Consider the following 72,089-nt stretch of genomic DNA (forward strand, 5'->3'; position numbering starts at 1 on the left):
GAGAATTCAATCACATTCATTCGATGCGACGTTTCTTATGGGATTTAATGAGCGACAACATTTTGACCCCAAACCGAGAGGATTCTGGGATGTTTGTGTTTTTTTGGTAATAACTCTGGAAGGAAACGTCGCAGACCCATCTAGGTGGTACTCGTACTGCTCGCCTCGTCGAGAGCAAGCCAAATATGTGAATGTTTAAGCTATGGGATATGAAATGGACGAGCTACCAATAAAACAGCATGTATTATGGGGTTGAATGCTTTTTGCTATTCACAAAATAAAACAAAAGCAGTCATGCAAATATCTGAATTTTCACAGCACAGCAAAATCAGTTGCACCATTCAATTCCGCTCGTCCAGACGGGGAGAATTCAATCACATTCATTCGATGCGACGTTTCTTATGGAATTTAATGGGCGACAACATTTTGACCCCAAATCGAGAGGATTCTGGGATGTTTGTGGTTTTTTGGTAATAACTCTGGAAGGAAACGTCGCAGACCCATCAAGGTGGTACTCGTACTGCTCGCCTCGTCGAGAGGAATCCAAATATGTGAATGGTTAAGCTATTGGATATGAAATGGACGAGCGACCAATGAAACAGCATGTATTATGGGGTTGAATGCTTTTTGCTATTCACAAAAAAAAAACAAATGCAGTAATGCAAATATCTGAATTTTCACAGCACAGCAAAATCAGTTGCACCATTCAATTCCGCTCGTCCAGACGGGGAGAATTCAATCACATTCATTCGATGCGACGTTTCTTATGGGATTTAATGAGCGACAACATTTTGACCCCAAACTGAGAGGATTCTGGGATGTTTGTGTTTTTTTGGTAATAACTCTGGAAGGAAACGTCGCAGACCCATCAAGGTGGTACTCGTACTGCTCGCCTCGTCGAGAGGAATCCAAATATGTGAATGGTTAAGCTATGGGATATGAAATGGACGAGCGACCAATAAAACAGCATGTATTATGGGGTTGAATGCTTTTTGCTATTCACAAAATAAAACAAAAGCAGTCATGCAAATATCTGAATTTTCACAGCACAGCAAAATCAGTTGCACCATTCAATTCCGCTCGTCCAGACGGGGAGAATTCAATCACATTCATTCGATGCGACGTTTCTTATGGGATTTAATGAGCGACAACATTTTGACCCTAAACCGAGAGGATTCTGGGATTTTTGTGGTTTTTTGGTAATAACTCTGGAAGGACACGTCACAGACCCATCAAGGTGGTAATCGTACTGCTCGCCTGGTCGAGAGGAATCCAAATATATGAATGGTTAAGCTATTTGATATGAAATGAACGAGCGACCAATAAAACAACATGTATTATGGGGTTGAATGCTTTTTGCTATTCACAAAATAAAACAAAAGCAGTCATGCAAATATCTGAATTTTCACAGCACAGCAATATCAGTTGCACCATTCAATTCCGCTCGTCCAGACGGGGAGAATTCAATCACATTCATTCGATGCGACGTTTCTTATGGGATTTAATGAGCGACAACATTTTGACCCCAAACCGAGAGGATTCTGGGATGTTTGTGGTTTTTTGGTAATAACTCTGGAAGGAAACGTCGCAGACCCATCAAGGTTGTACTCGTACTGCTCGCCTCGTCGAGAGGAATCCAAATATGTGAATGGTTAAGCTATTGGATATGAAATGGACGAGCGACCAATGAAACAGCATGTATTATGGGGTTGAATGCGTTTTGCTATTCACAAAATAAAACAAATGCAGTAATGCAAATATCTGAATTTTCACAGCACAGCAAAATCAGTTGCACCATTCAATTCCGCTCGTCCAGACGGGGAGAATTCAATCACATTCATTCGATGCGACGTTTCTTATGGGATTTAATGAGCGACAACATTTTGACCCCAAACCGAGAGGATTCTGGGATGTTTGTGGTTTTTTGGTAATAACTCTGGAAGGAAACGTCGCAGACCCATCAAGGTAGTACTCGTACTGCTCGCCTCGTCGAGAGGAATCCAAATATGTGAATGGTTAAGCTATTGGATATGAAATGGACGAGCGACCAATGAAACAGCATGTATTATGGGGTTGAATGCTTTTTGCTATTCACAAAAAAAAACAAATGCAGTAATGCAAATATCTGAATTTTCACAGCACAGCAAAATCAGTTGCACCATTCAATTCCGCTCGTCCAGTCGGGGAGAATTCAATCACATTCATTCGATGCGACGTTTCTTATGGGATTTAATGAGCGACAACATTTTGACCCCAAACTGAGAGGATTCTGGGATGTTTGTGTTTTTTTGGTAATAACTCTGGAAGGAAACGTCGCAGACCCATCAAGGTGGTACTCGTACTGCTCGCCTCGTCGAGAGGAATCCAAATATGTGAATGGTTAAGCTATGGAATATGAAATGGACGAGCGACCAATAAAACAGCATGTATTATGGGGTTGAATGCTTTTTGCTATTCACAAAATAAAACAAAAGCAGTCATGCAAATATCTGAATTTTCACAGCACAGCAAAATCAGTTGCACCATTCAATTCCGCTCGTCCAGACGGGGAGAATTCAATCACATTCATTCGATGCGACGTTTCTTATGGAATTTAATGGGCGACAACATTTTAACCCCAAATCGAGAGGATTCTGGGATGTTTGTGGTTTTTTGGTAATAACTCTGGAAGGAAACGTCGCAGAACCATCATGGTGGTACTCGTACTGCCCGGCTCGTCGAGCGGAATCCAAATATATGAGTGGTTCAGCTATGGGATATGAAATGAACGAGCGACTAATAAAACAACATGTATTATGGGGTGAATGCTTTTTGCTATTCACAAAATAAAACAAAAGCATATCATGCAAATATCTGAATTTTCACAGCACAGCAAAATCAGTTGCACCATTCAATTCCGCTCGTCCAGACGGGGAGAATTCAATCACATTAATTCGATGCGACGTTTCTTATGGGATTTAATGAGCGACAACATTTTGACCCTAAACCGAGAGGATTCTGGGATTTTTGTGGTTTTTTGGTAATAACTCTGGAAGGACACGTCGCAGACCCATCAAGGTGGTAATCGTACTGCTCGCCTCGTCGAGAGGAATCCAAATATATGAATGGTTAAGCTATTTGATATGAAATGAACGAGCGACCAATAAAACAACATGTATTATGGGGTTGAATGCTTTTTGCTATTCACAAAATAAAACAAAAGCAGTCATGCAAATATCTGAATTTTCACAGCACAGCAAAATCAGTTGCACTATTCAATTCCGCTTGTCCAGACGGGGAGAATTCAATCACATTCATTCGATGCGACGTTTCTTATGGGATTTAATGAGCGACAACATTTTGACCCCAAACCGAGAGGATTCTGGGATGTTTGTGTTTTTTGGGTAATAACTCTGGAAGGAAACGTCGCAGACCCATCTAGGTGGTACTCGTACTGCTCGCCTCGTCGAGAGGAATCCAAATATGTGAATGGTTAAGCTATGGGATATGAAATGGACGAGCTACCAATAAAACAGCATGTATTATGGGGTTGAATGCTTTTTGCTATTCACAAAATAAAACAAAAGCAGTCATGCAAATATCTGAATTTTCACAGCACAGCAAAATCAGTTGCACCATTCAATTCCGCTCGTCCAGACGGGGAGAATTCAATCACATTCATTCGATGCGACGTTTCTTATGGGATTTAATGAGCGACAACATTTTGACCCCAAACTGAGAGGATTCTGGGATGTTTGTGTTTTTTTGGTAATAACTCTGGAAGGAAACGTCGCAGACCCATCAAGGTGGTACTCGAACTGCTCGCCTCGTCGAGAGGAATCCAAATATGTGAATGGTTAAGCTATGGGATATGAAATAGACGAGCGACCAATAAAACAGCATGTATTATGGGGTTGAATGCTTTTTGCTATTCACAAAATAAAACAAAAGCAGTCATGCAAATATCCTAATTTTCACAGCACAGCAAAATCAGTTGCACCATTCAATTCCGCTCGTCCAGACGGGGAGAATTCAATCACATTCATTCGATGCGACGTTTCTTATGGGATTTAATAAGCGACAACATTTTGAGCCCAAACCGGGAGGATTCTGGGATGTTTGTGGTTTTTTGGTAATAACTCTGGAAGGAAACGTCGCAGAACCATTATGGTTGTACTCGTACTGCCCGGCTCGTCGAGCGGAATCCAAATATATGAGTGGTTCAGCTATGGGATATGAAATGAACGAGCGACTAATAAAACAACATGTATTATGGGGTGAATGCTTTTTGCTATTCACAAAATAAAACAAAAGCATATCATGCAAATATCTGAATTTTCACAGCACAGCAAAATCAGTTGCACCATTCAATTCCGCTCGTCCAGACGGGGAGAATTCAATCACATTCATTCGATGCGACGTTTCTTATGGGATTTAATGAGCGACAACATTTTGACCCTAAACCGAGAGGATTCTGGGATTTTTGTGGTTTTTTGGTAATAACTCTGGAAGGACACGTCGCAGACCCATCAAGGTGGTAATCGTACTGCTCGCCTCGTCGAGAGGAATCCAAATATATGAATGGTTAAGCTATTTGATATGAAATGAACGAGCGACCAATAAAACAACATGTATTATGGGGTTGAATGCTTTTTGCTATTCACAAAATAAAACAAAAGCAGTCATGCAAATATCTGAATTTTCACAGCACAGCAAAATCAGTTGCACTATTCAATTCCGCTCGTCCAGACGGGGAGAATTCAATCACATTCATTCGATGCGACGTTTCTTATGGGATTTAATGAGCGACAACATTTTGACCCCAAACCGAGAGGATTCTGGGATGTTTGTGTTTTTTGGGTAATAACTCTGGAAGGAAACGTCGCTGACCCATCTAGGTGGTACTCGTACTGCTCGCCTCGTCGAGAGGAATCCAAATATGTGAATGGTTAAGCTATGGGATATGAAATGGACGAGCTACCAATAAAACAGCATGTATTATGGGGTTGAATGCTTTTTGCTATTCACAAAATAAAACAAAAGCAGTCATGCAAATATCTGAATTTTCACAGCACAGCAAAATCAGTTGCACCATTCAATTCCGCTCGTCCAGACGGGGAGAATTCAATCACATTCATTCGATGCGACGTTTCTTATGGGATTTAATGAGCGACAACATTTTGACCCCAAACTGAGAGGATTCTGGGATGTTTGTGTTTTTTTGGTAATAACTCTGGAAGGAAACGTCGCAGACCCATCAAGGTGGTACTCGAACTGCTCGCCTCGTCGAGAGGAATCCAAATATGTGAATGGTTAAGCTATGGGATATGAAATGGACGAGCGACCAATAAAACAGCATGTATTATGGGGTTGAATGCTTTTTGCTATTCACAAAATAAAACAAAAGCAGTCATGCAAATATCCTAATTTTCACAGCACAGCAAAATCAGTTGCACCATTCAATTCCGCTCGTCCAGACGGGGAGAATTCAATCACATTCATTCGATGCGACGTTTCTTATGGGATTTAATAAGCGACAACATTTTGACCCCAAACCGGGAGGATTCTGGGATGTTTGTGGTTTTTTGGTAATAACTCTGGAAGGAAACGTCGCAGAACCATTATGGTGGTACTCGTACTGCCCGGCTCGTCGAGCGGAATCCAAATATATGAGTGGTTCAGCTATGGGATATGAAATGAACGAGCGACTAATAAAACAACATGTATTATGGGGTGAATGCTTTTTGCTATTCACAAAATAAAACAAAAGCATATCATGCAAATATCTGAATTTTCACAGCACAGCAAAATCAGTTGCACCATTCAATTCCGCTCGTCCAGACGGGGAGAATTCAATCACATTCATTCGATGCGACGTTTCTTATGGGATTTAATGAGCGACAACATTTTGACCCTAAACCGAGAGGATTCTGGGATTTTTGTGGTTTTTTGGTAATAACTCTGGAAGGACACGTCGCAGACCCATCAAGGTGGTAATCGTACTGCTCGCCTGGTCGAGAGGAATCCAAATATATGAATGGTTAAGCTATTTGATATGAAATGAACGAGCGACCAATAAAACAACATGTATTATGGGGTTGAATGCTTTTTGCTATTCACAAAATAAAACAAAAGCAGTCATGCAAATATCTGAATTTTCACAGCACAGCAAAATCAGTTGCACTATTCAATTCCGCTCGTCCAGACGGGGAGAATTCAATCACATTCATTCGATGCGACGTTTCTTATGGGATTTAATGAGCGACAACATTTTGACCCCAAACCGAGAGGATTCTGGGATGTTTGTGTTTTTTTGGTAATAACTCTGGAAGGAAACGTCGCAGACCCATCTAGGTGGTACTCGTACTGCTCGCCTCGTCGAGAGCAAGCCAAATATGTGAATGTTTAAGCTATGGGATATGAAATGGACGAGCTACCAATAAAACAGCATGTATTATGGGGTTGAATGCTTTTTGCTATTCACAAAATAAAACAAAAGCAGTCATGCAAATATCTGAATTTTCACAGCACAGCAAAATCAGTTGCACCATTCAATTCCGCTCGTCCAGACGGGGAGAATTCAATCACATTCATTCGATGCGACGTTTCTTATGGAATTTAATGGGCGACAACATTTTGACCCCAAATCGAGAGGATTCTGGGATGTTTGTGGTTTTTTGGTAATAACTCTGGAAGGAAACGTCGCAGACCCATCAAGGTGGTACTCGTACTGCTCGCCTCGTCGAGAGGAATCCAAATATGTGAATGGTTAAGCTATTGGATATGAAATGGACGAGCGACCAATGAAACAGCATGTATTATGGGGTTGAATGCTTTTTGCTATTCACAAAAAAAAAACAAATGCAGTAATGCAAATATCTGAATTTTCACAGCACAGCAAAATCAGTTGCACCATTCAATTCCGCTCGTCCAGACGGGGAGAATTCAATCACATTCATTCGATGCGACGTTTCTTATGGGATTTAATGAGCGACAACATTTTGACCCCAAACTGAGAGGATTCTGGGATGTTTGTGTTTTTTTGGTAATAACTCTGGAAGGAAACGTCGCAGACCCATCAAGGTGGTACTCGTACTGCTCGCCTCGTCGAGAGGAATCCAAATATGTGAATGGTTAAGCTATGGGATATGAAATGGACGAGCGACCAATAAAACAGCATGTATTATGGGGTTGAATGCTTTTTGCTATTCACAAAATAAAACAAAAGCAGTCATGCAAATATCTGAATTTTCACAGCACAGCAAAATCAGTTGCACCATTCAATTCCGCTCGTCCAGACGGGGAGAATTCAATCACATTCATTCGATGCGACGTTTCTTATGGGATTTAATGAGCGACAACATTTTGACCCTAAACCGAGAGGATTCTGGGATTTTTGTGGTTTTTTGGTAATAACTCTGGAAGGACACGTCACAGACCCATCAAGGTGGTAATCGTACTGCTCGCCTGGTCGAGAGGAATCCAAATATATGAATGGTTAAGCTATTTGATATGAAATGAACGAGCGACCAATAAAACAACATGTATTATGGGGTTGAATGCTTTTTGCTATTCACAAAATAAAACAAAAGCAGTCATGCAAATATCTGAATTTTCACAGCACAGCAATATCAGTTGCACCATTCAATTCCGCTCGTCCAGACGGGGAGAATTCAATCACATTCATTCGATGCGACGTTTCTTATGGGATTTAATGAGCGACAACATTTTGACCCCAAACCGAGAGGATTCTGGGATGTTTGTGGTTTTTTGGTAATAACTCTGGAAGGAAACGTCGCAGACCCATCAAGGTTGTACTCGTACTGCTCGCCTCGTCGAGAGGAATCCAAATATGTGAATGGTTAAGCTATTGGATATGAAATGGACGAGCGACCAATGAAACAGCATGTATTATGGGGTTGAATGCGTTTTGCTATTCACAAAATAAAACAAATGCAGTAATGCAAATATCTGAATTTTCACAGCACAGCAAAATCAGTTGCACCATTCAATTCCGCTCGTCCAGACGGGGAGAATTCAATCACATTCATTCGATGCGACGTTTCTTATGGGATTTAATGAGCGACAACATTTTGACCCCAAACCGAGAGGATTCTGGGATGTTTGTGGTTTTTTGGTAATAACTCTGGAAGGAAACGTCGGAGACCCATCAAGGTAGTACTCGTACTGCTCGCCTCGTCGAGAGGAATCCAAATATGTGAATGGTTAAGCTATTGGATATGAAATGGACGAGCGACCAATGAAACAGCATGTATTATGGGGTTGAATGCTTTTTGCTATTCACAAAAAAAAACAAATGCAGTAATGCAAATATCTGAATTTTCACAGCACAGCAAAATCAGTTGCACCATTCAATTCCGCTCGTCCAGTCGGGGAGAATTCAATCACATTCATTCGATGCGACGTTTCTTATGGGATTTAATGAGCGACAACATTTTGACCCCAAACTGAGAGGATTCTGGGATGTTTGTGTTTTTTTGGTAATAACTCTGGAAGGAAACGTCGCAGACCCATCAAGGTGGTACTCGTACTGCTCGCCTCGTCGAGAGGAATCCAAATATGTGAATGGTTAAGCTATTGGATATGAAATGGACGAGCGACCAATAAAACAGCATGTATTATGGGGTTGAATGCTTTTTGCTATTCACAAAATAAAACAAATGCAGTAATGCAAATATCTGAATTTTCACAGCACAGCAAAATCAGTTGCACCATTCAATTCCGCTCGTCCAGACGGGGAGAATTCAATCACATTCATTCGATGCGACGTTTCTTATGGAATTTAATGGGCGACGACATTTTGACCCCAAATCGAGAGGATTCTGGGATGTTTGTGGTTTTTTGGTAATAACTCTGGAAGGAAACGTCGCAGACCCATCAAGGTAGTACTCGTACTGCTCGCCTCGTCGAGAGGAATCCAAATATGTGAATGGTTAAGCTATTGGATATGAAATGGACGAGCGACCAATGAAACAGCATGTATTATGGGGTTGAATGCTTTTTGCTATTCACAAAAAAAAACAAATGCAGTAATGCAAATATCTGAATTTTCACAGCACAGCAAAATCAGTTGCACCATTCAATTCCGCTCGTCCAGTCGGGGAGAATTCAATCACATTCATTCGATGCGACGTTTCTTATGGGATTTAATGAGCGACAACATTTTGACCCCAAACTGAGAGGATTCTGGGATGTTTGTGTTTTTTTGGTAATAACTCTGGAAGGAAACGTCGCAGACCCATCAAGGTGGTACTCGTACTGCTCGCCTCGTCGAGAGGAATCCAAATATGTGAATGGTTAAGCTATGGGATATGAAATGGACGAGCGACCAATAAAACAGCATGTATTATGGGGTTGAATGCTTTTTGCTATTCACAAAATAAAACAAAAGCAGTCATGCAAATATCTGAATTTTCACAGCACAGCAAAATCAGTTGCACCATTCAATTCCGCTCGTCCAGACGGGGAGAATTCAATCACATTCATTCGATGCGACGTTTCTTATGGAATTTAATGGGCGACAACATTTTAACCCCAAATCGAGAGGATTCTGGGATGTTTGTGGTTTTTTGGTAATAACTCTGGAAGGAAACGTCGCAGAACCATCATGGTGGTACTCGTACTGCCCGGCTCGTCGAGCGGAATCCAAATATATGAGTGGTTCAGCTATGGGATATGAAATGAACGAGCGACTAATAAAACAACATGTATTATGGGGTGAATGCTTTTTGCTATTCACAAAATAAAACAAAAGCATATCATGCAAATATCTGAATTTTCACAGCACAGCAAAATCAGTTGCACCATTCAATTCCGCTCGTCCAGACGGGGAGAATTCAATCACATTAATTCGATGCGACGTTTCTTATGGGATTTAATGAGCGACAACATTTTGACCCTAAACCGAGAGGATTCTGGGATTTTTGTGGTTTTTTGGTAATAACTCTGGAAGGACACGTCGCAGACCCATCAAGGTGGTACTCGTACTGCTCGCCTCGTCGAGAGGAATCCAAATATGTGAATGGTTAAGCTATGGGATATGAAATGGACGAGCTACCAATAAAACAGCATGTATTATGGGGTTGAATGCTTTTTGCTATTCACAAAATAAAACAAAAGCAGTCATGCAAATATCTGAATTTTCACAGCACAGCAAAATCAGTTGCACCATTCAATTCCGCTCGTCCAGACGGGGAGAATTCAATCACATTCATTCGATGCGACGTTTCTTATGGGATTTAATGAGCGACAACATTTTGACCCCAAACTGAGAGGATTCTGGGATGTTTGTGTTTTTTTGGTAATAACTCTGGAAGGAAACGTCGCAGACCCATCAAGGTGGTACTCGAACTGCTCGCCTCGTCGAGAGGAATCCAAATATGTGAATGGTTAAGCTATGGGATATGAAATAGACGAGCGACCAATAAAACAGCATGTATTATGGGGTTGAATGCTTTTTGCTATTCACAAAATAAAACAAAAGCAGTCATGCAAATATCCTAATTTTCACAGCACAGCAAAATCAGTTGCACCATTCAATTCCGCTCGTCCAGACGGGGAGAATTCAATCACATTCATTCGATGCGACGTTTCTTATGGGATTTAATAAGCGACAACATTTTGACCCCAAACCGGGAGGATTCTGGGATGTTTGTGGTTTTTTGGTAATAACTCTGGAAGGAAACGTCGCAGAACCATTATGGTTGTACTCGTACTGCCCGGCTCGTCGAGCGGAATCCAAATATATGAGTGGTTCAGCTATGGGATATGAAATGAACGAGCGACTAATAAAACAACATGTATTATGGGGTGAATGCTTTTTGCTATTCACAAAATAAAACAAAAGCATATCATGCAAATATCTGAATTTTCACAGCACAGCAAAATCAGTTGCACCATTCAATTCCGCTCGTCCAGACGGGGAGAATTCAATCACATTCATTCGATGCGACGTTTCTTATGGGATTTAATGAGCGACAACATTTTGACCCTAAACCGAGAGGATTCTGGGATTTTTGTGGTTTTTTGGTAATAACTCTGGAAGGACACGTCGCAGACCCATCAAGGTGGTAATCGTACTGCTCGCCTCGTCGAGAGGAATCCAAATATATGAATGGTTAAGCTATTTGATATGAAATGAACGAGCGACCAATAAAACAACATGTATTATGGGGTTGAATGCTTTTTGCTATTCACAAAATAAAACAAAAGCAGTCATGCAAATATCTGAATTTTCACAGCACAGCAAAATCAGTTGCACTATTCAATTCCGCTCGTCCAGACGGGGAGAATTCAATCACATTCATTCGATGCGACGTTTCTTATGGGATTTAATGAGCGACAACATTTTGACCCCAAACCGAGAGGATTCTGGGATGTTTGTGTTTTTTTGGTAATAACTCTGGAAGGAAACGTCGCAGACCCATCTAGGTGGTACTCGTACTGCTCGCCTCGTCGAGAGGAAGCCAAATATGTGAATGGTTAAGCTATGGGATATGAAATGGACGAGCTACCAATAAAACAGCATGTATTATGGGGTTGAATGCTTTTTGCTATTCACAAAATAAAACAAAAGCAGTCATGCAAATATCTGAATTTTCACAGCACAGCAAAATCAGTTGCACCATTCAATTCCGCTCGTCCAGATGGGGAGAATTCAATCACTTTCATTCGATGCGACGTTTCTTATGGGATTTAATGAGCGACAAAATTTTGACCCCAAACCGAGAGGATTCTGGGATGTTTGTGGTTTTTTGGTAATAACTCTGGAAGGAAACGTCGCAGAACCATCAAGGTGGTACTCGTACTGCTCGCCTCATCGAGAGGAATCCAAATATATGAGTTGTTATGCTATGGGATATGAAATGGACGAACGACCAATAAAACAACATGTATTATGGGGTTGAATGCTTTTTGCTATTCACAAAATAAAACAAAAGCAGTCATGCAAATATCTGAATTTTCACAGCACAGCAAAATCAGTTGCACCATTCAATTCCGCTCGTCCAGACGGGGAGAATTCAATCACATTCATTCGATGCGACGTTTCTTATGGGATTTAATGAGCGACAACATTTTGAACCTAAACCGAGAGGATTCTGGGATTTTTGTGTTTTTTTGGTAATAACTCTGGAAGGAAACGTCGCAGACCCATCAAGGTGGTACTCGTACTGCTCGACTCGTCGAGAGGAATCCAAATATGTGAATGGTTAAGCTATGGGATATGAAATGGACGAGCGACCAATAAAACAGCATGTATTATGGGGTTGAATGCTTTTTGCTATTCACAAAATTAAACAAAAGCAGTCATGCAAATATCTGAATTTTCACAGCACAGCAAAATCAGTTGCACCATTCAATTCCGCTCGTCCAGACGGGGAGAATTCAATCACATTCATTCGATGCGACGTTTCTTATGGAATTTAATGGGCGACAACATTTTGACCCCAAATCGAGAGGATTCTGGGATGTTTGTGGTTTTTTGGTAATAACTCTGGAAGAAAACGTCGCAGACCCATCAAGGTGGTACTCGTGCTGCTCGCCTCGTCGAGAGGAATCCAAATATGTGAATGGTTAAGCTATGGGATATGAAATGGACGAGCGACCAATAAAACAGCATGTATTATGGGGTTGAATGCTTTTTGCTATTCACAAAATAAAACAAAAGCAGTCATGCAAATATCTGAATTTTCACAGCACAGCAAAATCAGTTGCACCATTCAATTCCGCTCGTCCAGACGGGGAGAATTCAATCACATTCATTCGATGCGACGTTTCTTATGGAATTTAATGGGCGACAACATTTTGACCCCAAATCGAGAGGATTCTGGGATGTTTGTGGTTTTTTGGTAATAACTCTGGAAGGAAACGTCGCAGAACCATCATGGTGGTTGCTCGTACTGCCCGGCTCGTCGAGCGGAATCCAAATATATGAGTGGTTCAGCTATGGGATATGAAATGAACGAGCGACTAATAAAACAACATGTATTATGGGGTGAATGCTTTTTGCTATTCACAAAATAAAACAAAAGCATATCATGCAAATATCTGAATTTTCACAGCACAGCAAAATCAGTTGCACCATTCAATTCCGCTCGTCCAGACGGGGAGAATTCAATCACATTAATTCGATGCGACGTTTCTTATGGGATTTAATGAGCGACAACATTTTGACCCTAAACCGAGAGGATTCTGGGATTTTTGTGGTTTTTTGGTAATAACTCTGGAAGGACACGTCGCAGACCCATCAAGGTGGTACTCGTACTGCTCGCCTCGTCGAGAGGAATCCAAATATGTGAATGGTTAAGCTATGGGATATGAAATGGACGAGCGACCAATAAAACAGCATGTATTATGGGGTTGAATGCTTTTTGCTATTCACAAAATTAAACAAAAGCAGTCATGCAAATATCTGAATTTTCACAGCACAGCAAAATCAGTTGCACCATTCAATTCCGCTCGTCCAGACGGGGAGAATTCAATCACATTCATTCGATGCGACGTTTCTTATGGAATTTAATGGGCGACAACATTTTGACCCCAAATCGAGAGGATTCTGGGATGTTTGTGGTTTTTTGGTAATAACTCTGGAAGAAAACGTCGCAGACCCATCAAGGTGGTACTCGTGCTGCTCGCCTCGTCGAGAGGAATCCAAATATGTGAATGGTTAAGCTATGGGATATGAAATGGACGAGCGACCAATAAAACAGCATGTATTATGGGGTTGAATGCTTTTTGCTATTCACAAAATAAAACAAAAGCAGTCATGCAAATATCTGAATTTTCACAGCACAGCAAAATCAGTTGCACCATTCAATTCCGCTCGTCCAGACGGGGAGAATTCAATCACATTCATTCGATGCGACGTTTCTTATGGAATTTAATGGGCGACAACATTTTGACCCCAAATCGAGAGGATTCTGGGATGTTTGTGGTTTTTTGGTAATAACTCTGGAAGGAAACGTCGCAGAACCATCATGGTGGTTGCTCGTACTGCCCGGCTCGTCGAGCGGAATCCAAATATATGAGTGGTTCAGCTATGGGATATGAAATGAACGAGCGACTAATAAAACAACATGTATTATGGGGTGAATGCTTTTTGCTATTCACAAAATAAAACAAAAGCATATCATGCAAATATCTGAATTTTCACAGCACAGCAAAATCAGTTGCACCATTCAATTCCGCTCGTCCAGACGGGGAGAATTCAATCACATTAATTCGATGCGACGTTTCTTATGGGATTTAATGAGCGACAACATTTTGACCCTAAACCGAGAGGATTCTGGGATTTTTGTGTTTTTTTGGTAATAACTCTGGAAGGACACGTCGCAGACCCATCAAGGTGGTAATCGTACTGCTCGCCTCGTCGAGAGGAATCCAAATATATGAATGGTTAAGCTATTTGATATGAAATGAACGAGCGACCAATAAAACAACATGTATTATGGGGTTGAATGCTTTTTGCTATTCACAAAATAAAACAAAAGCAGTCATGCAAATATCTGAATTTTCACAGCACAGCAAAATCAGTTGCACTATTCAATTCCGCTCGTCCAGACGGGGAGAATTCAATCACATTCATTCGATGCGACGTTTCTTATGGGATTTAATGAGCGACAACATTTTGACCCCAAACCGAGAGGATTCTGGGATGTTTGTGTTTTTTGGGTAATAACTCTGGAAGGAAACGTCGCAGACCCATCTAGGTGGTACTCGTACTGCTCGCCTCGTCGAGAGGAATCCAAATATGTGAATGGTTAAGCAATGGGATATGAAATGGACGAGCTACCAATAAAACAGCATGTATTATGGGGTTGAATGCTTTTTGCTATTCACAAAATAAAACAAAAGCAGTCATGCAAATATCTGAATTTTCACAGCACAGCAAAATCAGTTGCACCATTCAATTCCGCTCGTCCAGACGGGGAGAATTCAATCACTTTCATTCGATGCGACGTTTCTTATGGGATTTAATGAGCGACAAAATTTTGACCCCAAACTGAGAGGATTCTGGGATGTTTGTGGTTTTTTGGTAATAACTCTGGAAGTAAACGTCGCAGACCCATCAAGGTGGTACTCGTACTGCTCGCCTCGTCGAGAAGAATCCAAATATATTAATGTTTAAGCTATGGGATATGAAATGGACGAGCGACCAATAAAACAACATGTATTATGGGGTTGAATGCTTTTTGCTATTCACAAAATAAAACAAAAGCAGTCATGCAAATATCTGAATTTTCACAGCACAGCAAAATCAGTTGCACCATTCAATTCCGCTCGTCCAGACGGGGAGAATTCAATCACATTCATTCGATGCGACGTTTCTTGTGGGATTTAATGAGCGACAACATTTTGACCCCAAACCGAGAGAATTCTGGGATGTTTGTGGTTTTTTGGTAATAACTCTGGAAGGAAACGTCGCAGACCCATCAAGGTGGTAATCGTACTGCTCGCCTCGTCGAGAGGAATCCAAATATATGAGTGGTTCAGCTATGGGATATGAAATGAACGAGCGACTAATAAAACAACATGTATTATGGGGTTGAATGCTTTTTGCTATTCACAAAATAAAACAAAAGCAGTCATGCAAATATCTGAATTTTCACAGCACAGCAAAATCAGTTGCACTATTCAATTCCGCTCGTCCAGACGGGGAGAATTCAATCACATTCATTCGATGCGACGTTTCTTATGGGATTTAATGAGCGACAACATTTTGACCCCAAACCGAGAGGATTCTGGGATGTTTGTGTTTTTTGGGTAATAACTCTGGAAGGAAACGTCGCAGACCCATCTAGGTGGTACTCGTACTGCTCGCCTCGTCGAGAGGAATCCAAATATGTGAATGGTTAAGCAATGGGATATGAAATGGACGAGCTACCAATAAAACAGCATGTATTATGGGGTTGAATGCTTTTTGCTATTCACAAAATAAAACAAAAGCAGTCATGCAAATATCTGAATTTTCACAGCACAGCAAAATCAGTTGCACCATTCAATTCCGCTCGTCCAGACGGGGAGAATTCAATCACTTTCATTCGATGCGACGTTTCTTATGGGATTTAATGAGCGACAAAATTTTGACCCCAAACTGAGAGGATTCTGGGATGTTTGTGGTTTTTTGGTAATAACTCTGGAAGTAAACGTCGCAGACCCATCAAGGTGGTACTCGTACTGCTCGCCTCGTCGAGAAGAATCCAAATATATTAATGTTTAAGCTATGGGATATGAAATGGACGAGCGACCAATAAAACAACATGTATTATGGGGTTGAATGCTTTTTGCTATTCACAAAATAAAACAAAAGCAGTCATGCAAATATCTGAATTTTCACAGCACAGCAAAATCAGTTGCACCATTCAATTCCGCTCGTCCAGACGGGGAGAATTCAATCACATTCATTCGATGCGACGTTTCTTGTGGGATTTAATGAGCGACAACATTTTGACCCCAAACCGAGAGAATTCTGGGATGTTTGTGGTTTTTTGGTAATAACTCTGGAAGGAAACGTCGCAGACCCATCAAGGTTGTACTCGTACTGCTCGCCTCGTCGAGAGGAATCCAAATATGTGAATGGTTAAGCTATTGGATATGAAATGGACGAGCGACCAATGAAACAGCATGTATTATGGGGTTGAATGCTTTTTGCTATTCACAAAAAAAAACAAATGCAGTAATGCAAATATCTGAATTTTCACAGCACAGCAAAATCAGTTGCACCATTCAATTCCGCTCGTCCAGACGGGGAGAATTCAATCACATTCATTCGATGCGACGTTTCTTATGGGATTTAATGAGCGACAACATTTTGACCCCAAACTGAGAGGATTCTGGGATGTTTGTGTTTTTTTGGTAATAACTCTGGAAGGAAACGTCGCAGACCCATCAAGGTGGTACTCGTACTGCTCGCCTCGTCGAGAGGAATCCAAATATGTGAATGGTTAAGCTATGGGATATGAAATGGACGAGCGACCAATAAAACAGCATGTATTATGGGGTTGAATGCTTTTTGCTATTCACAAAATAAAACAAAAGCAGTCATGCAAATATCCTAATTTTCACAGCACAGCAAAATCAGTTGCACCATTCAATTCCGCTCGTCCAGACGGGGAGAATTCAATCACATTCATTCGATGCGACGTTTCTTATGGGATTTAATAAGCGACAACATTTTGACCCCAAACCGGGAGGATTCTGGGATGTTTGTGGTTTTTTGGTAATAACTCTGGAAGGAAACGTCGCAGAACCATTATGGTGGTACTCGTACTGCCCGGCTCGTCGAGCGGAATCCAAATATATGAGTGGTTCAGCTATGGGATATGAAATGAACGAGCGACTAATAAAACAACATGTATTATGGGGTGAATGCTTTTTGCTATTCACAAAATAAAACAAAAGCATATCATGCAAATATCTGAATTTTCACAGCACAGCAAAATCAGTTGCACCATTCAATTCCGCTCGTCCAGACGGGGAGAATTCAATCACATTCATTCGATGCGACGTTTCTTATGGGATTTAATGAGCGACAACATTTTGACCCTAAACCGAGAGGATTCTGGGATTTTTGTGGTTTTTTGGTAATAACTCTGGAAGGACACGTCGCAGACCCATCAAGGTGGTAATCGTACTGCTCGCCTCGTCGAGAGGAATCCAAATATATGAATGGTTAAGCTATTTGATATGAAATGAACGAGCGACCAATAAAACAACATGTATTATGGGGTTGAATGCTTTTTGCTATTCACAAAATAAAACAAAAGCAGTCATGCAAATATCTGAATTTTCACAGCACAGCAAAATCAGTTGCACTATTCAATTCCGCTCGTCCAGACGGGGAGAATTCAATCACATTCATTCGATGCGACGTTTCTTATGGGATTTAATGAGCGACAACATTTTGACCCCAAACCGAGAGGATTCTGGGATGTTTGTGTTTTTTTGGTAATAACTCTGGAAGGAAACGTCGCAGACCCATCTAGGTGGTACTCGTACTGCTCGCCTCGTCGAGAGGAATCCAAATATGTGAATGGTTAAGCTATGGGATATGAAATGGACGAGCTACCAATAAAACAGCATGTATTATGGGGTTGAATGCTTTTTGCTATTCACAAAATAAAACAAAAGCAGTCATGCAAATATCTGAATTTTCACAGCACAGCAAAATCAGTTGCACCATTCAATTCCGCTCGTCCAGACGGGGAGAATTCAATCACTTTCATTCGATGCGACGTTTCTTATGGGATTTAATGAGCGACAAAATTTTGACCCCAAACCGAGAGGATTCTGGGATGTTTGTGGTTTTTTGGTAATAACTCTGGAAGGAAACGTCGCAGAACCATCAAGGTGGTACTCGTACTGCTCGCCTCATCGAGAGGAATCCAAATATATGAGTTGTTAAGCTATGGGATATGAAATGGACGAACGACCAATAAAACAACATGTATTATGGGGTTGAATGCTTTTTGCTATTCACAAAATAAAACAAAAGCAGTCATGCAAATATCTGAATTTTCACAGCACAGCAAAATCAGTTGCACCATTCAATTCCGCTCGTCCAGACGGGGAGAATTCAATCACATTCATTCGATGCGACGTTTCTTATGGAATTTAATGGGCGACAACATTTTGACCCCAAATCGAGAGGATTCTGGGATGTTTGTGGTTTTTTGGTAATAACTCTGGAAGGAAACGTCGCAGAACCATCATGGTGGTTGCTCGTACTGCCCGGCTCGTCGAGCGGAATCCAAATATATGAGTGGTTCAGCTATGGGATATGAAATGAACGAGCGACTAATAAAACAACATGTATTATGGGGTGAATGCTTTTTGCTATTCACAAAATAAAACAAAAGCATATCATGCAAATATCTGAATTTTCACAGCACAGCAAAATCAGTTGCACCATTCAATTCCGCTCGTCCAGACGGGGAGAATTCAATCACATTCATTCGATGCGACGTTTCTTGTGGGATTTAATGAGCGACAACATTTTGACCCCAAACCGAGAGAATTCTGGGATGTTTGTGGTTTTTTGGTAATAACTCTGGAAGGAAACGTCGCAGACCCATCAAGGTGGTAATCGTACTGCTCGCCTCGTCGAGAGGAATCCAAATATATGAGTGGTTCAGCTATGGGATATGAAATGAACGAGCGACTAATAAAACAACATGTATTATGGGGTTGAATGCTTTTTGCTATTCACAAAATAAAACAAAAGCAGTCATGCAAATATCTGAATTTTCACAGCACAGCAAAATCAGTTGCACCATTCAATTCCGCTCGTCCAGACGGGGAGAATTCAATCACATTCATTCGATGCGACGTTTCTTATGGGATTTAATGAGCGACAACATTTTGACCCCAAACTGAGAGGATTCTGGGATGTTTGTGTTTTTTTGGTAATAACTCTGGAAGGAAACGTCGCAGACCCATCAAGGTGGTACTCGTACTGCTCGCCTCGTCGAGAGGAATCCAAATATGTGAATGGTTAAGCTATGGGATATGAAATGGACGAGCGACCAATAAAACAGCATGTATTATGGGGTTGAATGCTTTTTGCTATTCACAAAATAAAACAAAAGCAGTCATGCAAATATCCTAATTTTCACAGCACAGCAAAATCAGTTGCACCATTCAATTCCGCTCGTCCAGACGGGGAGAATTCAATCACATTCATTCGATGCGACGTTTCTTATGGGATTTAATAAGCGACAACATTTTGACCCCAAACCGGGAGGATTCTGGGATGTTTGTGGTTTTTTGGTAATAACTCTGGAAGGAAACGTCGCAGAACCATTATGGTGGTACTCGTACTGCCCGGCTCGTCGAGCGGAATCCAAATATATGAGTGGTTCAGCTATGGGATATGAAATGAACGAGCGACTAATAAAACAACATGTATTATGGGGTGAATGCTTTTTGCTATTCACAAAATAAAACAAAAGCATATCATGCAAATATCTGAATTTTCACAGCACAGCAAAATCAGTTGCACCATTCAATTCCGCTCGTCCAGACGGGGAGAATTCAATCACATTCATTCGATGCGACGTTTCTTATGGGATTTAATGAGCGACAACATTTTGACCCTAAACCGAGAGGATTCTGGGATTTTTGTGGTTTTTTGGTAATAACTCTGGAAGGACACGTCGCAGACCCATCAAGGTGGTAATCGTACTGCTCGCCTCGTCGAGAGGAATCCAAATATATGAATGGTTAAGCTATTTGATATGAAATGAACGAGCGACCAATAAAACAACATGTATTATGGGGTTGAATGCTTTTTGCTATTCACAAAATAAAACAAAAGCAGTCATGCAAATATCTGAATTTTCACAGCACAGCAAAATCAGTTGCACTATTCAATTCCGCTCGTCCAGACGGGGAGAATTCAATCACATTCATTCGATGCGACGTTTCTTATGGGATTTAATGAGCGACAACATTTTGACCCCAAACCGAGAGGATTCTGGGATGTTTGTGTTTTTTTGGTAATAACTCTGGAAGGAAACGTCGCAGACCCATCTAGGTGGTACTCGTACTGCTCGCCTCGTCGAGAGGAATCCAAATATGTGAATGGTTAAGCTATGGGATATGAAATGGACGAGCTACCAATAAAACAGCATGTATTATGGGGTTGAATGCTTTTTGCTATTCACAAAATAAAACAAAAGCAGTCATGCAAATATCTGAATTTTCACAGCACAGCAAAATCAGTTGCACCATTCAATTCCGCTCGTCCAGACGGGGAGAATTCAATCACTTTCATTCGATGCGACGTTTCTTATGGGATTTAATGAGCGACAAAATTTTGACCCCAAACCGAGAGGATTCTGGGATGTTTGTGGTTTTTTGGTAATAACTCTGGAAGGAAACGTCGCAGAACCATCAAGGTGGTACTCGTACTGCTCGCCTCATCGAGAGGAATCCAAATATATGAGTTGTTAAGCTATGGGATATGAAATGGACGAACGACCAATAAAACAACATGTATTATGGGGTTGAATGCTTTTTGCTATTCACAAAATAAAACAAAAGCAGTCATGCAAATATCTGAATTTTCACAGCACAGCAAAATCAGTTGCACCATTCAATTCCGCTCGTCCAGACGGGGAGAATTCAATCACATTCATTCGATGCGACGTTTCTTATGGAATTTAATGGGCGACAACATTTTGACCCCAAATCGAGAGGATTCTGGGATGTTTGTGGTTTTTTGGTAATAACTCTGGAAGGAAACGTCGCAGAACCATCATGGTGGTTGCTCGTACTGCCCGGCTCGTCGAGCGGAATCCAAATATATGAGTGGTTCAGCTATGGGATATGAAATGAACGAGCGACTAATAAAACAACATGTATTATGGGGTGAATGCTTTTTGCTATTCACAAAATAAAACAAAAGCATATCATGCAAATATCTGAATTTTCACAGCACAGCAAAATCAGTTGCACCATTCAATTCCGCTCGTCCAGACGGGGAGAATTCAATCACATTCATTCGATGCGACGTTTCTTGTGGGATTTAATGAGCGACAACATTTTGACCCCAAACCGAGAGAATTCTGGGATGTTTGTGGTTTTTTGGTAATAACTCTGGAAGGAAACGTCGCAGACCCATCAAGGTGGTAATCGTACTGCTCGCCTCGTCGAGAGGAATCCAAATATATGAGTGGTTCAGCTATGGGATATGAAATGAACGAGCGACTAATAAAACAACATGTATTATGGGGTTGAATGCTTTTTGCTATTCACAAAATAAAACAAAAGCAGTCATGCAAATATCTGAATTTTCACAGCACAGCAAAATCAGTTGCACTATTCAATTCCGCTCGTCCAGACGGGGAGAATTCAATCACATTCATTCGATGCGACGTTTCTTATGGGATTTAATGAGCGACAACATTTTGACCCCAAACCGAGAGGATTCTGGGATGTTTGTGTTTTTTGGGTAATAACTCTGGAAGGAAACGTCGCAGACCCATCTAGGTGGTACTCGTACTGCTCGCCTCGTCGAGAGGAATCCAAATATGTGAATGGTTAAGCAATGGGATATGAAATGGACGAGCTACCAATAAAACAGCATGTATTATGGGGTTGAATGCTTTTTGCTATTCACAAAATAAAACAAAAGCAGTCATGCAAATATCTGAATTTTCACAGCACAGCAAAATCAGTTGCACCATTCAATTCCGCTCGTCCAGACGGGGAGAATTCAATCACTTTCATTCGATGCGACGTTTCTTATGGGATTTAATGAGCGACAAAATTTTGACCCCAAACTGAGAGGATTCTGGGATGTTTGTGGTTTTTTGGTAATAACTCTGGAAGTAAACGTCGCAGACCCATCAAGGTGGTACTCGTACTGCTCGCCTCGTCGAGAAGAATCCAAATATATTAATGTTTAAGCTATGGGATATGAAATGGACGAGCGACCAATAAAACAACATGTATTATGGGGTTGAATGCTTTTTGCTATTCACAAAATAAAACAAAAGCAGTCATGCAAATATCTGAATTTTCACAGCACAGCAAAATCAGTTGCACCATTCAATTCCGCTCGTCCAGACGGGGAGAATTCAATCACATTCATTCGATGCGACGTTTCTTGTGGGATTTAATGAGCGACAACATTTTGACCCCAAACCGAGAGAATTCTGGGATGTTTGTGGTTTTTTGGTAATAACTCTGGAAGGAAACGTCGCAGACCCATCAAGGTTGTACTCGTACTGCTCGCCTCGTCGAGAGGAATCCAAATATGTGAATGGTTAAGCTATTGGATATGAAATGGACGAGCGACCAATGAAACAGCATGTATTATGGGGTTGAATGCTTTTTGCTATTCACAAAAAAAAACAAATGCAGTAATGCAAATATCTGAATTTTCACAGCACAGCAAAATCAGTTGCACCATTCAATTCCGCTCGTCCAGACGGGGAGAATTCAATCACATTCATTCGATGCGACGTTTCTTATGGGATTTAATGAGCGACAACATTTTGACCCCAAACTGAGAGGATTCTGGGATGTTTGTGTTTTTTTGGTAATAACTCTGGAAGGAAACGTCGCAGACCCATCAAGGTGGTACTCGTACTGCTCGCCTCGTCGAGAGGAATCCAAATATGTGAATGGTTAAGCTATGGGATATGAAATGGACGAGCGACCAATAAAACAGCATGTATTATGGGGTTGAATGCTTTTTGCTATTCACAAAATAAAACAAAAGCAGTCATGCAAATATCCTAATTTTCACAGCACAGCAAAATCAGTTGCACCATTCAATTCCGCTCGTCCAGACGGGGAGAATTCAATCACATTCATTCGATGCGACGTTTCTTATGGGATTTAATAAGCGACAACATTTTGACCCCAAACCGGGAGGATTCTGGGATGTTTGTGGTTTTTTGGTAATAACTCTGGAAGGAAACGTCGCAGAACCATTATGGTGGTACTCGTACTGCCCGGCTCGTCGAGCGGAATCCAAATATATGAGTGGTTCAGCTATGGGATATGAAATGAACGAGCGACTAATAAAACAACATGTATTATGGGGTGAATGCTTTTTGCTATTCACAAAATAAAACAAAAGCATATCATGCAAATATCTGAATTTTCACAGCACAGCAAAATCAGTTGCACCATTCAATTCCGCTCGTCCAGACGGGGAGAATTCAATCACATTCATTCGATGCGACGTTTCTTATGGGATTTAATGAGCGACAACATTTTGACCCTAAACCGAGAGGATTCTGGGATTTTTGTGGTTTTTTGGTAATAACTCTGGAAGGACACGTCGCAGACCCATCAAGGTGGTAATCGTACTGCTCGCCTCGTCGAGAGGAATCCAAATATATGAATGGTTAAGCTATTTGATATGAAATGAACGAGCGACCAATAAAACAACATGTATTATGGGGTTGAATGCTTTTTGCTATTCACAAAATAAAACAAAAGCAGTCATGCAAATATCTGAATTTTCACAGCACAGCAAAATCAGTTGCACTATTCAATTCCGCTCGTCCAGACGGGGAGAATTCAATCACATTCATTCGATGCGACGTTTCTTATGGGATTTAATGAGCGACAACATTTTGACCCCAAACCGAGAGGATTCTGGGATGTTTGTGTTTTTTTGGTAATAACTCTGGAAGGAAACGTCGCAGACCCATCTAGGTGGTACTCGTACTGCTCGCCTCGTCGAGAGGAATCCAAATATGTGAATGGTTAAGCTATGGGATATGAAATGGACGAGCTACCAATAAAACAGCATGTATTATGGGGTTGAATGCTTTTTGCTATTCACAAAATAAAACAAAAGCAGTCATGCAAATATCTGAATTTTCACAGCACAGCAAAATCAGTTGCACCATTCAATTCCGCTCGTCCAGACGGGGAGAATTCAATCACTTTCATTCGATGCGACGTTTCTTATGGGATTTAATGAGCGACAAAATTTTGACCCCAAACCGAGAGGATTCTGGGATGTTTGTGGTTTTTTGGTAATAACTCTGGAAGGAAACGTCGCAGAACCATCAAGGTGGTACTCGTACTGCTCGCCTCATCGAGAGGAATCCAAATATATGAGTTGTTAAGCTATGGGATATGAAATGGACGAACGACCAATAAAACAACATGTATTATGGGGTTGAATGCTTTTTGCTATTCACAAAATAAAACAAAAGCAGTCATGCAAATATCTGAATTTTCACAGCACAGCAAAATCAGTTGCACCATTCAATTCCGCTCGTCCAGACGGGGAGAATTCAATCACATTCATTCGATGCGACGTTTCTTATGGAATTTAATGGGCGACAACATTTTGACCCCAAATCGAGAGGATTCTGGGATGTTTGTGGTTTTTTGGTAATAACTCTGGAAGGAAACGTCGCAGAACCATCATGGTGGTTGCTCGTACTGCCCGGCTCGTCGAGCGGAATCCAAATATATGAGTGGTTCAGCTATGGGATATGAAATGAACGAGCGACTAATAAAACAACATGTATTATGGGGTGAATGCTTTTTGCTATTCACAAAATAAAACAAAAGCATATCATGCAAATATCTGAATTTTCACAGCACAGCAAAATCAGTTGCACCATTCAATTCCGCTCGTCCAGACGGGGAGAATTCAATCACATTAATTCGATGCGACGTTTCTTATGGGATTTAATGAGCGACAACATTTTGACCCTAAACCGAGAGGATTCTGGGATTTTTGTGTTTTTTTGGTAATAACTCTGGAAGGACACGTCGCAGACCCATCAAGGTGGTAATCGTACTGCTCGCCTCGTCGAGAGGAATCCAAATATATGAATGGTTAAGCTATTTGATATGAAATGAACGAGCGACCAATAAAACAACATGTATTATGGGGTTGAATGCTTTTTGCTATTCACAAAATAAAACAAAAGCAGTCATGCAAATATCTGAATTTTCACAGCACAGCAAAATCAGTTGCACTATTCAATTCCGCTCGTCCAGACGGGGAGAATTCAATCACATTCATTCGATGCGACGTTTCTTATGGGATTTAATGAGCGACAACATTTTGACCCCAAACCGAGAGGATTCTGGGATGTTTGTGTTTTTTGGGTAATAACTCTGGAAGGAAACGTCGCAGACCCATCTAGGTGGTACTCGTACTGCTCGCCTCGTCGAGAGGAATCCAAATATGTGAATGGTTAAGCAATGGGATATGAAATGGACGAGCTACCAATAAAACAGCATGTATTATGGGGTTGAATGCTTTTTGCTATTCACAAAATAAAACAAAAGCAGTCATGCAAATATCTGAATTTTCACAGCACAGCAAAATCAGTTGCACCATTCAATTCCGCTCGTCCAGACGGGGAGAATTCAATCACTTTCATTCGATGCGACGTTTCTTATGGGATTTAATGAGCGACAAAATTTTGACCCCAAACTGAGAGGATTCTGGGATGTTTGTGGTTTTTTGGTAATAACTCTGGAAGTAAACGTCGCAGACCCATCAAGGTGGTACTCGTACTGCTCGCCTCGTCGAGAAGAATCCAAATATATTAATGTTTAAGCTATGGGATATGAAATGGACGAGCGACCAATAAAACAACATGTATTATGGGGTTGAATGCTTTTTGCTATTCACAAAATAAAACAAAAGCAGTCATGCAAATATCTGAATTTTCACAGCACAGCAAAATCAGTTGCACCATTCAATTCCGCTCGTCCAGACGGGGAGAATTCAATCACATTCATTCGATGCGACGTTTCTTGTGGGATTTAATGAGCGACAACATTTTGACCCCAAACCGAGAGAATTCTGGGATGTTTGTGGTTTTTTGGTAATAACTCTGGAAGGAAACGTCGCAGACCCATCAAGGTGGTAATCGTACTGCTCGCCTCGTCGAGAGGAATCCAAATATATGAGTGGTTCAGCTATGGGATATGAAATGAACGAGCGACTAATAAAACAACATGTATTATGGGGTTGAATGCTTTTTGCTATTCACAAAATAAAACAAAAGCAGTCATGCAAATATCTGAATTTTCACAGCACAGCAAAATCAGTTGCACTATTCAATTCCGCTCGTCCAGACGGGGAGAATTCAATCACATTCATTCGATGCGACGTTTCTTATGGGATTTAATGAGCGACAACATTTTGACCCCAAACCGAGAGGATTCTGGGATGTTTGTGTTTTTTGGGTAATAACTCTGGAAGGAAACGTCGCAGACCCATCTAGGTGGTACTCGTACTGCTCGCCTCGTCGAGAGGAATCCAAATATGTGAATGGTTAAGCAATGGGATATGAAATGGACGAGCTACCAATAAAACAGCATGTATTATGGGGTTGAATGCTTTTTGCTATTCACAAAATAAAACAAAAGCAGTCATGCAAATATCTGAATTTTCACAGCACAGCAAAATCAGTTGCACCATTCAATTCCGCTCGTCCAGACGGGGAGAATTCAATCACTTTCATTCGATGCGACGTTTCTTATGGGATTTAATGAGCGACAAAATTTTGACCCCAAACTGAGAGGATTCTGGGATGTTTGTGGTTTTTTGGTAATAACTCTGGAAGTAAACGTCGCAGACCCATCAAGGTGGTACTCGTACTGCTCGCCTCGTCGAGAAGAATCCAAATATATTAATGTTTAAGCTATGGGATATGAAATGGACGAGCGACCAATAAAACAACATGTATTATGGGGTTGAATGCTTTTTGCTATTCACAAAATAAAACAAAAGCAGTCATGCAAATATCTGAATTTTCACAGCACAGCAAAATCAGTTGCACCATTCAATTCCGCTCGTCCAGACGGGGAGAATTCAATCACATTCATTCGATGCGACGTTTCTTGTGGGATTTAATGAGCGACAACATTTTGACCCCAAACCGAGAGAATTCTGGGATGTTTGTGGTTTTTTGGTAATAACTCTGGAAGGAAACGTCGCAGACCCATCAAGGTTGTACTCGTACTGCTCGCCTCGTCGAGAGGAATCCAAATATGTGAATGGTTAAGCTATTGGATATGAAATGGACGAGCGACCAATGAAACAGCATGTATTATGGGGTTGAATGCTTTTTGCTATTCACAAAAAAAAACAAATGCAGTAATGCAAATATCTGAATTTTCACAGCACAGCAAAATCAGTTGCACCATTCAATTCCGCTCGTCCAGACGGGGAGAATTCAATCACATTCATTCGATGCGACGTTTCTTATGGGATTTAATGAGCGACAACATTTTGACCCCAAACTGAGAGGATTCTGGGATGTTTGTGTTTTTTTGGTAATAACTCTGGAAGGAAACGTCGCAGACCCATCAAGGTGGTACTCGTACTGCTCGCCTCGTCGAGAGGAATCCAAATATGTGAATGCTTAAGCTATGGGATATGAAATGGACGAGCGACCAATAAAACAGCATGTATTATGGGGTTGAATGCTTTTTGCTATTCACAAAATAAAACAAAAGCAGTCATGCAAATATCCTAATTTTCACAGCACAGCAAAATCAGTTGCACCATTCAATTCCGCTCGTCCAGACGGGGAGAATTCAATCACATTCATTCGATGCGACGTTTCTTATGGGATTTAATAAGCGACAACATTTTGACCCCAAACCGGGAGGATTCTGGGATGTTTGTGGTTTTTTGGTAATAACTCTGGAAGGAAACGTCGCAGAACCATTATGGTGGTACTCGTACTGCCCGGCTCGTCGAGCGGAATCCAAATATATGAGTGGTTCAGCTATGGGATATGAAATGAACGAGCGACTAATAAAACAACATGTATTATGGGGTGAATGCTTTTTGCTATTCACAAAATAAAACAAAAGCATATCATGCAAATATCTGAATTTTCACAGCACAGCAAAATCAGTTGCACCATTCAATTCCGCTCGTCCAGACGGGGAGAATTCAATCACATTCATTCGATGCGACGTTTCTTATGGGATTTAATGAGCGACAACATTTTGACCCTAAACCGAGAGGATTCTGGGATTTTTGTGGTTTTTTGGTAATAACTCTGGAAGGACACGTCGCAGACCCATCAAGGTGGTAATCGTACTGCTCGCCTCGTCGAGAGGAATCCAAATATATGAATGGTTAAGCTATTTGATATGAAATGAACGAGCGACCAATAAAACAACATGTATTATGGGGTTGAATGCTTTTTGCTATTCACAAAATAAAACAAAAGCAGTCATGCAAATATCTGAATTTTCACAGCACAGCAAAATCAGTTGCACTATTCAATTCCGCTCGTCCAGACGGGGAGAATTCAATCACATTCATTCGATGCGACGTTTCTTATGGGATTTAATGAGCGACAACATTTTGACCCCAAACCGAGAGGATTCTGGGATGTTTGTGTTTTTTTGGTAATAACTCTGGAAGGAAACGTCGCAGACCCATCTAGGTGGTACTCGTACTGCTCGCCTCGTCGAGAGGAATCCAAATATGTGAATGGTTAAGCTATGGGATATGAAATGGACGAGCTACCAATAAAACAGCATGTATTATGGGGTTGAATGCTTTTTGCTATTCACAAAATAAAACAAAAGCAGTCATGCAAATATCTGAATTTTCACAGCACAGCAAAATCAGTTGCACCATTCAATTCCGCTCGTCCAGACGGGGAGAATTCAATCACTTTCATTCGATGCGACGTTTCTTATGGGATTTAATGAGCGACAAAATTTTGACCCCAAACCGAGAGGATTCTGGGATGTTTGTGGTTTTTTGGTAATAACTCTGGAAGGAAACGTCGCAGAACCATCAAGGTGGTACTCGTACTGCTCGCCTCATCGAGAGGAATCCAAATATATGAGTTGTTAAGCTATGGGATATGAAATGGACGAACGACCAATAAAACAACATGTATTATGGGGTTGAATGCTTTTTGCTATTCACAAAATAAAACAAAAGCAGTCATGCAAATATCTGAATTTTCACAGCACAGCAAAATCAGTTGCACCATTCAATTCCGCTCGTCCAGACGGGGAGAATTCAATCACATTCATTCGATGCGACGTTTCTTGTGGGATTTAATGAGCGACAACATTTTGACCCCAAACCGAGAGAATTCTGGGATGTTTGTGGTTTTTTGGTAATAACTCTGGAAGGAAACGTCGCAGACCCATCAAGGTGGTACTCGTACTGCTCGCCTCGTCGAGAAGAATCCAAATATATGAATGTTTAAGCTATGGGATATGAAATGGACGAGCGACCAATAAAACAACATGTATTATGGGGTTGAATGCTTTTTGCTATTCACAAAATAAAACAAAAGCAGTCATGCAAATATCTGAATTTTCACAGCACAGCAAAATCAGTTGCACCATTCAATTCCGCTCGTCCAGACGGGGAGAATTCAATCACATTCATTCGATGCGACGTTTCTTATGGGATTTAATGAGCGACAACATTTTGACCCTAAACCGAGAGGATTCTGGGATTTTTGTGGTTTTTTGGTAATAACTCTGGAAGGACACGTCGCAGACCCATCAAGGTGGTAATCGTACTGCTCGCCTCGTCGAGAGGAATCCAAATATATGAATGGTTAAGCTATGTGATTTGAAATGAACGAGCGACCAATAAAACAACATGTATTATGGGGTTGAATGCTTTTTGCTATTCACAAAATAAAACAAAAGCAGTCATGCAAATATCTGAATTTTCACAGCACAGCAAAATCAGTTGCACCATTCAATTCCGCTCGTCCAGACGGGGAGAATTCAATCACATTCATTCGATGCGACGTTTCTTATGGGATTTAATGAGCGACAACATTTTGACCCTAAACCGAGAGGATTCTGGGATTTTTGTGGTTTTTTGGTAATAACTCTGGAAGGACACGTCGCAGACCCATCAAGGTGGTAATCGTACTGCTCGCCTCGTCGAGAGGAATCCAAATATATGAATGGTTAAGCTATGTGATATGAAATGAACGAGCGACCAATAAAACAACATGTATTATGGGGTTGAATGCTTTTTGCTATTCACAAAATTAAACAAAAGCAGTCATGCAAATATCTGAATTTTCACAGCACAGCAAAATCAGTTGCACCATTCAATTCCGCTCGTCCAGACGGGGAGAATTCAATCACATTCATTCGATGCGACGTTTCTTATGGGATTTAATAAGCGACAACAGTTTGACCCCAAACCGAGAGGATTCTGGGATGTTTGTGGTTTTTTGGTAATAACTCTGGAAGGAAACGTCGCAGACCCATCAAGGTGGTACTCGTACTGCTCGCCTCGTCGAGAAGAATCCAAATATATGAATGTTTAAGCTATGGGATATGAAATGGACGAGCGACCAATAAAACAACATGTATTATGGGGTTGAATGCTTTTTGCTATTCACAAAATAAAACAAAAGCAGTCATGCAAATATCTGAATTTTCACAGCACAGCAAAATCAGTTGCACCATTCAATTCCGCTCGTCCAGACGGGGAGAATTCAATCACATTCATTCGATGCGACGTTTCTTATGGGATTTAATAAGCGACAACAGTTTGACCCCAAACCGAGAGGATTCTGGGATGTTTGTGGTTTTTTGGTAATAACTCTGGAAGGAAACGTCGCAGAACCATCAAGGTGGTACTCGTACTGCTCGCCTCATCGAGAGGAATCCAAATATATGAGTTGTTAAGCTATGGGATATGAAATGGACGAACGACCAATAAAACAACATGTATTATGGGGTTGAATGCTTTTTGCTATTCACAAAATAAAACAAAAGCAGTCATGCAAATATCTGAATTTTCACAGCACAGCAAAATCAGTTGCACCATTCAATTCCGCTCGTCCAGACGGGGAGAATTCAATCACATTCATTCGATGCGACGTTTCTTGTGGGATTTAATGAGCGACAACATTTTGACCCCAAACCGAGAGAATTCTGGGATGTTTGTGGTTTTTTGGTAATAACTCTGGAAGGAAACGTCGCAGACCCATCAAGGTGGTACTCGTACTGCTCGCCTCGTCGAGAAGAATCCAAATATATGAATGTTTAAGCTATGGGATATGAAATGGACGAGCGACCAATAAAACAACATGTATTATGGGGTTGAATGCTTTTTGCTATTCACAAAATAAAACAAAAGCAGTCATGCAAATATCTGAATTTTCACAGCACAGCAAAATCAGTTGCACCATTCAATTCCGCTCGTCCAGACGGGGAGAATTCAATCACATTCATTCGATGCGACGTTTCTTATGGGATTTAATGAGCGACAACATTTTGACCCTAAACCGAGAGGATTCTGGGATTTGTTTGTTTTTTTGGTAATAACTCTGGAAGGACACGTCGCAGACCCATCAAGGTGGTAATCGTACTGCTCGCCTCGTCGAGAGGAATCCAAATATATGAATGGTTAAGCTATGTGATATGAAATGAACGAGCGACCAATAAAACAACATGTATTATGGGGTTGAATGCTTTTTGCTATTCACAAAATAAAACAAAAGCAGTCATGCAAATATCTGAATTTTCACAGCACAGCAAAATCATTTGCACCATTCAATTCCGCTCGTCCAGACGGGGAGAATTCAATCACATTCATTCGATGCGACGTTTCTTATGGGATTTAATAAGCGACAACAGTTTGACCCCAAACCGAGAGGATTCTGGGATGTTTGTGGTTTTTTGGTAATAACTCTGGAAGGAAACGTCGCAGACCCATCAAGGTGGTACTCGTACTGCTCGCCTCGTCGAGAGGAATCCAAATATATGAGTGGTTAAGCTATGGGATATGAAATGGACGAGCGACCAATAAAACAGCATGTATTATGGGGTTGAATGCTTCTTGCTATTCACAAAATAAAACAAAAGCAGTCATGCAAATATCTGAATTTTCACAGCACAGCAAAATCAGTTGCACCATTCAATTCCGCTCGTCCAGACGGGGAGAATTCAATCACATTCATTCGATGCGACGTTTCTTATGGGATTTAATAAGCGACAACAGTTTGACCCCAAACCGAGAGGATTCTGGGATGTTTGTGGTTTTTTGGTAATAACTCTGGAAGGAAACGTCGCAGAACCATCAAGGTGGTACTCGTACTGCTCGCCTCATCGAGAGGAATCCAAATATATGAGTTGTTAAGCTATGGGATATGAAATGGACGAACGACCAATAAAACAACATGTATTATGGGGTTGAATGCTTTTTGCTATTCACAAAATAAAACAAAAGCAGTCATGCAAATATCTGAATTTTCACAGCACAGCAAAATCAGTTGCACCATTCAATTCCGCTCGTCCAGACGGGGAGAATTCAATCACATTCATTCGATGCGACGTTTCTTGTGGGATTTAATGAGCGACAACATTTTGACCCCAAACCGAGAGAATTCTGGGATGTTTGTGGTTTTTTGGTAATAACTCTGGAAGGAAACGTCGCAGACCCATCAAGGTGGTACTCGTACTGCTCGCCTCGTCGAGAAGAATCCAAATATATGAATGTTTAAGCTATGGGATATGAAATGGACGAGCGACCAATAAAACAACATGTATTATGGGGTTGAATGCTTTTTGCTATTCACAAAATAAAACAAAAGCAGTCATGCAAATATCTGAATTTTCACAGCACAGCAAAATCAGTTGCACCATTCAATTCCGCTCGTCCAGACGGGGAGAATTCAATCACATTCATTCGATGCGACGTTTCTTATGGGATTTAATGAGCGACAACATTTTGACCCTAAACCGAGAGGATTCTGGGATTTGTTTGTTTTTTTGGTAATAACTCTGGAAGGACACGTCGCAGACCCATCAAGGTGGTAATCGTACTGCTCGCCTCGTCGAGAGGAATCCAAATATATGAATGGTTAAGCTATGTGATATGAAATGAACGAGCGACCAATAAAACAACATGTATTATGGGGTTGAATGCTTTTTGCTATTCACAAAATAAAACAAAAGCAGTCATGCAAATATCTGAATTTTCACAGCACAGCAAAATCATTTGCACCATTCAATTCCGCTCGTCCAGACGGGGAGAATTCAATCACATTCATTCGATGCGACGTTTCTTATGGGATTTAATAAGCGACAACAGTTTGACCCCAAACCGAGAGGATTCTGGGATGTTTGTGGTTTTTTGGTAATAACTCTGGAAGGAAACGTCGCAGACCCATCAAGGTGGTACTCGTACTGCTCGCCTCGTCGAGAGGAATCCAAATATATGAGTGGTTAAGCTATGGGATATGAAATGGACGAGCGACCAATAAAACAGCATGTATTATGGGGTTGAATGCTTCTTGCTATTCACAAAATAAAACAAAAGCAGTCATGCAAATATCTGAATTTTCACAGCACAGCAAAATCAGTTGCACCATTCAATTCCGCTCGTCCAGACGGGGAGAATTCAATCACTTTCATTCGATGCGACGTTTCTTATGGGATTTAATGAGCGACAAAATTTTGACCCCAAACCGAGAGGATTCTGGGATGTTTGTGGTTTTTTGGTAATAACTCTTCAAGGAAACGTCGCAGAACCATCAAGGTGGTACTCGTACTGCTCGACTCATCGAGAGGAATCCAAATATATGAGTTGTTAAGCTATGGGATATGAAATGGACGAACGACCAATAAAACAACATGTATTATGGGGTTGAATGCTTTTTGCTATTCACAAAATAAAACAAAAGCAGTCATGCAAATATCTGAATTTTCACAGCACAGCAAAATCAGTTGCACCATTCAATTCCGCTCGTCCAGACGGGGAGAATTCAATCACATTCATTCGATGCGACGTTTCTTGTGGGATTTAATGAGCGACAACATTTTGACCCTAAACCGAGAGGATTCTGGGATTTTTGTGGTTTTTTGGTAATAACTCTGGAAGGACACGTCGCAGACCCATCAAGGTGGTAATCGTACTGCTCGCCTCGTCGAGAGGAATCCAAATATATGAATGGTTAAGCTACGTGATATGAAATGAACGAGCGACCAATAAAACAACATGTATTATGGGGTTGAACGCTTTTTGCTATTCACAAAATAAAACAAAAGCAGTCATGCAAATATCTGAATTTTCACAGCACAGCAAAATCAGTTGCACCATTCAATTCCGCTCGTCCAGACGGGGAGAATTCAATCACATTCATTTGATGCGACGTTTCTTATGGGATTTAATAAGCGACAACAGTTTGACCCCAAACCGAGAGGATTCTGGGATGTTTGTGGTTTTTTGGTAATAACTCTGGAAGGAAACGTCGCAGACCCATCAAGGTGGTACTCGTACTGCTCGCCTCGTCGAGAGGAATCCAAATATATGAATGTTTAAGCTATGCAATATGAAATGGACGAGCGACCAATAAAACAGCATGTATTATGGGGTTGAATGCTTCTTGCTATTCACAAAATAAAACAAAAGCAGTCATGCAAATATCTGAATTTTCACAGCACAGCAAAATCAGTTGCACCATTCAATTCCGCTCGTCCAGACGGGGAGAATTCAATCACATTCATTCGATGCGACGTTTCTTGTGGGATTTAATGAGCGACAAAATTTTGACCCCAAACCGAGAGAATTCTGGGATGTTTGTGGTTTTTTGGTAATAACTCTGGAAGGAAACGTCGCAGACCCATCAAGGTGGTACTCGTACTGCTCGCCTCGTCGAGAAGAATCCAAATATATGAATGTTTAAGCTATGGGATATGAAATGGACGAGCGACCAATAAAACAACATGTATTATGGGGTTGAATGCTTTTTGCTATTCACAAAATAAAACAAAAGCAGTATGCAAATATCTGAATTTTCACAGCACAGCAAAATAAGTTGCACCATTCAATTCCGCTCGTCCAGACGGGGAGAATTCAATCACATTCATTCGATGCGACGTTTCTTATGGGATTTAATGAGCGACAACATTTTGACCCTAAACCGAGAGGATTCTGGGATTTGTTTGTTTTTTTGGTAATAACTCTGGAAGGACACGTCGCAGACCCATCAAGGTGGTAATCGTACTGCTCGCCTCGTCGAGAGGAATCCAAATATATGAATGGTTAAGCTATGTGATATGAAATGAACGAGCGACCAATAAAACAACATGTATTATGGGGTTGAATGCTTTTTGCTATTCACAAAATAAAACAAAAGCAGTCATGCAAATATCTGAATTTTCACAGCACAGCAAAATCATTTGCACCATTCAATTCCGCTCGTCCAGACGGGGAGAATTCAATCACATTCATTCGATGCGACGTTTCTTATGGGATTTAATAAGCGACAACAGTTTGACCCCAAACCGAGAGGATTCTGGGATGTTTGTGGTTTTTTGGTAATAACTCTGGAAGGAAACGTCGCAGACCCATCAAGGTGGTACTCGTACTGCTCGCCTCGTCGAGAAGAATCCAAATATATGAATGTTTAAGCTATGGGATATGAAATGGACGAGCGACCAATAAAACAACATGTATTATGGGGTTGAATGCTTTTTGCTATTCACAAAATAAAACAAAAGCAGTCATGCAAATATCTGAATTTTCACAGCACAGCAAAATCAGTTGCACCATTCAATTCCGCTCGTCCAGACGGGGAGAATTCAATCACATTCATTCGATGCGACGTTTCTTATGGGATTTAATGAGCGACAACATTTTGACCCTAAACCGAGAGGATTCTGGGATTTTTGTGGTTTTTTGGTAATAACTCTGGAAGGACACGTCGCAGACCCATCAAGGTGGTAATCGTACTGCTCGCCTCGTCGAGAGGAATCCAAATATATGAATGGTTAAGCTACGTGATATGAAATGAACGAGCGACCAATAAAACAACATGTATTATGGGGTTGAATGCTTTTTGCTATTCACAAAATAAAACAAAAGCAGTCATGCAAATATCTGAATTTTCACAGCACAGCAAAATCAGTTGCACCATTCAATTCCGCTCGTCCAGACGGGGAGAATTCAATCACATTCATTTGATGCGACGTTTCTTATGGGATTTAATAAGCGACAACAGTTTGACCCCAAACCGAGAGGATTCTGGGATGTTTGTGGTTTTTTGGTAATAACTCTGGAAGGAAACGTCGCAGACCCATCAAGGTGGTACTCGTACTGCTCGCCTCGTCGAGAGGAATCCAAATATATGAATGGTTAAGCTATGCAATATGAAATGGACGAGCGACCAATAAAACAGCATGTATTATGGGGTTGAATGCTTCTTGCTATTCACAAAATAAAACAAAAGCAGTCATGCAAATATCTGAATTTTCACAGCACAGCAAAATCAGTTGCACCATTCAATTCCGCTCGTCCAGACGGGGAGAATTCAATCACATTCATTCGATGCGACGTTTCTTGTGGGATTTAATGAGCGACAAAATTTTGACCCCAAACCGAGAGAATTCTGGGATGTTTGTGGTTTTTTGGTAATAACTCTGGAAGGAAACGTCGCAGACCCATCAAGGTGGTACTCGTACTGCTCGCCTCGTCGAGAAGAATCCAAATATATGAATGTTTAAGCTATGGGATATGAAATGGACGAGCGACCAATAAAACAACATGTATTATGGGGTTGAATGCTTTTTGCTATTCACAAAATAAAACAAAAGCAGTATGCAAATATCTGAATTTTCACAGCACAGCAAAATCAGTTGCACCATTCAATTCCGCTCGTCCAGACGGGGAGAATTCAATCACATTCATTCGATGCGACGTTTCTTATGGGATTTAATGAGCGACAACATTTTGACCCTAAACCGAGAGGATTCTGGGATTTGTTTGTTTTTTTGGTAATAACTCTGGAAGGACACGTCGCAGACCCATCAAGGTGGTAATCGTACTGCTCGCCTCGTCGAGAGGAATCCAAATATATGAATGGTTAAGCTATGTGATATGAAATGAACGAGCGACCAATAAAACAACATGTATTATGGGGTTGAATGCTTTTTGCTATTCACAAAATAAAACAAAAGCAGTCATGCAAATATCTGAATTTTCACAGCACAGCAAAATCATTTGCACCATTCAATTCCGCTCGTCCAGACGGGGAGAATTCAATCACATTCATTCGATGCGACGTTTCTTATGGGATTTAATAAGCGACAACAGTTTGACCCCAAACCGAGAGGATTCTGGGATGTTTGTGGTTTTTTGGTAATAACTCTGGAAGGAAACGTCGCAGACCCATCAAGGTGGTACTCGTACTGCTCGCCTCGTCGAGAGGAATCCAAATATATGAATGGTTAAGCTATGTGATATGAAATGGACGAGCGACCAATAAAACAGCATGTATTATGGGGTTGAATGCTTCTTGCTATTCACAAAATAAAACAAAAGCAGTCATGCAAATATCTGAATTTTCACAGCACAGCAAAATCAGTTGCACCATTCAATTCCGCTCGTCCAGACGGGGAGAATTCAATCACTTTCATTCGATGCGACGTTTCTTATGGGATTTAATGAGCGACAAAATGTTGACCCCAAACCGAGAGGATTCTGGGATGTTTGTGGTTTTTTGGTAATAACTCTGGAAGGAAACGTTGCAGAACCATCAAGGTGGTACTCGTACTGCTCGCCTCATCGAGAGGAATCCAAATATATGAGTTGTTAAGCTATGGGATATGAAATGGACGAACGACCAATAAAACAACAAGTATTATGGGGTTGAATGCTTTTTGCTATTCACAAAATAAAACAAAAGCAGTCATGCAAATATCTGAATTTTCACAGCACAGCAAAATCAGTTGCACCATTCAATTCCGCTCGTCCAGACGGGGAGAATTCAATCACATTCATTCGATGCGACGTTTCTTGTGGGATTTAATGAGCGACAACATTTTGACCCCAAACCGAGAGAATTCTGGGATGTTTGTGGTTTTTTGGTAATAACTCTGGAAGGAAACGTCGCAGACCCATCAAGGTGGTACTCGTACTGCTCGCCTCGTCGAGAAGAATCCAAATATATGAATGTTTAAGCTATGGGATATGAAATCGACGAGCGACCAATAAAACAACATGTATTATGGGGTTGAATGCTTTTTGCTATTCACAAAATAAAACAAAAGCAGTCATGCAAATATCTGAATTTTCACAGCACAGCAAAATCAGTTGCACCATTCAATTCCGCTCGTCCAGACGGGGAGAATTCAATCACATTCATTCGATGCGACGTTTCTTATGGGATTTAATGAGCGACAACATTTTGACCCTAAACCGAGAGGATTCTGGGATTTTTGTGGTTTTTTGGTAATAACTCTGGAAGGACACGTCGCAGACCCATCAAGGTGGTAATCGTACTGCTCGCCTCGTCGAGAGGAATCCAAATATATGAATGGTTAAGCTATGTGATATGAAATGAACGAGCGACCAATAAAACAACATGTATTATGGGGTTGAATGCTTTTTGCTATTCACAAAATAAAACAAAAGCAGTCATGCAAATATCTGAATTTTCACAGCACAGCAAAATCAGTTGCACCATTCAATTCCGCTCGTCCAGACGGGGAGAATTCAATCACATTTATTCGATGCGACGTTTCTTATGGGATTTAATAAGCGACAACAGTTTGACCCCAAACCGAGAGGATTCTGGGATGTTTGTGGTTTTTTGGTAATAACTCTGGAAGGAAACGTCGCAGACCCATCAAGGTGGTACTCGTACTGCTCGCCTCGTCGAGAGGAATCCAAATATATGAATGGTTAAGCTATGGGATATGAAATGGACGAGCGACCAATAAAACAGCATGTATTATGGGGTTGAATGCTTCTTGCTATTCACAAAATAAAACAAAAGCAGTCATGCAAATATCTGAATTTTCACAGCACAGCAAAATCAGTTGCACCATTCAATTCCGCTCGTCCAGACGGGGAGAATTCAATCACTTTCATTCGATGCGACGTTTATTATGGGATTTAATGAGCGACAAAATTTTGACCCCAAACCGAGAGGATTCTGGGATGTTTGTGTTTTTTTGGTAATAACTCTGGAAGGAAACGTCGCAGACCCATCAAGGTGGTACTCGTACTGCTCGCCTCGTCGAGAGGAATCCAAATATGTGAATGGTTAAGCTATGGGATATGAAATGGACGAGCTACCAATATAACAGCATGTATTATGGGGTTGAATGCTTTTTGCTATTCACAAAATAAAACAAAAGCAGTCATGCAAATATCTGAATTTTCACAGCACAGCAAAATCAGTTGCACCATTCAATTCCGCTCGTCCAGACGGGGAGAATTCAATCACATTCATTCGATGCGACGTTTCTTGTGGGATTTAATGAGCGACAACATTTTGACCCCAAACCGAGAGAATTCTGGGATGTTTGTGGTTTTTTGGTAATAACTCTGGAAGGAAACGTCGCAGACCCATCAAGGTGGTAATCGTACTGCTCGCCTCGTCGAGAGGAATCCAAATATATGAATGTTTAAGCTATGGGATATGAAATGGACGAGCGACCAATAAAACAACATGTATTATGGGGTTGAATGCTTTTTGCTATTCACAAAATAAAACAAAAGCAGTCATGCAAATATCTGAATTTTCACAGCACAGCAAAATCAGTTGCACCATTCAATTCCGCTCGTCCAGACGGGGAGAATTCAATCACATTCATTCGATGCGACGTTTCTTATGGGATTTAATGAGCGACAACATTTTGACCCTAAACCGAGAGGATTCTGGGATTTTTGTGGTTTTTTGGTAATAACTCTGGAAGGACACGTCGCAGACCCATCAAGGTGGTAATCGTACTGCTCGCCTCGTCGAGAGGAATCCAAATATATGAATGGTTAAGCTATGTGATATGAAATGGACGAGCGACCAATAAAACAGCATGTATTATGGGGTTGAATGCTTCTTGCTATTCACAAAATAAAACAAAAGCAGTCATGCAAATATCTGAATTTTCACAGCACAGCAAAATCAGTTGCACCATTCAATTCCGCTCGTCCAGACGGGGAGAATTCAATCACATTCATTCGATGCGACGTTTCTTATGGGATTTAATGAGCGACAACATTTTGACCCCAAACCGAGAGGATTCTGGGATGTTTGTGTTTTTTTGGTAATAACTCTGGAAGGAAACGTCGCAGACCCATCAAGGTGGTACTCGTACTGCTCGCCTCCTCGAGAGGAATCCAAATATATGAGTTGTTAAGCTATGGGATATGAAATGGACGAACGACCAATAAAACAACAAGTATTATGGGGTTGAATGCTTTTTGCTATTCACAAAATAAAACAAAAGCAGTCATGCAAATATCTGAATTTTCACAGCACAGCAAAATCAGTTGCACCATTCAATTCCGCTCGTCCAGACGGGGAGAATTCAATCACATTCATTCGATGCGACGTTTCTTATGGGATTTAATGAGCGACAACATTTTGACCCTAAACCGAGAGGATTCTGGGATTTTTGTGGTTTTTTGGTAATAACTCTGGAAGGACACGTCGCAGACCAATCAAGGTGGTAATCGTACTGCTCGCCTCGTCGAGAAGAATCCAAATATATGAATGTTTAAGCTATGTGATATGAAATGAACGAGCGACCAATAAAACAGCATGTATTATGGGGTTGAATGCTTCTTGCTATTCACAAAATAAAACAAAAGCAGTCATGCAAATATCTGAATTTTCACAGCACAGCAAAATCAGTTGCACCATTCAATTCCGCTCGTCCAGACGGGGAGAATTCAATCACATTCATTCGATGCGACGTTTCTTATGGGATTTAATGAGCGACAACATTTTGACCCCAAACCGAGAGGATTCTGGGATTTGTTTGGTTTTTTGGTAATAACTCTGGAAGGACACGTCGCAGACCCATCAAGGTGGTAATCGTACTGCTCGCCTCGTCGAGAGGAATCCAAATATATGAATGGTTAAGCTATGTGATATGAAATGGACGAGCTACCAATAAAACAGCATGTATTATGGGGTTGAATGCTTTTTGCTATTCACAAAATAAAACAAAAGCAGTCATGCAAATATCTGAATTTTCACAGCACAGCAAAATCAGTTGCACCATTCAATTCCGCTCGTCCAGACGGGGAGAATTCAATCACATTTATTCGATGCGACGTTTCTTATGGGATTTAATAAGCGACAACAGTTTGACCCCAAACCGAGAGGATTCTGGGATGTTTGTGGTTTTTTGGTAATAACTCTGGAAGGAAACGTCGCAGACCCATCAAGGTGGTACTCGTACTGCTCGCCTCGTCGAGAGGAATCCAAATATATGAATGGTTAAGCTATGGGATATGAAATGGACGAGCAACCAATAAAACAGCATGTATTATGGGGTTGAATGCTTCTTGCTATTCACAAAATAAAACAAAAGCAGTCATGCAAATATCTGAATTTTCACAGCACAGCAAAATCAGTTGCACCATTCAATTCCGCTCGTCCAGACGGGGAGAATTCAATCACTTTCATTCGATGCGACGTTTCTTATGGGATTTAATGAGCGACAACATTTTGACCCCAAACCGAGAGGATTCTGGGATGTTTGTGTTTTTTTGGTAATAACTCTGGAAGGAAACGTCGCTGACCCATCTAGGTGGTACTCGTACTGCTCGCCTCGTCGAGAGGAATCCAAATATGTGAATGGTTAAGCTATGGGATATGAAATGGACGAGCTACCAATAAAACAGCATGTATTATGGGGTTGAATGCTTTTTGCTATTCACAAAATAAAACAAAAGCAGTCATGCAAATATCTGAATTTTCACAGCACAGCAAAATCAGTTGCACCATTCAATTCCGCTCGTCCAGACGGGGAGAATTCAATCACATTTATTCGATGCGACGTTTCTTATGGGATTTAATAAGCGACAACAGTTTGACCCCAAACCGAGAGGATTCTGGGATGTTTGTGGTTTTTTGGTAATAACTCTGGAAGGAAACGTCGCAGACCCATCAAGGTGGTACTCGTACTGCTCGCCTCGTCGAGAGGAATCCAAATATATGAATGGTTAAGCTATGGGATATGAAATGGACGAGCAACCAATAAAACAGCATGTATTATGGGGTTGAATGCTTCTTGCTATTCACAAAATAAAACAAAAGCAGTCATGCAAATATCTGAATTTTCACAGCACAGCAAAATCAGTTGCACCATTCAATTCCGCTCGTCCAGACGGGGAGAATTCAATCACTTTCATTCGATGCGACGTTTCTTATGGGATTTAATGAGCGACAACATTTTGACCCCAAACCGAGAGGATTCTGGGATGTTTGTGTTTTTTTGGTAATAACTCTGGAAGGAAACGTCGCAGACCCATCAAGGTGGTACTCGTACTGCTCGCCTCGTCGAGAGGAATCCAAATATGTGAATGGTTAAGCTATGGGATATGAAATGGACGAGCTACCAATAAAACAGCATGTATTATGGGGTTGAATGCTTTTTGCTATTCACAAAATAAAACAAAAGCAGTCATGCAAATATCTGAATTTTCACAGCACAGCAAAATCAGTTGCACCATTCAATTCCGCTCGTCCAGACGGGGAGAATTCAATCACATTCATTCGATGCGACGTTTCTTATGGGATTTAATGAGCGACAACATTTTGACCCTAAACCGAGAGGATTCTGGGATTTTTGTGGTTTTTTGGTAATAACTCTGGAAGGACACGTCGCAGACCAATCAAGGTGGTAATCGTACTGCTCGCCTCGTCGAGAGGAATCCAAATATATGAATGGTTAAGCTATGTGATATGAAATGAACGAGCGACCAATAAAACAGCATGTATTATGGGGTTGAATGCTTCTTGCTATTCACAAAATAAAACAAAAGCAGTCATGCAAATATCTGAATTTTCACAGCACAGCAAAATCAGTTGCACCATTCAATTCCGCTCGTCCAGACGGGGAGAATTCAATCACATTCATTCGATGCGACGTTTCTTATGGGATTTAATGAGCGACAACATTTTGACCCCAAACCGAGAGGATTCTGGGATGTTTGTGTTTTTTTGGTAATAACTCTGGAAGGAAACGTCGCAGACCCATCAAGGTGGTACTCGTACTGCTCGCCTCGTCGAGAGGAATCCAAATATGTGAATGGTTAAGCTATGGGATATGAAATGGACGAGCTACCAATAAAACAGCATGTATTATGGGGTTGAATGCTTTTTGCTATTCACAAAATAAAACAAAAGCAGTCATGCAAATATCTGAATTTTCACAGCACAGCAAAATCAGTTGCACCATTCAATTCCGCTCGTCCAGACGGGGAGAATTCAATCACTTTCATTCGATGCGACGTTTCTTATGGGATTTAATGAGCGACAAAATTTTGACCCCAAACCGAGAGGATTCTGGGATGTTTGTGGTTTTTTGGTAATAACTCTGGAAGGAAACGTCGCAGAACCATCAAGGTGGTACTCGTACTGCTCGCCTCATCGAGAGGAATCCAAATATATGAGTTGTTAAGCTATGGGATATGAAATGGACGAGCGACCAATAAAACAACATGTATTATGGGGTTGAATGCTTTTTGCTATTCACAAAATAAAACAAAAGCAGTCATGCAAATATCTGAATTTTCACAGCACAGCAAAATCAGTTGCACCATTCAATTCCGCTCGTCCAGACGGGGAGAATTCAATCACATTCATTCGATGCGACGTTTCTTATGGGATTTAATGAGCGACAAAATTTTGACCCCAAACCGAGAGAATTCTGGGATGTTTGTGGTTTTTTGGTAATAACTCTGGAAGGAAACGTCGCAGACCCATCAAGGTGGTACTCGTACTGCTCGCCTCGTCGAGAAGAATCCAAATATATGAATGTTTAAGCTATGGGATATGAAATGGACGAGCGACCAATAAAACAACATGTATTATGGGGTTGAATGCTTTTTGCTATTCACAAAATAAAACAAAAGCAGTCATGCAAATATCTGAATTTTCACAGCACAGCAAAATCAGTTGCACCATTCAATTCCGCTCGTCCAGACGGGGAGAATTCAATCACATTCATTCGATGCGACGTTTCTTATGGGATTTAATGAGCGACAAAATTTTGACCCCAAACCGAGAGGATTCTGGGATGTTTGTGGTTTTTTGGTAATAACTCTGGAAGGAAACGTCGCAGACCCATCAAGGTGGTACTCGTACTGCTCGCCTCGTCGAGAAGAATCCAAATATATGAATGTTTAAGCTATGGGATATGAAATGGACGAGCGACCAATAAAACAACATGTATTATGGGGTTGAATGCTTTTTGCTATTCACAAAATAAAACAAAAGCAGTCATGCAAATATCTGAATTTTCACAGCACAGCAAAATCAGTTGCACCATTCAATTCCGCTCGTCCAGACGGGGAGAATTCAATCACATTCATTCGATGCGACGTTTCTTATGGGATTTAATGAGCGACAAAATTTTGACCCCAAACCGAGAGGATTCTGGGATGTTTGTGGTTTTTTGGTAATAACTCTGGAAGGAAACGTCGCAGAACCATCAAGGTGGTACTCCTACTGCTCGCCTCATCGAGAGGAATCCAAATATATGAGTTGTTAAGCTATGGGATATGAAATGGACGAACGACCAATAAAACAACATGTATTATGGGGTTGAATGCTTTTTGCTATTCACAAAATAAAACAAAAGCAGTCATGCAAATATCTGAATTTTCACAGCACAGCAAAATCAGTTGCACCATTCAATTCCGCTCGTCCAGACGGGGAGAATTCAATCACATTCATTCGATGCGACGTTTCTTATGGGATTTAATGAGCGACAACATTTTGACCCCAAACCGAGAGGATTCTGGGATGTTTGTGTTTTTTGGTAATAACTCTGGAAGGAAACGTCGCAGACCCATCAAGGTGGTACTCGTACTGCTCGCCTCGTCGAGAGGAATCCAAATATATGAGTTGTTAAGCTATGGGATATGAAATGGACGAGCTACCAATAAAACAGCATGTATTATGGGGTTGAATGCTTTTTGCTATTCACAAAATAAAACAAAAGCAGTCATGCAAATATCTGAATTTTCACAGCACAGCAAAATCAGTTGCACCATTCAATTCCGCTCGTCCAGACGGGGAGAATTCAATCACTTTCATTCGATGCGACGTTTCTTATGGGATTTAATGAGCGACAAAATTTTGACCCCAAACCGAGAGGATTATGGGATGTTTGTGGTTTTTGGTAATAACTCTGGAAGGAAACGTCGCAGAACCATCAAGGTGGTACTCGTACTGCTCGCCTCGTCGAGAGGAATCCAAATATATGAGTTGTTAAGCTATGGGATATGAAATGGACGAACGACCAATAAAACAACATGTATTATGGGGTTGAATGCTTTTTGCTATTCACAAAATAAAACAAAAGCAGTCATGCAAATATCTGAATTTTCACAGCACAGCAAAATCAGTTGCACCATTCAATTCCGCTCGTCCAGACGGGGAGAATTCAATCACATTCATTCGATGCGACGTTTCTTGTGGGATTTAATGAGCGACAACATTTTGACCCCAAACCGAGAGAATTCTGGGATGTTTGTGGTTTTTTGGTAATAACTCTGGAAGGAAACGTCGCAGACCCATCAAGGTGGTACTCGTACTGCTCGCCTCGTCGAGAAGAATCCAAATATATGAATGTTTAAGCTATGGGATATGAAATGGACGAGCGACCAATAAAACAACATGTATTATGGGGTTGAATGCTTTTTGCTATTCACAAAATAAAACAAAAGCAGTCATGCAAATATCTGAATTTTCACAGCACAGCAAAATCAGTTGCACCATTCAATTCCGCTCGTCCAGACGGGGAGAATTCAATCACATTCATTCGATGCGACGTTTCTTATGGGATTTAATGAGCGACAACATTTTGACCCCAAACCGAGAGGATTCTGGGATGTTTGTGTTTTTTTGGTAATAACTCTGGAAGGAAACGTCGCAGACCCATCAAGGTGGTACTCGTACTGCTCGCCTCGTCGAGAGGAATCCAAATATATGAATGGTTAAGCTATGTGATATGAAATGGACGAGCGACCAATAAAACAGCATGTATTATGGGGTTGAATGCTTCTTGCTATTCACAAAATAAAACAAAAGCAGTCATGCAAATATCGGAATTTTCACAGCACAGCAAAATCAGTTGCACCATTCAATTCCGCTCGTCCAGACGGGGAGAATTCAATCACTTTCATTCGATGCGACGTTTCTTATGGGATTTAATGAGCGACAACATTTTGACCCCAAACCGAGAGGATTCTGGGATGTTTGTGTTTTTTTGGTAATAACTCTGGAAGGAAACGTCGCAGACCCATCAAGGTGGTACTCGTACTGCTTGCCTCATCGAGAGGAATCCAAATATATGAGTTCTTAAGCTATGGGATATGAAATGGACGAACGACCAATAAAACAACATGTATTATGGGGTTGAATGCTTTTTGCTATTCACAAAATAAAACAAAAGCAGTCATGCAAATATCTGAATTTTCACAGCACAGCAAAATCAGTTGCACCATTCAATTCCGCTCGTCCAGACGGGGAGAATTCAATCACATTCATTCGATGCGACGTTTCTTATGGGATTTAATGAGCGACAACATTTTGACCCCAAACCGAGAGGATTCTGGGATGTTTGTGTTTTTTTGGTAATAACTCTGGAAGGAAACGTCGCAGACCCATCAAGGTGGTACTCGTACTGCTCGCCTCGTCGAGAGGAATCCAAATATGTGAATGGTTAAGCTATGGGATATGAAATGGACGAGCTACCAATAAAACAGCATGTATTATGGGGTTGAATGCTTTTTGCTATTCACAAAATAAAACAAAAGCAGTCATGCAAATATCTGAATTTTCACAGCACAGCAAAATCAGTTGCACCATTCAATTCCGCTCGTCCAGACGGGGAGAATTCAATCACTTTCATTCGATGCGACGTTTCTTATGGGATTTAATGAGCGACAAAATTTTGACCCCAAACCGAGAGGATTCTGGGATGTTTGTGGTTTTTTGGTAATAACTCTGGAAGGAAACGTCGCAGAACCATCAAGGTGGTACTCGTACTGCTCGCCTCATCGAGAGGAATCCAAATATATGAGTTGTTAAGCTATGGGATATGAAATGGACGAACGACCAATAAAACAACATGTATTATGGGGTTGAATGCTTTTTGCTATTCACAAAATAAAACAAAAGCAGTCATGCAAATATCTGAATTTTCACAGCACAGCAAAATCAGTTGCACCATTCAATTCCGCTCGTCCAGACGGGGAGAATTCAATCACATTCATTCGATGCGACGTTTCTTGTGGGATTTAATGAGCGACAACATTTTGACCCCAAACCGAGAGAATTCTGGGATGTTTGTGGTTTTTTGGTAATAACTCTGGAAGGAAACGTCGCAGACCCATCAAGGTGGTACTCGTACTGCTCGCCTCGTCGAGAAGAATCCAAATATATGAATGTTTAAGCTATGGGATATGAAATGGACGAGCGACCAATAAAACAACATGTATTATGGGGTTGAATGCTTTTTGCTATTCACAAAATAAAACAAAAAGCAGTCATGCAAATATCTGAATTTTCACAGCACAGCAAAATCAGTTGCACCATTCAATTCCGCTCGTCCAGACGGGGAGAATTCAATCACATTCATTCGATGCGACGTTTCTTATGGGATTTAATGAGCGACAAAATTTTGACCCCAAACCGAGAGGATTCTGGGATGTTTGTGGTTTTTTGGTAATAACTCTGGAAGGAAACGTCGCAGAACCATCAAGGTGGTACTCGTACTGCTCGCCTCATCGAGAGGAATCCAAATATATGAGTTCTTAAGCTATGGGATATGAAATGGACGAACGACCAATAAAACAACATGTATTATGGGGTTGAATGCTTTTTGCTATTCACAAAATAAAACAAAAGCAGTCATGCAAATATCTGAATTTTCACAGCACAGCAAAATCAGTTGCACCATTCAATTCCGCTCGTCCAGACGGGGAGAATTAAATCACATTCATTCGATGCGACGTTTCTTGTGGGATTTAATGAGCGACAACATTTTGACCCCAAACCGAGAGAATTCTGGGATGTTTGTGGTTTTTTGGTAATAACTCTGGAAGGAAACGTCGCAGACCCATCAAGGTGGTACTCGTACTGCTCGCCTCGTCGAGAAGAATCCAAATATATGAATGTTTAAGCTATGGGATATGAAATGGACGAGCGACCAATAAAACAACATGTATTATGGGGTTGAATGCTTTTTGCTATTCACAAAATAAAACAAAAGCAGTCATGCAAATATCTGAATTTTCACAGCACAGCAAAATCAGTTGCACCATTCAATTCCGCTCGTCCAGACGGGGAGAATTCAATCACATTCATTCGATGCGACGTTTCTTATGGGATTTAATGAGCGACAACATTTTGACCCCAAACCGAGAGGATTCTGGGATGTTTGTGGTTTTTTGGTAATAACTCTGGAAGGAAACGTCGCAGAACCATCAAGGTGGTACTCGTACTGCTCGCCTCATCGAGAGGAATCCAAATATATGAGTTGTTAAGCTATGGGATATGAAATGGACGAACGACCAATAAAACAACATGTATTATGGGGTTGAATGCTTTTTGCTATTCACAAAATAAAACAAAAGCAGTCATGCAAATATCTGAATTTTCACAGCACAGCAAAATCAGTTGCACCATTCAATTCCGCTCGTCCAGACGGGGAGAATTCAATCACATTCATTCGATGCGACGTTTCTTGTGGGATTTAATGAGCGACAACATTTTGACCCCAAACCGAGAGAATTCTGGGATGTTTGTGGTTTTTTGGTAATAACTCTGGAAGGAAACGTCGCAGACCCATCAAGGTGGTACTCGTACTGCTCGCCTCGTCGAGAAGAATCCAAATATATGAATGTTTAAGCTATGGGATATGAAATGGACGAGCGACCAATAAAACAACATGTATTATGGGGTTGAATGCTTTTTGCTATTCACAAAATAAAACAAAAGCAGTCATGCAAATATCTGAATTTTCACAGCACAGCAAAATCAGTTGCACCATTCAATTCCGCTCGTCCAGACGGGGAGAATTCAATCACATTCATTCGATGCGACGTTTCTTATGGGATTTAATGAGCGACAAAATTTTGACCCCAAACCGAGAGGATTCTGGGATGTTTGTGTTTTTTTGGTAATAACTCTGGAAGGAAACGTCGCAGAACCATCAAGGTGGTACTCGTACTGCTCGCCTCATCGAGAGGAATCCAAATATATGAGTTGTTAAGCTATGGGATATGAAATGGACGAACGACCAATAAAACAACATGTATTATGGGGTTGAATGCTTTTTGCTATTCACAAAATAAAACAAAAGCAGTCATGCAAATATCTGAATTTTCACATCACAGCAAAATCAGTTGCACCATTCAATTCCGCTCGTCCAGACGGGGAGAATTCAATCACATTCATTCGATGCGACGTTTCTTATGGGATTTAATGAGCGACAACATTTTGACCCTAAACCGAGAGGATTCTCGGATTTTTGTGGTTTTTTGGTAATAACTCTGGAAGGACACGTCGCAGACCCATCAAGGTGGTAATCGTACTGCTCGCCTCGTCGAGAGGAATCCAAATATATGAATGGTTAAGCTATGGGATATGAAATGGACGAGCGACCAATAAAACAGCATGTATTATGGGGTTGAATGCTTTTTGCTATTCACAAAATAAAACAAAAGCAGTCATGCAAATATCTGAATTTTCACAGCACAGCAAAATCAGTTGCACCATTCAATTCCGCTCGTCCAGACGGGGAGAATTCAATCACATTCATTCGATGCGACGTTTCTTATGGGATTTAATGAGCGACAACATTTTGACCCCAAACGGAGAGGATTCTGGGATGTTTGTGGTTTTTTGGTAATAACTCTGGAAGGAAACGTCGCAGACCCATCAAGGTGGTACTCGTACTGCTCGCCTCGTCGAGAGGAATTCAAATATATGAATGGTTAAGCTATGGGATATGAAATGGACGAGCGACCAATAAAACAGCATGTATTATGGGGTTGAATGCTTCTTGCTATTCACAAAATTAAACAAAAGCAGTCATGCAAATATTTGAATTTTCACAGCACAGCAAAATCAGTTGCACCATTCAATTCCGCTCGTCCAGACGGGGAGAATTCAATCACATTCATTCGATGCGACGTTTCTTATGGGATTTAATGAGCGACAACATTTTGACCCCAAACCGAGAGGATTCTGGGATGTTTGTGGTTTTTTGGTAATAACTCTGGAAGGAAACGTCGCAGAACCATCAAGGTGGTACTCGTACTGCTCGCCTCATCGAGAGGAATCCAAATATATGAGTTGTTAAGCTATGGGATATGAAATGGACGAACGACCAATAAAACAACATGTATTATGGGGTTGAATGCTTTTTGCTATTCACAAAATAAAACAAAAGCAGTCATGCAAATATCTGAATTTTCACAGCACAGCAAAATCAGTTGCACCATTCAATTCCGCTCGTCCAGACGGGGAGAATTCAATCACATTCATTCGATGCGACGTTTCTTATGGGATTTAATAAGCGACAACAGTTTGTCCCCAAACCGAAAGGATTCTGGGATGTTTGTGTTTTTTTGGTAATAACTCTGGAAGGAAACGTCGCAGACCCATCAAGGTGGTACTCGTACTGCTCGCCTCGTCGAGAGGAATCCAAATATGTGAATGGTTAAGCTATGGGATATGAAATGGACGAGCTACCAATAAAACAGCATGTATTATGGGGTTGAATGCTTCTTGCTATTCACAAAATAAAACAAAAGCAGTCATGCAAATATCTGAATTTTCACAGCACAGCAAAATCAGTTGCACCATTCAATTCCGCTCGTCCAGACGGGGAGAATTCAATCACATTCATTCGATGCGACGTTTCTTATGGGATTTAATAAGCGACAACAGTTTGACCCCAAACGGAGAGGATTCTGGGATGTTTGTGGTTTTTTGGTAATAACTCTGGAAGGAAACGTCGCAGACCCATCAAGGTGGTACTTGTACTGCTCGCCTCGTCGAGAAGAATCCAAATATATGAATGTTTAAGCTATGGGATATGAAATGGACGAGCGACCAATAAAACAACATGTATTATGGGGTTGAATGCTTCTTGCTATTCACAAAATAAAACAAAAGCAGTCATGCAAATATCTGAATTTTCACAGCACAGCAAAATCAGTTGCACCATTCAATTCCGCTCGTCCAGACGGGGAGAATTCAATCACATTCATTCGATGCGACGTTTCTTATGGGATTTAATAAGCGACAACAGTTTGACCCCAAACCGAGAGGATTCTGGGATGTTTGTGGTTTTTTGGTAATAACTCTGGAAGGAAACGTCGCAGACCCATCAAGGTGGTACTCGTACTGCTCGCCTCGTCGAGAAGAATCCAAATATATGAATGTTTAAGCTATGGGATATGAAATGGACGAACGACCAATAAAACAACATGTATTATGGGGTTGAATGCTTTTTGCTATTCACAAAATAAAACAAAAGCAGTCATGCAAATATCGGAATTTTCACAGCACAGCAAAATCAGTTGCACCATTCAATTCCGATCGTCCAGACGGGGAGAATTCAATCACTTTCATTCGATGCGACGTTTCTTATGGGATTTAATGAGCGACAAAATTTTGACCCCAAACCGAGAGGATTCTGGGATGTTTGTGGTTTTTTGGTAATAACTCTGGAAGGAAACGTCGCAGAACCATCAAGGTGGTACTCGTACTGCTCGCCTCATCGAGAGGAATCCAAATATATGAGTTCTTAAGCTATGGGATATGAAATGGACGAACGACCAATAAAACAACATGTATTATGGGGTTGAATGCTTTTTGCTATTCACAAAATAAAACAAAAGCAGTCATGCAAATATCTGAATTTTCACAGCACAGCAAAATCAGTTGCACCATTCAATTCCGCTCGTCCAGACGGGGAGAATTCAATCACATTCATTCGATGCGACGTTTCTTGTGGGATTTAATGAGCGACAACATTTTGACCCCAAACCGAGAGAATTCTGGGATGTTTGTGGTTTTTTGGTAATAACTCTGGAAGGAAACGTCGCAGACCCATCAAGGTGGTAGTCGTACTGCTCGCCTCGTCGAGAAGAATCCAAATATATGAATGTTTAAGCTATGGGATATGAAATGGACGAGCGACCAATAAAACAACATGTATTATGGGGTTGAATGCTTTTTGCTATTCACAAAATAAAACAAAAGCAGTCATGCAAATATCTGAATTTTCACAGCACAGCAAAATCAGTTGCACCATTCAATTCCGCTCGTCCAGACGGAGAGAATTCAATCACATTCATTCGATGCGACGTTTCTTATGGGATTTAATGAGCGACAAAATTTTGACCCCAAACCGAGAGGATTCTGGGATGTTTGTGGTTTTTTGGTAATAACTCTGGAAGGAAACGTCGCAGAACCATCAAGGTGGTACTCGTACTGCTCGCCTCATCGAGAGGAATCCAAATATATAAGTTGTTAAGCTATGGGATATGAAATGGACGAACGACCAATAAAACAACATGTATTATGGGGTTGAATGCTTTTTGCTATTCACAAAATAAAACAAAAGCAGTCATGCAAATATCTGAATTTTCACAGCACAGCAAAATCAGTTGCACCATTCAATTCCGCTCGTCCAGACGGGGAGAATTCAATCACATTCATTCGATGCGACGTTTCTTATGGGATTTAATAAGCGACAACAGTTTGACCCCAAACGGAGAGGATTCTGGGATGTTTGTGGTTTTTTGGTAATAACTCTGGAAGGAAACGTCGCAGACCCATCAAGGTGGTACTCGTACTGCTCGCCTCGTCGAGAAGAATCCAAATATATGAATGTTTAAGCTATGGGATATGAAATGGACGAGCGACCAATAAAACAACATGTATTATGGGGTTGAATGCTTTTTGCTATTCACAAAATAAAACAAAAGCAGTCATGCAAATATCTGAATTTTCACAGCACAGCAAAATCAGTTGCACCATTCAATTCCGCTCGTCCAGACGGAGAGAATTCAATCACATTCATTCGATGCGACGTTTCTTATGGGATTTAATGAGCGACAAAATTTTGACCCCAAACCGAGAGGATTCTGGGATGTTTGTGGTTTTTTGGTAATAACTCTGGAAGGAAACGTCGCAGAACCATCAAGGTGGTACTCGTACTGCTCGCCTCATCGAGAGGAATCCAAATATATAAGTTGTTAAGCTATGGGATATGAAATGGACGAACGACCAATAAAACAACATGTATTATGGGGTTGAATGCTTTTTGCTATTCACAAAATAAAACAAAAGCAGTCATGCAAATATCTGAATTTTCACAGCACAGCAAAATCAGTTGCACCATTCAATTCCGCTCGTCCAGACGGGGAGAATTCAATCACATTCATTCGATGCGACGTTTCTTGTGGGATTTAATGAGCGACAACATTTTGACCCCAAACCGAGAGGATTCTGGGATGTTTGTGTTTTTTTGGTAATAACTCTGGAAGGAAACGTCGCAGACCCATCAAGGTGGTACTCGTACTGCTCGCCTCGTCGAGAGGAATCCAAATATGTGAACGGTTAAGCTATGGGATATGAAATGGACGAGCTACCAATAAAACAGCATGTATTATGGGGTTGAATGCTTCTTGCTATTCACAAAATAAAACAAAAGCAGTCATGCAAATATCTGAATTTTCACAGCACAGCAAAATCAGTTGCACCATTCAATTCCGCTCGTCCAGACGGGGAGAATTCAATCACATTCATTCGATGCGACGTTTCTTATGGGATTTAATGAGCGACAACATTTTGACCCTAAACCGAGAGGATTCTGGGATTTTTGTGGTTTTTTGGTAATAACTCTGGAAGGACACGTCGCAGACCCATCAAGGTGGTAATCGTACTGCTCGCCTCGTCGAGAGGAATCCAAATATATGAATGGTTAAGCTATGTGATATGAAATGAACGAGCGACCAATGAAACAACATGTATTATGGGGTTGAATGCTTTTTGCTATTCACAAAATAAAACAAAAGCAGTCATGCAAATATCTGCATTTTCACAGCACAGCAAAATCAGTTGCACCATTCAATTCCGCTCGTCCAGACGGGGAGAATTCAATCACATTCATTCGATGCGACGTTTCTTATGGGATTTAATAAGCGACAACAGTTTGACCCCAAACGGAGAGGATTCTGGGATGTTTGTGGTTTTTTGGTAATAACTCTGGAAGGAAACGTCGCAGACCCATCAAGGTGGTACTCGTACTGCTCGCCTCGTCGAGAGGAATCCAAATATATGAATGGTTAAGCTATGTGATATGAAATGAACGAGCGACCAATGAAACAACATGTATTATGGGGTTGAATGCTTTTTGCTATTCACAAAATAAAACAAAAGCAGTCATGCAAATATCTGAATTTTCACAGCACAGCAAAATCAGTTGCACCATTCAATTCCGCTCGTCCAGACGGGGAGAATTCAATCACTTTCATTCGATGCGACGTTTCTTATGGGATTTAATGAGCGACAAAATTTTGACCCCAAACCGAGAGGATTCTGGGATGTTTGTGGTTTTTTGGTAATAACTCTGGAAGGAAACGTCGCAGAACCATCAAGGTGGTACTCGTACTGCTCGCCTCATCGAGAGGAATCCAAATATATGAGTTCTTAAGCTATGGGATATGAAATGGACGAACGACCAATAAAACAACATGTATTATGGGGTTGAATGCTTTTTGCTATTCACAAAATAAAACAAAAGCAGTCATGCAAATATCTGAATTTTCACAGCACAGCAAAATCAGTTGCACCATTCAATTCCGCTCGTCCAGACGGGGAGAATTCAATCACATTCATTCGATGCGACGTTTCTTGTGGGATTTAATGAGCGACAACATTTTGACCCCAAACCGAGAGAATTCTGGGATGTTTGTGGTTTTTTGGTAATAACTCTGGAAGGAAACGTCGCAGACCCATCAAGGTGGTAGTCGTACTGCTCGCCTCGTCGAGAAGAATCCAAATATATGAATGTTTAAGCTATGGGATATGAAATGGACGAGCGACCAATAAAACAACATGTATTATGGGGTTGAATGCTTTTTGCTATTCACAAAATAAAACAAAAGCAGTCATGCAAATATCTGAATTTTCACAGCACAGCAAAATCAGTTGCACCATTCAATTCCGCTCGTCCAGACGGAGAGAATTCAATCACATTCATTCGATGCGACGTTTCTTATGGGATTTAATGAGCGACAAAATTTTGACCCCAAACCGAGAGGATTCTGGGATGTTTGTGGTTTTTTGGTAATAACTCTGGAAGGAAACGTCGCAGAACCATCAAGGTGGTACTCGTACTGCTCGCCTCATCGAGAGGAATCCAAATATATAAGTTGTTAAGCTATGGGATATGAAATGGACGAACGACCAATAAAACAACATGTATTATGGGGTTGAATGCTTTTTGCTATTCACAAAATAAAACAAAAGCAGTCATGCAAATATCTGAATTTTCACAGCACAGCAAAATCAGTTGCACCATTCAATTCCGCTCGTCCAGACGGGGAGAATTCAATCACATTCATTCGATGCGACGTTTCTTATGGGATTTAATAAGCGACAACAGTTTGACCCCAAACGGAGAGGATTCTGGGATGTTTGTGGTTTTTTGGTAATAACTCTGGAAGGAAACGTCGCAGACCCATCAAGGTGGTACTCGTACTGCTCGCCTCGTCGAGAAGAATCCAAATATATGAATGTTTAAGCTATGGGATATGAAATGGACGAGCGACCAATAAAACAACATGTATTATGGGGTTGAATGCTTTTTGCTATTCACAAAATAAAACAAAAGCAGTCATGCAAATATCTGAATTTTCACAGCACAGCAAAATCAGTTGCACCATTCAATTCCGCTCGTCCAGACGGAGAGAATTCAATCACATTCATTCGATGCGACGTTTCTTATGGGATTTAATGAGCGACAAAATTTTGACCCCAAACCGAGAGGATTCTGGGATGTTTGTGGTTTTTTGGTAATAACTCTGGAAGGAAACGTCGCAGAACCATCAAGGTGGTACTCGTACTGCTCGCCTCATCGAGAGGAATCCAAATATATAAGTTGTTAAGCTATGGGATATGAAATGGACGAACGACCAATAAAACAACATGTATTATGGGGTTGAATGCTTTTTGCTATTCACAAAATAAAACAAAAGCAGTCATGCAAATATCTGAATTTTCACAGCACAGCAAAATCAGTTGCACCATTCAATTCCGCTCGTCCAGACGGGGAGAATTCAATCACATTCATTCGATGCGACGTTTCTTGTGGGATTTAATGAGCGACAACATTTTGACCCCAAACCGAGAGGATTCTGGGATGTTTGTGTTTTTTTGGTAATAACTCTGGAAGGAAACGTCGCAGACCCATCAAGGTGGTACTCGTACTGCTCGCCTCGTCGAGAGGAATCCAAATATGTGAACGGTTAAGCTATGGGATATGAAATGGACGAGCTACCAATAAAACAGCATGTATTATGGGGTTGAATGCTTCTTGCTATTCACAAAATAAAACAAAAGCAGTCATGCAAATATCTGAATTTTCACAGCACAGCAAAATCAGTTGCACCATTCAATTCCGCTCGTCCAGACGGGGAGAATTCAATCACATTCATTCGATGCGACGTTTCTTATGGGATTTAATGAGCGACAACATTTTGACCCTAAACCGAGAGGATTCTGGGATTTTTGTGGTTTTTTGGTAATAACTCTGGAAGGACACGTCGCAGACCCATCAAGGTGGTAATCGTACTGCTCGCCTCGTCGAGAGGAATCCAAATATATGAATGGTTAAGCTATGTGATATGAAATGAACGAGCGACCAATGAAACAACATGTATTATGGGGTTGAATGCTTTTTGCTATTCACAAAATAAAACAAAAGCAGTCATGCAAATATCTGAATTTTCACAGCACAGCAAAATCAGTTGCACCATTCAATTCCGCTCGTCCAGACGGGGAGAATTCAATCACATTCATTCGATGCGACGTTTCTTATGGGATTTAATGAGCGACAACATTTTGACCCCAAACGGAGAGGATTCTGGGATGTTTGTGGTTTTTTGGTAATAACTCTGGAAGGAAACGTCGCAGACCCATCAAGGTGGTACTCGTACTGCTCGCCTCGTCGAGAGGAATTCAAATATATGAATGGTTAAGCTATGGGATATGAAATGGACGAGCGACCAATAAAACAGCATGTATTATGGGGTTGAATGCTTCTTGCTATTCACAAAATTAAACAAAAGCAGTCATGCAAATATTTGAATTTTCACAGCACAGCAAAATCAGTTGCACCATTCAATTCCGCTCGTCCAGACGGGGAGAATTCAATCACATTCATTCGATGCGACGTTTCTTATGGGATTTAATGAGCGACAACATTTTGACCCCAAACCGAGAGGATTCTGGGATGTTTGTGGTTTTTTGGTAATAACTCTGGAAGGAAACGTCGCAGAACCATCAAGGTGGTACTCGTACTGCTCGCCTCATCGAGAGGAATCCAAATATATGAGTTGTTAAGCTATGGGATATGAAATGGACGAACGACCAATAAAACAACATGTATTATGGGGTTGAATGCTTTTTGCTATTCACAAAATAAAACAAAAGCAGTCATGCAAATATCTGAATTTTCACAGCACAGCAAAATCAGTTGCACCATTCAATTCCGCTCGTCCAGACGGGGAGAATTCAATCACATTCATTCGATGCGACGTTTCTTATGGGATTTAATAAGCGACAACAGTTTGTCCCCAAACCGAAAGGATTCTGGGATGTTTGTGTTTTTTTGGTAATAACTCTGGAAGGAAACGTCGCAGACCCATCAAGGTGGTACTCGTACTGCTCGCCTCGTCGAGAGGAATCCAAATATGTGAATGGTTAAGCTATGGGATATGAAATGGACGAGCTACCAATAAAACAGCATGTATTATGGGGTTGAATGCTTCTTGCTATTCACAAAATAAAACAAAAGCAGTCATGCAAATATCTGAATTTTCACAGCACAGCAAAATCAGTTGCACCATTCAATTCCGCTCGTCCAGACGGGGAGAATTCAATCACATTCATTCGATGCGACGTTTCTTATGGGATTTAATAAGCGACAACAGTTTGACCCCAAACGGAGAGGATTCTGGGATGTTTGTGGTTTTTTGGTAATAACTCTGGAAGGAAACGTCGCAGACCCATCAAGGTGGTACTTGTACTGCTCGCCTCGTCGAGAAGAATCCAAATATATGAATGTTTAAGCTATGGGATATGAAATGGACGAGCGACCAATAAAACAACATGTATTATGGGGTTGAATGCTTCTTGCTATTCACAAAATAAAACAAAAGCAGTCATGCAAATATCTGAATTTTCACAGCACAGCAAAATCAGTTGCACCATTCAATTCCGCTCGTCCAGACGGGGAGAATTCAATCACATTCATTCGATGCGACGTTTCTTATGGGATTTAATAAGCGACAACAGTTTGACCCCAAACCGAGAGGATTCTGGGATGTTTGTGGTTTTTTGGTAATAACTCTGGAAGGAAACGTCGCAGACCCATCAAGGTGGTACTCGTACTGCTCGCCTCGTCGAGAAGAATCCAAATATATGAATGTTTAAGCTATGGGATATGAAATGGACGAACGACCAATAAAACAACATGTATTATGGGGTTGAATGCTTTTTGCTATTCACAAAATAAAACAAAAGCAGTCATGCAAATATCGGAATTTTCACAGCACAGCAAAATCAGTTGCACCATTCAATTCCGATCGTCCAGACGGGGAGAATTCAATCACTTTCATTCGATGCGACGTTTCTTATGGGATTTAATGAGCGACAAAATTTTGACCCCAAACCGAGAGGATTCTGGGATGTTTGTGGTTTTTTGGTAATAACTCTGGAAGGAAACGTCGCAGAACCATCAAGGTGGTACTCGTACTGCTCGCCTCATCGAGAGGAATCCAAATATATGAGTTCTTAAGCTATGGGATATGAAATGGACGAACGACCAATAAAACAACATGTATTATGGGGTTGAATGCTTTTTGCTATTCACAAAATAAAACAAAAGCAGTCATGCAAATATCTGAATTTTCACAGCACAGCAAAATCAGTTGCACCATTCAATTCCGCTCGTCCAGACGGGGAGAATTCAATCACATTCATTCGATGCGACGTTTCTTGTGGGATTTAATGAGCGACAACATTTTGACCCCAAACCGAGAGAATTCTGGGATGTTTGTGGTTTTTTGGTAATAACTCTGGAAGGAAACGTCGCAGACCCATCAAGGTGGTAGTCGTACTGCTCGCCTCGTCGAGAAGAATCCAAATATATGAATGTTTAAGCTATGGGATATGAAATGGACGAGCGACCAATAAAACAACATGTATTATGGGGTTGAATGCTTTTTGCTATTCACAAAATAAAACAAAAGCAGTCATGCAAATATCTGAATTTTCACAGCACAGCAAAATCAGTTGCACCATTCAATTCCGCTCGTCCAGACGGAGAGAATTCAATCACATTCATTCGATGCGACGTTTCTTATGGGATTTAATGAGCGACAAAATTTTGACCCCAAACCGAGAGGATTCTGGGATGTTTGTGGTTTTTTGGTAATAACTCTGGAAGGAAACGTCGCAGAACCATCAAGGTGGTACTCGTACTGCTCGCCTCATCGAGAGGAATCCAAATATATAAGTTGTTAAGCTATGGGATATGAAATGGACGAACGACCAATAAAACAACATGTATTATGGGGTTGAATGCTTTTTGCTATTCACAAAATAAAACAAAAGCAGTCATGCAAATATCTGAATTTTCACAGCACAGCAAAATCAGTTGCACCATTCAATTCCGCTCGTCCAGACGGGGAGAATTCAATCACATTCATTCGATGCGACGTTTCTTATGGGATTTAATAAGCGACAACAGTTTGACCCCAAACGGAGAGGATTCTGGGATGTTTGTGGTTTTTTGGTAATAACTCTGGAAGGAAACGTCGCAGACCCATCAAGGTGGTACTCGTACTGCTCGCCTCGTCGAGAAGAATCCAAATATATGAATGTTTAAGCTATGGGATATGAAATGGACGAGCGACCAATAAAACAACATGTATTATGGGGTTGAATGCTTTTTGCTATTCACAAAATAAAACAAAAGCAGTCATGCAAATATCTGAATTTTCACAGCACAGCAAAATCAGTTGCACCATTCAATTCCGCTCGTCCAGACGGAGAGAATTCAATCACATTCATTCGATGCGACGTTTCTTATGGGATTTAATGAGCGACAAAATTTTGACCCCAAACCGAGAGGATTCTGGGATGTTTGTGGTTTTTTGGTAATAACTCTGGAAGGAAACGTCGCAGAACCATCAAGGTGGTACTCGTACTGCTCGCCTCATCGAGAGGAATCCAAATATATAAGTTGTTAAGCTATGGGATATGAAATGGACGAACGACCAATAAAACAACATGTATTATGGGGTTGAATGCTTTTTGCTATTCACAAAATAAAACAAAAGCAGTCATGCAAATATCTGAATTTTCACAGCACAGCAAAATCAGTTGCACCATTCAATTCCGCTCGTCCAGACGGGGAGAATTCAATCACATTCATTCGATGCGACGTTTCTTGTGGGATTTAATGAGCGACAACATTTTGACCCCAAACCGAGAGGATTCTGGGATGTTTGTGTTTTTTTGGTAATAACTCTGGAAGGAAACGTCGCAGACCCATCAAGGTGGTACTCGTACTGCTCGCCTCGTCGAGAGGAATCCAAATATGTGAACGGTTAAGCTATGGGATATGAAATGGACGAGCTACCAATAAAACAGCATGTATTATGGGGTTGAATGCTTCTTGCTATTCACAAAATAAAACAAAAGCAGTCATGCAAATATCTGAATTTTCACAGCACAGCAAAATCAGTTGCACCATTCAATTCCGCTCGTCCAGACGGGGAGAATTCAATCACATTCATTCGATGCGACGTTTCTTATGGGATTTAATGAGCGACAACATTTTGACCCTAAACCGAGAGGATTCTGGGATTTTTGTGGTTTTTTGGTAATAACTCTGGAAGGACACGTCGCAGACCCATCAAGGTGGTAATCGTACTGCTCGCCTCGTCGAGAGGAATCCAAATATATGAATGGTTAAGCTATGTGATATGAAATGAACGAGCGACCAATGAAACAACATGTATTATGGGGTTGAATGCTTTTTGCTATTCACAAAATAAAACAAAAGCAGTCATGCAAATATCTGCATTTTCACAGCACAGCAAAATCAGTTGCACCATTCAATTCCGCTCGTCCAGACGGGGAGAATTCAATCACATTCATTCGATGCGACGTTTCTTATGGGATTTAATAAGCGACAACAGTTTGACCCCAAACGGAGAGGATTCTGGGATGTTTGTGGTTTTTTGGTAATAACTCTGGAAGGAAACGTCGCAGACCCATCAAGGTGGTACTCGTACTGCTCGCCTCGTCGAGAGGAATCCAAATATATGAATGGTTAAGCTATGTGATATGAAATGAACGAGCGACCAATGAAACAACATGTATTATGGGGTGGAATGCTTTTTGCTATTCACAAAATAAAACAAAAGCAGTCATGCAAATATCTGAATTTTCACAGCACAGCAAAATCAGTTGCACCATTCAATTCCGCTCGTCCAGACGGGGAGAATTCAATCACTTTCATTCGATGCGACGTTTCTTATGGGATTTAATGAGCGACAAAATTTTGACCCCAAACCGAGAGGATTCTGGGATGTTTGTGGTTTTTTGGTAATAACTCTGGAAGGAAACGTCGCAGAACCATCAAGGTGGTACTCGTACTGCTCGCCTCATCGAGAGGAATCCAAATATATGAGTTCTTAAGCTATGGGATATGAAATGGACGAACGACCAATAAAACAACATGTATTATGGGGTTGAATGCTTTTTGCTATTCACAAAATAAAACAAAAGCAGTCATGCAAATATCTGAATTTTCACAGCACAGCAAAATCAGTTGCACCATTCAATTCCGCTCGTCCAGACGGGGAGAATTCAATCACATTCATTCGATGCGACGTTTCTTGTGGGATTTAATGAGCGACAACATTTTGACCCCAAACCGAGAGAATTCTGGGATGTTTGTGGTTTTTTGGTAATAACTCTGGAAGGAAACGTCGCAGACCCATCAAGGTGGTAGTCGTACTGCTCGCCTCGTCGAGAAGAATCCAAATATATGAATGTTTAAGCTATGGGATATGAAATGGACGAGCGACCAATAAAACAACATGTATTATGGGGTTGAATGCTTTTTGCTATTCACAAAATAAAACAAAAGCAGTCATGCAAATATCTGAATTTTCACAGCACAGCAAAATCAGTTGCACCATTCAATTCCGCTCGTCCAGACGGAGAGAATTCAATCACATTCATTCGATGCGACGTTTCTTATGGGATTTAATGAGCGACAAAATTTTGACCCCAAACCGAGAGGATTCTGGGATGTTTGTGGTTTTTTGGTAATAACTCTGGAAGGAAACGTCGCAGAACCATCAAGGTGGTACTCGTACTGCTCGCCTCATCGAGAGGAATCCAAATATATAAGTTGTTAAGCTATGGGATATGAAATGGACGAACGACCAATAAAACAACATGTATTATGGGGTTGAATGCTTTTTGCTATTCACAAAATAAAACAAAAGCAGTCATGCAAATATCTGAATTTTCACAGCACAGCAAAATCAGTTGCACCATTCAATTCCGCTCGTCCAGACGGGGAGAATTCAATCACATTCATTCGATGCGACGTTTCTTATGGGATTTAATAAGCGACAACAGTTTGACCCCAAACGGAGAGGATTCTGGGATGTTTGTGGTTTTTTGGTAATAACTCTGGAAGGAAACGTCGCAGACCCATCAAGGTGGTACTCGTACTGCTCGCCTCGTCGAGAAGAATCCAAATATATGAATGTTTAAGCTATGGGATATGAAATGGACGAGCGACCAATAAAACAACATGTATTATGGGGTTGAATGCTTTTTGCTATTCACAAAATAAAACAAAAGCAGTCATGCAAATATCTGAATTTTCACAGCACAGCAAAATCAGTTGCACCATTCAATTCCGCTCGTCCAGACGGAGAGAATTCAATCACATTCATTCGATGCGACGTTTCTTATGGGATTTAATGAGCGACAAAATTTTGACCCCAAACCGAGAGGATTCTGGGATGTTTGTGGTTTTTTGGTAATAACTCTGGAAGGAAACGTCGCAGAACCATCAAGGTGGTACTCGTACTGCTCGCCTCATCGAGAGGAATCCAAATATATAAGTTGTTAAGCTATGGGATATGAAATGGACGAACGACCAATAAAACAACATGTATTATGGGGTTGAATGCTTTTTGCTATTCACAAAATAAAACAAAAGCAGTCATGCAAATATCTGAATTTTCACAGCACAGCAAAATCAGTTGCACCATTCAATTCCGCTCGTCCAGACGGGGAGAATTCAATCACATTCATTCGATGCGACGTTTCTTGTGGGATTTAATGAGCGACAACATTTTGACCCCAAACCGAGAGGATTCTGGGATGTTTGTGTTTTTTTGGTAATAACTCTGGAAGGAAACGTCGCAGACCCATCAAGGTGGTACTCGTACTGCTCGCCTCGTCGAGAGGAATCCAAATATGTGAACGGTTAAGCTATGGGATATGAAATGGACGAGCTACCAATAAAACAGCATGTATTATGGGGTTGAATGCTTCTTGCTATTCACAAAATAAAACAAAAGCAGTCATGCAAATATCTGAATTTTCACAGCACAGCAAAATCAGTTGCACCATTCAATTCCGCTCGTCCAGACGGGGAGAATTCAATCACATTCATTCGATGCGACGTTTCTTATGGGATTTAATGAGCGACAACATTTTGACCCTAAACCGAGAGGATTCTGGGATTTTTGTGGTTTTTTGGTAATAACTCTGGAAGGACACGTCGCAGACCCATCAAGGTGGTAATCGTACTGCTCGCCTCGTCGAGAGGAATCCAAATATATGAATGGTTAAGCTATGTGATATGAAATGAACGAGCGACCAATGAAACAACATGTATTATGGGGTTGAATGCTTTTTGCTATTCACAAAATAAAACAAAAGCAGTCATGCAAATATCTGCATTTTCACAGCACAGCAAAATCAGTTGCACCATTCAATTCCGCTCGTCCAGACGGGGAGAATTCAATCACATTCATTCGATGCGACGTTTCTTATGGGATTTAATAAGCGACAACAGTTTGACCCCAAACGGAGAGGATTCTGGGATGTTTGTGGTTTTTTGGTAATAACTCTGGAAGGAAACGTCGCAGACCCATCAAGGTGGTACTCGTACTGCTCGCCTCGTCGAGAGGAATCCAAATATATGAATGGTTAAGCTATGTGATATGAAATGAACGAGCGACCAATGAAACAACATGTATTATGGGGTGGAATGCTTTTTGCTATTCACAAAATAAAACAAAAGCAGTCATGCAAATATCTGAATTTTCACAGCACAGCAAAATCAGTTGCACCATTCAATTCCGCTCGTCCAGACGGGGAGAATTCAATCACATTCATTCGATGCGACGTTTCTTATGGGATTTAATAAGCGACAACAGTTTGACCCCAAACGGAGAGGATTCTGGGATGTTTGTGGTTTTTTGGTAATAACTCTGGAAGGAAACGTCGCAGACCCATCAAGGTGGTACTCGTACTGCTCGCCTCGTCGAGAGGAATCCAAATATGTGAACGGTTAAGCTATGGGATATGAAATGGACGAGCTACCAATAAAACAGCATGTATTATGGGGTTGAATGCTTCTTGCTATTCACAAAATAAAACAAAAGCAGTCATGCAAATATCTGAATTTTCACAGCACAGCAAAATCAGTTGCACCATTCAATTCCGCTCGTCCAGACGGGGAGAATTCAATCACATTCATTCGATGCGACGTTTCTTATGGGATTTAATGAGCGACAACATTTTGACCCTAAACCGAGAGGATTCTGGGATTTTTGTGGTTTTTTGGTAATAACTCTGGAAGGACACGTCGCAGACCCATCAAGGTGGTAATCGTACTGCTCGCCTCGTCGAGAGGAATCCAAATATATGAATGGTTAAGCTATGTGATATGAAATGAACGAGCGACCAATGAAACAACATGTATTATGGGGTTGAATGCTTTTTGCTATTCACAAAATAAAACAAAAGCAGTCATGCAAATATCTGCATTTTCACAGCACAGCAAAATCAGTTGCACCATTCAATTCCGCTCGTCCAGACGGGGAGAATTCAATCACATTCATTCGATGCGACGTTTCTTATGGGATTTAATAAGCGACAACAGTTTGACCCCAAACGGAGAGGATTCTGGGATGTTTGTGGTTTTTTGGTAATAACTCTGGAAGGAAACGTCGCAGACCCATCAAGGTGGTACTCGTACTGCTCGCCTCGTCGAGAGGAATCCAAATATATGAATGGTTAAGCTATGTGATATGAAATGAACGAGCGACCAATGAAACAACATGTATTATGGGGTGGAATGCTTTTTGCTATTCACAAAATAAAACAAAAGCAGTCATGCAAATATCTGAATTTTCACAGCACAGCAAAATCAGTTGCACCATTCAATTCCGCTCGTCCAGACGGGGAGAATTCAATCACATTCATTCGATGCGACGTTTCTTATGGGATTTAATAAGCGACAACAGTTTGACCCCAAACGGAGAGGATTCTGGGATGTTTGTGGTTTTTTGGTAATAACTCTGGAAGGAAACGTCGCAGACCCATCAAGGTGGTACTCGTACTGCTCGCCTCGTCGAGAGGAATCCAAATATATGAATGGTTAAGCTATGGGATATGAAATGGACGAGCGACCAATAAAACAGCATGTATTATGGGGTTGAATGCTTCTTGCTATTCACAAAATTAAACAAAAGCAGTCATGCAAATATCTGAATTTTCACAGCACAGCAAAATCAGTTGCACCATTCAATTCCGCTCGTCCAGACGGGGAGAATTCAATCACATTCATTCGATGCGACGTTTCTTATGGGATTTAATGAGCGACAACATTTTGACCCCAAACCGAGAGGATTCTGGGATGTTTGTGTTTTTTGGTAATAACTCTGGAAGGAAACGTCGCAGAACCATCAAGGTGGTACTCGTACTGCTCGCCTCATCGAGAGGAATCCAAATATATGAGTTGTTAAGCTATGGGATATGAAATGGACGAACGACCAATAAAACAACATGTATTATGGGGTTGAATGCTTTTTGCTATTCACAAAATAAAACAAAAGCAGTCATGCAAATATCTGAATTTTCACAGCACAGCAAAATCAGTTGCACCATTCAATTCCGCTCGTCCAGACGGGGAGAATTCAATCACATTCATTCGATGCGACGTTTCTTATGGGATTTAATAAGTGACAACAGTTTGACCCCAAACCGAGAGGATTCTGGGATGTTTGTGGTTTTTTGGTAATAACTCTGGAAGGAAACGTCGCAGACCCATCAAGGTGGTACTCGTACTGCTCGCCTCGTCGAGAGGAATCCAAATATGTGAATGGTTAAGCTATGGGATATGAAATGGACGAACGACCAATAAAACAACATGTATTATGGGGTTGAATGCTTTTTGCTATTCACAAAATAAAACAAAAGCAGTCATGCAAATATCTGAATTTTCACAGCACAGCAAAATCAGTTGCACCATTCAATTCCGCTCGTCCAGACGGGGAGAATTCAATCACATTCATTCGATGCGACGTTTCTTATGGGATTTAATAAGCGACAACAGTTTGACCCCAAACGGAGAGGATTCTGGGATGTTTGTGGTTTTTTGGTAATAACTCTGGAAGGAAACGTCGCAGACCCATCAAGGTGGTACTCGTACTGCTCGCCTCGTCGAGAAGAATCCAAATATATGAATGTTTAAGCTATGGGATATGAAATGGACGAGCGACCAATAAAACAACATGTATTATGGGGTTGAATGCTTTTTGCTATTCACAAAATAAAACAAAAGCAGTCATGCAAATATCTGAATTTTCACAGCACAGCAAAATCAGTTGCACCATTCAATTCCGCTCGTCCAGACGGAGAGAATTCAATCACATTCATTCGATGCGACGTTTCTTATGGGATTTAATGAGCGACAAAATTTTGACCCCAAACCGAGAGGATTCTGGGATGTTTGTGGTTTTTTGGTAATAACTCTGGAAGGAAACGTCGCAGAACCATCAAGGTGGTACTCGTACTGCTCGCCTCATCGAGAGGAATCCAAATATATAAGTTGTTAAGCTATGGGATATGAAATGGACGAACGACCAATAAAACAACATGTATTATGGGGTTGAATGCTTTTTGCTATTCACAAAATAAAACAAAAGCAGTCATGCAAATATCTGAATTTTCACAGCACAGCAAAATCAGTTGCACCATTCAATTCCGCTCGTCCAGACGGGGAGAATTCAATCACATTCATTCGATGCGACGTTTCTTGTGGGATTTAATGAGCGACAACATTTTGACCCCAAACCGAGAGGATTCTGGGATGTTTGTGTTTTTTTGGTAATAACTCTGGAAGGAAACGTCGCAGACCCATCAAGGTGGTACTCGTACTGCTCGCCTCGTCGAGAGGAATCCAAATATGTGAACGGTTAAGCTATGGGATATGAAATGGACGAGCTACCAATAAAACAGCATGTATTATGGGGTTGAATGCTTCTTGCTATTCACAAAATAAAACAAAAGCAGTCATGCAAATATCTGAATTTTCACAGCACAGCAAAATCAGTTGCACCATTCAATTCCGCTCGTCCAGACGGGGAGAATTCAATCACATTCATTCGATGCGACGTTTCTTATGGGATTTAATGAGCGACAACATTTTGACCCTAAACCGAGAGGATTCTGGGATTTTTGTGGTTTTTTGGTAATAACTCTGGAAGGACACGTCGCAGACCCATCAAGGTGGTAATCGTACTGCTCGCCTCGTCGAGAGGAATCCAAATATATGAATGGTTAAGCTATGTGATATGAAATGAACGAGCGACCAATGAAACAACATGTATTATGGGGTTGAATGCTTTTTGCTATTCACAAAATAAAACAAAAGCAGTCATGCAAATATCTGCATTTTCACAGCACAGCAAAATCAGTTGCACCATTCAATTCCGCTCGTCCAGACGGGGAGAATTCAATCACATTCATTCGATGCGACGTTTCTTATGGGATTTAATAAGCGACAACAGTTTGACCCCAAACGGAGAGGATTCTGGGATGTTTGTGGTTTTTTGGTAATAACTCTGGAAGGAAACGTCGCAGACCCATCAAGGTGGTACTCGTACTGCTCGCCTCGTCGAGAGGAATCCAAATATATGAATGGTTAAGCTATGTGATATGAAATGAACGAGCGACCAATGAAACAACATGTATTATGGGGTGGAATGCTTTTTGCTATTCACAAAATAAAACAAAAGCAGTCATGCAAATATCTGAATTTTCACAGCACAGCAAAATCAGTTGCACCATTCAATTCCGCTCGTCCAGACGGGGAGAATTCAATCACATTCATTCGATGCGACGTTTCTTATGGGATTTAATAAGCGACAACAGTTTGACCCCAAACGGAGAGGATTCTGGGATGTTTGTGGTTTTTTGGTAATAACTCTGGAAGGAAACGTCGCAGACCCATCAAGGTGGTACTCGTACTGCTCGCCTCGTCGAGAGGAATCCAAATATGTGAACGGTTAAGCTATGGGATATGAAATGGACGAGCTACCAATAAAACAGCATGTATTATGGGGTTGAATGCTTCTTGCTATTCACAAAATAAAACAAAAGCAGTCATGCAAATATCTGAATTTTCACAGCACAGCAAAATCAGTTGCACCATTCAATTCCGCTCGTCCAGACGGGGAGAATTCAATCACATTCATTCGATGCGACGTTTCTTATGGGATTTAATGAGCGACAACATTTTGACCCTAAACCGAGAGGATTCTGGGATTTTTGTGGTTTTTTGGTAATAACTCTGGAAGGACACGTCGCAGACCCATCAAGGTGGTAATCGTACTGCTCGCCTCGTCGAGAGGAATCCAAATATATGAATGGTTAAGCTATGTGATATGAAATGAACGAGCGACCAATGAAACAACATGTATTATGGGGTTGAATGCTTTTTGCTATTCACAAAATAAAACAAAAGCAGTCATGCAAATATCTGCATTTTCACAGCACAGCAAAATCAGTTGCACCATTCAATTCCGCTCGTCCAGACGGGGAGAATTCAATCACATTCATTCGATGCGACGTTTCTTATGGGATTTAATAAGCGACAACAGTTTGACCCCAAACGGAGAGGATTCTGGGATGTTTGTGGTTTTTTGGTAATAACTCTGGAAGGAAACGTCGCAGACCCATCAAGGTGGTACTCGTACTGCTCGCCTCGTCGAGAGGAATCCAAATATATGAATGGTTAAGCTATGTGATATGAAATGAACGAGCGACCAATGAAACAACATGTATTATGGGGTGGAATGCTTTTTGCTATTCACAAAATAAAACAAAAGCAGTCATGCAAATATCTGAATTTTCACAGCACAGCAAAATCAGTTGCACCATTCAATTCCGCTCGTCCAGACGGGGAGAATTCAATCACATTCATTCGATGCGACGTTTCTTATGGGATTTAATAAGCGACAACAGTTTGACCCCAAACGGAGAGGATTCTGGGATGTTTGTGGTTTTTTGGTAATAACTCTGGAAGGAAACGTCGCAGACCCATCAAGGTGGTACTCGTACTGCTCGCCTCGTCGAGAGGAATCCAAATATATGAATGGTTAAGCTATGGGATATGAAATGGACGAGCGACCAATAAAACAGCATGTATTATGGGGTTGAATGCTTCTTGCTATTCACAAAATTAAACAAAAGCAGTCATGCAAATATCTGAATTTTCACAGCACAGCAAAATCAGTTGCACCATTCAATTCCGCTCGTCCAGACGGGGAGAATTCAATCACATTCATTCGATGCGACGTTTCTTATGGGATTTAATGAGCGACAACATTTTGACCCCAAACCGAGAGGATTCTGGGATGTTTGTGTTTTTTGGTAATAACTCTGGAAGGAAACGTCGCAGAACCATCAAGGTGGTACTCGTACTGCTCGCCTCATCGAGAGGAATCCAAATATATGAGTTGTTAAGCTATGGGATATGAAATGGACGAACGACCAATAAAACAACATGTATTATGGGGTTGAATGCTTTTTGCTATTCACAAAATAAAACAAAAGCAGTCATGCAAATATCTGAATTTTCACAGCACAGCAAAATCAGTTGCACCATTCAATTCCGCTCGTCCAGACGGGGAGAATTCAATCACATTCATTCGATGCGACGTTTCTTATGGGATTTAATAAGTGACAACAGTTTGACCCCAAACCGAGAGGATTCTGGGATGTTTGTGGTTTTTTGGTAATAACTCTGGAAGGAAACGTCGCAGACCCATCTAGGTGGTACTCGTACTGCTCGCCTCGTCGAGAGGAATCCAAATATATGAATGGTTAAGCTATGGGATATGAAATGGACGAGCGACCAATAAAACAGCATGTATTATGGGGTTGAATGCTTCTTGCTATTCACAAAATAAAACAAAAGCAGTCATGCAAATATCTGAATTTTCACAGCACAGCAAAATCAGTTGCACCATTCAATTCCGCTCGTCCAGACGGGGAGAATTCAATCACATTCATTCGATGCGACGTTTCTTATGGGATTTAATGAGCGACAACATTTTGACCCTAAACCGAGAGGATTCTGGGATTTTTGTGGTTTTTTGGTAATAACTCTGGAAGGACACGTCGCAGACCCATCAAGGTGGTAATCGTACTGCTCGCCTCGTCGAGAGGAATCCATATATATGAATGGTTAAGCTATGTGATATGAAATGAACGAGCGACCAATGAAACAACATGTATTATGGGGTTGAATGCTTTTTGCTATTCACAAAATAAAACAAAAGCAGTCATGCAAATATCTGAATTTTCACAGCACAGCAAAATCAGTTGCACCATTCAATTCCGCTCGTCCAGACGGGGAGAATTCAATCACATTCATTCGATGCGACGTTTCTTATGGGATTTAATAAGCGACAACAGTTTGACCCCAAACGGAGAGGATTCTGGGATGTTTGTGTTTTTTTGGTAATAACTCTGGAAGGAAACGTCGCAGACCCATCAAGGTGGTACTCGTACTGCTCGCCTCGTCGAGAGGAATCCAAATATATGAATGGTTAAGCTATGTGATATGAAATGGACGAGCGACCAATAAAACAGCATGTATTATGGGGTTGAATGCTTCTTGCTATTCACAAAATTAAACAAAAGCAGTCATGCAAATATCTGAATTTTCACAGCACAGCAAAATCAGTTGCACCATTCAATTCCGCTCGTCCAGACGGGGAGAATTCAATCACA

This window comes from Petromyzon marinus, chromosome 46, assembly GCF_048934315.1.
Source record: "Petromyzon marinus isolate PM22_M1 ecotype Great Lakes invasive population chromosome 46, UKy_Petmar_22M1.pri1.0, whole genome shotgun sequence".
Taxonomy (NCBI): domain Eukaryota; kingdom Metazoa; phylum Chordata; class Hyperoartia; order Petromyzontiformes; family Petromyzontidae; genus Petromyzon; species Petromyzon marinus.